Genomic DNA, 72,089 nt, shown 5'->3' on the forward strand with positions numbered 1-72,089 from the left:
AGGTACTAAGCTATCATTAGTTTCTACACTTGCGGTTAGCCGGCCGCGCTTGAGTGGTTTGGGATAAAATAACTTGCACGAAGCGACAATCATGACAGGAAAAGACATAAGGTGGTGGGCAGTCTGCATAACCCAACCCCGAGACCCACAGGTAATCCTACGAGTCAAACAATACCCGAATCACACAAGTAAAGGGAACACGCTAATAATCAAAACATACTAATTAGACGATGAGCCGGACGCCACGTCCGTCGTCGAGTCCGGTCCCCTTGTTTAGTATGAACGTGATGTTTCGTCCTCTCGGATTCAGCAGCTGTTGAAACAGTCGACCAAACAAAAGCACTACAAATATAGATGATTAAACACAAGCTTATTATGTTTTCAAAACTGGTACTAGACGGCGGGGGGTCCGACTCTCGGAGCTGCGAGAGGTGGAGCAGGTCGATCTCCACGTGTTATAGTGTGTGATTAAAGGGAGGTAATAACTACCTCCATCTCCATCTCTCACCAGCATCCCCCGGGGTGGTCTTGGTATTACGTAATTGAAATATTAATCAACACATGAAAATTCTCGTTTTGTTAACAGGGAGCATATTTTGAATTATTACTGAGCCGAATATCCAGCATAATTTGATAGTAAAATATCAGTTTAAATTGGAAATCTATGTAGCATGTATATGATTATATATATAATCTATCAAACGATCTGTGTAAAAGAATTGGCAGTTCGCCTTGTTGTGTTTAGTAGGCGTGAATTATCTCCTCGCTTGTAAATGAGCGTTATCGACAGAAATGTTTTATCTCATGCTGAATCATTCAGAATTCACCGTAGTAACCTGAAACAAAAACCACAGCACGTTAAGTTAATCAATTACAGTAAGGTAATGTTATCTGGAGCGGGTAGCTCTATAATCAAATAATACTAATGATACATAATGAAAACATTACTTAAACGTTATACAAATAAATAAGTATTCAACATACTTAGCCCACTTGATTAGCAATGAAATACCATTATGCCACAAAATCAAGTTCCTAGAGGTGTCAGATAGACCTATATGATATCTACATACAATAGTATATACATAGTACAATATGTACCTACAGACAAACGCGTACCGTTTAAGACAGATGCATTTTGCGAGTCGGTTACAAATTTATACTGATATACAAATGCAATATGATGTAGTTTATAAAGACCGAGGTGATCCGCATACTGTCCGTTTAAACCTGCTAAAGCATAACATCGTCTGGATCGGAGTATGTAAACAGTTTTACTCAGTCACTGAAGACTATAAGTAAGTCAAATGTGAACTAGTCAGTGGTCAGTGTGGACTAGTCAATGGTCAATGTGGACTAGTCAGTGGTCAGTGTGGACTAGTCAATGGTCAGTGTGGACTAGTCAGTGGTCAGTGTGGACTAGTCTGTGATCAGTGTGGACTAGTCAGTGGTCAGCTGGGACTAGTCAATGGTCAGCGTGGATTTATCAGAGGTCAGTGGACTTGTCAAAGGTCAGTTGAGACCAGTCAATGGTCAGCGTGGATTAGTCAGAGGTCAGTGGGCTAGTCAAAGGTCAGTTCGGACCAGTCAATGGTCAGTGTGGATTAGTCAGTGGCCAGAGAGGACTAGTCATGGTCAGTTGGGATAAGTTAATGGTCAATGTGGACTAGACAATAGTAAGTTGGACAAGTCAGTGTACGGTCAGTGTGGATTAGTCAATGGTCAATGTGGATTAGTCAATGGTCAGTGTGGATTAATCAATGGTCAGTGTGGATTAGTCAATGGTCAGTGTGGATTAGTCAAAGATCAGTGTGGATTAGTAAATGGTCAGTGTAGATTAGTCAATGGTCAGTGAGTATTAGAGTCAATGGTCAGTGTGGATTAGTCAATGTTCAGGATTAGTCAATGGTCAGTGAGTATTAGAGTCAATGATCAGTGTGGATAAGTCAATGATCAGTGTGGATTAGTCAATGGTCAGTATAGATTAGTCAACGGTCAGCGAGTATTAGAGTCAATGTTCATTGTGGATTAGTCAATGGTCAGTGTGGATTAGTCAATGATCAGTGTGGATTAGTCAATGGTCAGTGAGTATTAGAGTCAATGATAGTGTGGATTAGTCAATGGTCATTGTGGATTAGTCAATGGTCAGTGTGGATTAGTCAATGATCAGTGTGGATTAGTCAATGATAGTGTGGATTAGTTAATGGTCAGTGTGGATTATTCAATGATCAGTGTGGATTAGTCAATGATAGTGTGGATTAGTCAATAATCAATGTGGATAAGTCAATGGTCAGTGTGGATTAGTCAATAATCAGTGTAGATAAGTCAATGGTCAGTGTGGATTAGTCAATGATCAGTGTGGATAAGTCAATGATCAGTGTGGATTAGTCAATGGTCAGTGTTGATAAGTCATTAGTCAGCGAGTATTAGAGTCAATGATCAGTGTGGATTAGTCAATGGTCAGTATAGATTAGTCAACGGTCAGCGAGTATTAGAGTCAATGATCAGTGTGGATTAGTCAATGGTCAGTGTAGACTAGTCAATAGCCATTGTGGATTAGTCAGTGGCCAGTGTAGATTAGTCAAAGATCAGTGTGGGTAAATCAATGGCTAATGTGGATCAGTCAATAGCCAGTGTGGATAAGTCAATGGTCAGTGTGGATTAGTCAATGATCAGTGCTGATTAGTCAATAATCAGTGTGGATTAGTCAATGATAGTGTGGATTAGGCATTGGTCAGTGTGGATTAATCAGTGTGGATTAGTCAATGGTCAGTGTGGATTAGTCAATAATCAGTGTGGATTAGTCAATGATAGTGTGGATTAGGTATTGGTCAGTGTGGATTAATCAGTGTGGATTAGTCAATGGTCAGTGTGGACTAACCATTGGTTACTGAGAAGTAGTCAGTGCTCAGTTAAGACAAATTGATAGTCAGTGAGAATTATGCAATGGTCAGAAGGAAGTGTTACCAGTCAGTGATCAGTGGGGACTGGTTAATGGTCAATGAGGACAAATCCATGGTATCTAGGGATCGGTCAATAATCACCACGGAGTATTCCGTGGTAAGTTTGGACTAAACAGTGGTCATTAACAGGGACGAAGCAGTATTATTTGATGACGAAAAATTGATAACTTGGCGGGGACTATTCAATGGACCGTTAGATCTAATTCTACACAGGTTTGGATTTAGATTCACATTGATGAAATACATCCTTTAAGAAATAAATTGAGCGCACATTTTCTTTCCCCTGAATACTTTCATCCAAACCCGTCTGAATATTCTACAAATCTGTTGAGTCTATCCTTCTGTTTTTAGATAAATCACAAATATGATTTATCATTTGTGACACCATGTGCATGTCGCCAGTCTCGTCATCGCGATGCGACTGGTCTAACAGCTTGTGTGTCTCGGGGGTCTTCATCACTAACAGTTTCCGGTTTACTGGTTTCCTTTATAAACTCCTATATGGGGTCATTGCATCCGGGAGTTTTGTGGTGTCACGTGACATAATGATGACGATCAAATCTCATCCCGTCGTGTTCCATAACTGAGAAACCATCTGTTTTCGCTCGAGAAAAAAATCCGCCCATAGTCAAAAATTGTAAAATTATTCCAATCAGAACCTGCATCATCGTATTGGCCGCTATCATGCAACCTGTCGCCAAAATAATTTGATCATCACTTTTTAAAATTAATATCTGCCGGAAGCAATAGGGAAATCAGTATAGCAAATTAAGTCTCTCAGGTGGTCCTTTTGTAATATAAACTAGGTAGTACAGTTAAATACTATTAATCGATAAAATCCCCTTACTGATTCCATAACTAATCACAAATGTCGGGACTTTTTAAAGGGATATTTTTCAGAGAAAAAAAAGCTGCGTAACTAACTTATTATAAGTATGTAGATATAAACAGAGCTGATTATCTTTATCAATATTTAGCGATTGATCTTCGTGAACGAATTTTGAAAATATCATGAAATAATACGTAATCCGATGTTTACATTCTACTCACGAGAGTCACCAATATGACGTCATATAGCTATGTAGTCCGGATGCAATTTGTCATGTTTTAATCTAAAGATGGCGCAATGATGTGTGCAGCCATCTTACTCTCGACAAACAGATGTACATGGATGCTTATTTTGCTCTCTCCATATTATCCTGGCTGGTTACAAGTTTCCCGTAATTCCTCCTATCGCTAGGCGTTTTCTCACCGACAAAGGTCCGTGTCCTGGTGACCTTATCCTGGTGAATATACATCTGTTGCGGGAGGACCAAGGTCATGTATCACATGACGTCAAATTGCCATCTCATTAGATTGTTTAGCCATGCGTAACCAGAAGTTTTTTGTCGCTATCGGGATGTATTTGAATGTCCCTTGGCCACAGTATCGCTATTTTGTTGAACGAAGTATCTTTATCAGTAAAAAGCAAGAAATTGTGTGACAAGAATCACTTAAAAATAACTTTTTATTCGCCAGTATCTGTTCAAGTTAATACCTACTGAAACTAAACGTCACATGTTCAGTATTCGGCGGCACTCGCTCTTGGTCTAAGGTTCCAACGTACATACATGTTTTTCATCTTTTCAGCGCTTAGTCTCGGATGAAACATTAGTCCTTTCAGTTCCCTCGAAGTTAACATGTTTTTCGCCGTATTTGATTGTGGGATCTAATCACAAGTCCCGTGATTTCAAACATGAAGACATGCAAATCATTTTTCCCTGTATTAAAGTTCGTTCGCAATGATATAGTTTTATTGAATAAAATGCATATTCATAGAAATAGGTACATCATCACAGAATATACTATTTTATAATTTTCTGTTCCTGGAATAGCAGTCATCCTCTTTCTGAACTAAGTAAGCACAATGTAATAGCGAGCAAAATAACAAAGAAATACCTGCAGTATTTTAAGGCTATACGATGAGATATCGGATATTCTTGAAAATATCCTGCAAGGATTAAATAAGAGGAATATTTGGACACCTTACTTAATACCCATTAAATATCAATATCCTGTGCACCTAAATTACCAATATACTGTGATTGTACAAATGCGTTCTTTTCCATTCAAACCAGTGTCGATTTCTGCCTATCACCAAGACTCATGAACGCCAATACATTTGTAATCAAATGCAAACTTAATTGAGGGCGGGTCCATAGAAGGTAGCACTCACCAGCAGGTTGCTAGTTCCTTAGGAGTTCACAAATCGACTATAAGTCGGTTAGTTTTACGTCTTAACGCCGTGGGAAGAATTGATGACAGACCGAGATCCGGACGTCCACGTGTAACGTCGCGATGTCAAGGTCGGTTCGTTAGTCTTGGCTGCATGCGTGACAAGAGATCAGCGGAAGTCAAAACTGCACCAAATACAGTCGAATCCATCCAAAAACTGTGAGAAATAGACTGCGAGAGGAAAATTTCCGCCCACGTCGCCAGTGCGTTGGTTTGCCACAGACCCCTCAACGTCGACCACCTTGTATGTGATGGCTTACGGCACATGTGCATAGAAGTTTCCCTATGAGACGTTGGAGGTCCATGCTCTTCATGGATAAATCTCGATTCGACCAGACGACCGTCAACGTGTTGACTGGCGTTTTGCAGACGCGTGTGTTTTGGAACACGACATATTTTGGGCTATATTGATTACGGTTTAGGGAAGAAGTTCGAATGGTTTAAAGACTTCTTTAGAAATCAATGGCGGAAATTTAACGGTTGTTCCTATCGAGGTGAGATCTTGAGGTACCGTGTTGTGCCATTCATTATAAGACACCATTTACCCTTTCAGCATGATAACGCTAGACCAGACGTTGCAAGAGCTTGTAAGGACTTTCTTGCAATTTAGGACATCGTCCCTCTTGCTCTCTACTGATTAGCCTCCATATAGCCCTAATTTGTCCCCAATAGAACGTTTGTGGGATGAAACAGACAGAAGAGTTTGGAATCGAGTAAACATCCCAAAAAGCCTTCTCCAATTGGCCAACGCACTTACCGAGGACTGGAATAACATTCCCCCACGGACAGTCAATGTCCTTATGAACTACATATCACGCAGAATTAGAGACGCTAAAGCTGTTCGGGGAGGACACACACGATATTAGGGATCGGTCTGACAAGTACCGTTATTTCAACTTTGTGTACATTAGAGTACTCCAATTCATGTTTACAATCTCAGAAAATTTGAAGACGGATGGTCGAAGTTAACTATTGCATGTCACATTTAGGCTTAATGCTCGTAAATATTATTTCATGAAACCGTAAAATTTAAATTGCATTTCTTTTTTCCTCTTAGTATATATGGAAAAAAGACCAGGCGTTCCGGAACACAAAACTACAGGCATATACCTTCAGCTTTGTTTTGTATTGTCTGTGTGTTACGTCATCGCGACAATTGTGACCACACAGCCAAGCATAACAGTTCAGAATGAGACAGGGCAGGAAAAAATAGAGATCGCAATTGTCTAAATAGGAATAGTGGAGCAGTATATGTTTTTCCAATAGTTAGACTAGTACTCTCTTACCTTGAGACGTATAAACCAACATTTCAAAGTGAAATAGTCCTTGCTTTATGCTTTGTTATTGGAGTGCAATAAGCTAGAAATGTCTGAAACCCATTTTGCAATATTGAAAAGTCATAGCTCCATATATTCGAATATATTGTTTTCGAGATCTACTTTCGACGATCAATGTTGTTCCCAATACCGTGATTTTGTTATATAGGGAATGGTGAAGTCTGTGGGTAATGTTTCTGTTCATCCAGAAGATCTCATTGTCGATACAATCGCAGAAAGGACCATAGTGTTAGAGTAAAGCAGATATTCCATGAAACCATTAATATCTATTTGAATAAAGTTGAGCATTTCATAAGTTTATATACTTAATTGACTTCATTTCTTGTAAGTTCTGGGATTTATAACGGGTTATCTTGTAAGTTCTGGGATTTATAACGGGTTATCTTATAAGTTCTGGGATTTATAACGGGTTATCTTGTAAGTTCTGGAGATTTATAACGGGTTATCTTGTAAGTTCTGGAGATTTATAACGGGTTATCTTCTAAGTTCTGGGGATTTATAACGGGTTATCTTTTTAGTTCTTGAGATTTATAACGGGTTATCTTATAAGTTCTGGGGATTTATAACGGGTTATCTTATAAGTTCTGGGATTTATAACGGGTTATCTTTTAAGTTCTGGGGATTTATAACGGGTTATCTTGTAAGTTCTGGAGATTTATAACGGGTTATCTTGTAAGTTCTGGGATTTATAACTGGTTATCTTGTAAGTTCTGGAGATTTCTAACGGGTTATCTTGTAAGTTCTGTGGGTTTATAACGGGTTATCTTGTTGTAAGTTCTGTGGGTTTATAACGGGTTATCTTGTAAGTTCTGGGGATTTATAACGGGTTATCTTTTTAGTTCTGGGGATTTATAACGGGTTATCTTTTAAGTTCTGGGGATTTATAACGGGTTATCTTTTTAGTTCTGGGGATTTATAACGGGTTATCTTTTAAGTTCTGGGGATTTATAACGGGTTATCTTTTAAGTTCTGGGGATTTATAACGGGTTATCTTTTTAGTTCTGGGGATTTATAACGGGTTATCTTTTAAGTTCTGGGGATTTATAACGGGTTATCTTTTAAGTTCTGTGGGTTTATAACGGGTTATCTTGTAAGTTCTGAGGCATTATAACGGGTTATCTTGTAAGTTCTGGGGATATATAACGGGCGATTTGCTATGCTTTAACTTGACTCAATCTTGCTATGTATCGTACCATATATAAATATTCCTGAATAATTTTAACACAAAATGTCTACATAGCAATACTTCACTAGATGGTTTACTTAATTATATCGCAGTATAATTATATATATAATTGCAACCATACCAAAATTTCTTTAGGCCACATCGACCTGCATCTCTTGAAACCTTGTGGTATCTATCGCATAGATAACGGTTTTGGAACATGTACTTGAGTATGACATTATGGTCGAGTGGCACAGTTGTAATGCACTCTTCTTTCACCTTGGCGACCTGAGTTTGATTCGCCTATTAGACAAAAAAGTCACCTGTCCGACCACGTTGGTTTTCCCCGGGTACTTTCGTTTTCTCCCACAGTACCCTAGCGCGGTTTGCCGCGGCAGTAAGAATGATTGATATATATTTGCACAACTTGTTTCGTAATCGTTGAAAATGAATAAAATTTATAAGTTTGTTAACATAAACAATGTTGACATGAAAACATGACAACAAACTCCATCTTCTCTAAATTGTATACTAAATTTATCGCATGATAATTTTATCTCGATTACAATCATTTGCATGTATCAATAAAAGTTCATAACAGACAACATCATGCAAAAACAAAATAGACAACATCATGCAAAAACAAAATAGACAACATTATGCAAAAACAAAATAGACAACATTATGCAAAAACAAAATAAACAACATCATGCAAAAACAAAATAAACAACATCATGCAAAAACAAAATAGACAACATCATGCAAAAACAAAATAGACAACATTATGCAAAAACAAAATAGACAACATCATGCAAAAACAAAATAGACAACATCATGCAAAAGCAAAATAGACAACATTATGCAAAAGCAAAATAAACATCATGCAAAAACAAAATAAACAACATCATGCAAAAACAAAATAGACAACATTATGCAAAAACAAAATAGACAACGTCATGCAAAAACAAAATAGACAACATCATGCAAAAGCAAAATAGACAACATTATGCAAAAGCAAAATAAACAACATCATGCAAAAACAAAATAGACAACATCATGCAAAAACAAAATAGACAACATCATGCAAAAGCAAAATAGACAACATCATGCAAAAACAAAATAGACAACATTATGCAAAAGCAAAATAGACAACACTATGCAAAAGCAAAATAGACAACAGCATGCAAAAACAAAATAGATATCATGCAAAAACAAAATAAACAACATCATGCAAAAACAAAATAGACAACATCATGCAAAAGCAAAATAGACAACATCATGCAAAAACAAAATAGACAACATCATGCAAAAACAAAATAGACAACATTATGCAAAAGCAAAATAGACAACATTATGCAAAAGCAAAAAGACAACATCATGCAAAAACAAAATAGATATCATGCAAAAACAAAATAAATAACATCATGCAAAAACAAAATAGACAACATCATGCAAAAGCAAAATAAACAACATCATGCAAAAACAAAATAAACAACATCATGCAAAAACAAAATAGATATCATGCAAAAACAAAATAGACAACATCAGGCAAAAGCAAAATAGACAACATCATGCAAAAACAAAATAGACAACATCATGCAAAAGCAAAATAGACAACATTATGCAAAAGCAAAATAGACAACATCATGCAAAAACAAAATAGATATCATGCAAAAACAAAATAGACAACATCATGCAAAAGCAAAATAGACAACATCATGCAAAAACAAAATAGACAACATTATGCAAAAAACAAAATAAACTACATTATGCATAAACAAAATAGACAACATCATGCAAAAACAAAATAGACATCATGCAAAAACAAAATAGACAACATCATGCAAAAACAAAATAGACATCATGCAAAAACAAAATAGACATCATGCAAAAACAAAATAGACATCATGCAAAAACAAAATAGACATCATGCAAAAACATCAAACTTTATTACATATATAGATATTGAAACCGATATTCATTAGAAATATGATATGCGTAGTCTTTCAAACTGCCCTCTTTAAAAAGAAAAAAAAACCTATTGATATTGAAAACGATATTTTGCGAAGACTCAAAGCTATCTCTTTCCTAAGAAAGATTCTGTAAACACCGTGAACGATAATAATAAACTGACCGTATTATGCCATGTTATAAGACTGCATATCTCTGGAAACACTTTGTTGTAATTGAGACATAGAACTGCCCTCATCTTTCTGGCAGAGGAGTGCGCTGCACGCTGATACTACCTCTATTGTCAGAAAGGATTGGTATTGTAAACAAATGTGAACCTTGTGTTTACTGTGAACGGTAAATACTATTTCCTGTGTCTGAACAGCTAATTATCTGTATTGGTACCCGCATGGCCTGTTTGATATAACCCTGCTGGTGCTGAACGGGTCGACCATTGTTTAAAACCCCCGTCCAGAAGGATGGATATATCAGTTGCTACCTCATATTACCATTCCATCCAAAGAAAAATGATTGTGATAAAATTTCTCCTGTCCAAAGGAATAACACATTACGATGAAATTCTTTCCGAATGAAATGCTTTCTCCGGTTTTATGTTGCATTTATTATGATTCCCACGATCGCGACTAGTATGAGCAGACGACATAGTTAATGGCGGGAACAGATTTCTCTCTGTGACCTCTCACCTGGACGAGGCATCCCAGAGAACATCAAACAAGATGGCGTGAAGAAGCATGTGAACTGGACAATGATTAGAAAATTAATTTCCGCGTGTACCATTGCGATTGATATCTGTTTCCTAATGTCAATAAAGCCTTCACGTTTCACGGCATTTTGTCATTGGCGAATGAAACAAGTAATTAACAAATAAAGGAAACAGCGAAATTAAATGCGATTTGATTCAAATATTGTACAAATACTGAATATGAGAAATATTATTTGTTGTATCGAATTGTCACGTATTCTATCATGGAATCTCTGTGCGGATGACAGTGTGTAGAGATAGTAGATTGAAAAAGATGAGCCGGGGCGTTAAAAGATATGTCTGTCCACGATTTGTCAATAACCTCCAGTTTGTTTAGTCGCCAGAAGGTTCTGGTATAACGATAATTGAGACGTCAGATTCTATCTCTTAATTTCCTAATCAAGTTTCGTTTCTTACAAATTACAGCTTTTTTTTATTCCATACCAGTATTCTTCTTGTTGGTTCTATGGAGAAAACATCATATCAAATAACACCGTGATATATATATATATCATCTGACTAAACTAGTTGTTACATTAAAGTCGTAGTTAAATATAATAGCATGATATGGTGTTCTCGTTATTATGCATCTAAAATGGAAAACGAAAAACGCACAATCTTTTCCGTAATCAAAACTGTAGGTATACTGGTGTCTAACAGCTATGTGTGCATGCTTTGTTAAAAGTGCTCTTACTCTACACTGCAATGTTATTTAAATTTCATGAGAAAATATTGACCTGGTATGCATGTTGACAGTAAAACAGATATAAAGGGTTTAGCCTCAAATATTGGCGATGTAAGATTCAAGATGGGAAAAAATCATGGAAAAAAATATGAAAACTGGAAGAGATGATGTCTACTTCAACGACTTTCCACCTTACTAGTCAATATGAAACTGGATACTAACAGGTCTTGACATGTGCACATCCGGCGTGAGTTGTGCGCATGACTTCCCATGCCCATTCCTAGACCACCTTTCTAACGCACGCACTATCGAACCAAGTTACTTGAAATGTGATATATCTGTAATTTGTCATCGGGTGAATATTGTTTTACAGACTCCTGGCGCGGTGGGAGGGACGGTACCCCAATATGATTCATACACGCATCAATAAACTTCAGTTACTTCTCGCGGACCAGTTCCGGAACTTTGTTATAAACCGACTCCCTCATTATATTCACGAGTACGCCTTACAAGTCTCATTTCCAGACGTATCTTAAAACATCGCTATCTTAACATCAAAACAATACCGCTGTCGTAATTTTCCGTCGATTCGTTTTCAACTTCCGGAATACAACGTCGCATGCGCTCGTGACTGGCGCAGAGGTCACGCAAGTGATCCATTCGACCGATAAACCGGAAGTCGATGCCGTGTAGAAGGACGTAAGAAAATGTGTTGTCATCCCGCACATCCGACCATATCGATCGAAGATTGGCTGATTTTAAGATTATTCAGCGGCGATAAGAAAACATCAACAGATAAAACGATAAGAAGACGATGAAATCTTCCTATCAAACACATTTCCATGAAAACGTCTCATTAACTTTATGGTTATTTGAAATGTATGTGTTTGCTGAATTTACAAATTCCATTTCATTATTCTCCCTGATTCAAGAATCATATGAATCAGTATTATTTCATGGATACGACCTGAAAAACATAAACGTTTCTATATAACAAAATGTCCAAGAAAAGCAATGGTATAGGTATCAGGAAAATCTATCTACAGTCCTTCAAATTTCACAAAATGGTAAAGCTAATCGAAAATGCATGGTTATCTCCCTTGGTTGAAACTCTGTAGGTTTAAAAGTTCACATGCGAATGCTGATTGCTCGAGGGACGCTTGCAGAGGAATAAAACAAAACAATCAAAATTCTTGATTATCCGTCAAATAATTTCAGTGAGACAATGAAACAGTCAAATATACATACACTTTAGTAGAAACGACATGTAAGCGTAATTGTAACTATGGTTACCGAATTCGTCATATTGGTACCAAACTGCATTCTCTCCACCACGTACAGCCATGGTGGTAAATATAGCACTGAGGGGTAACATGAATGTCGTCATAGATATATGGAGCCCTAAACATTAGAAGACAATTCTCGGTAGATATTTGAACAGCCATTCCGAGTTGTTACCTTTCTTACTTACGTCACTTGCCTGCTTTATCATTTCTTTTTCTTTTCTTTTTCGAATGCAATTCTGTTTAATCAAAGCAGTTCAAATCATTTTCTTTGATGACAAGAAAACGTAACGTGGTGTGTCCTCTTTACATTTATGCTGATTTGAGGTTTCAAGTAATTGTTTTGTAGTTAAGTGGAAATGATATATATATCCGAGTGTCATTCATAATAACAAAGTCGCATCTTCTACTACAATACTACAAAGTATTAGGTGAATTTTTCTCGTTTTCCTATCAAACACTCAAGTAATCCCGGAAGGAAAAACGAAAAATCAGATGGATAGAATAAGCCCGGGTTTTTCCCTTCTCCTCACAGAAGCATATTAGATCACACTTTTATATATAAACTCTTATTTTGTCACAGATTTGGTCTTAAATTAAATTTCAGGTTTTTAGCAATGTGAAATAACAACGCGCTAATTGTTGGTATGCATTCTTAACAATGACAAACATTAACACTATCCAGTGTTAAGCCGTTCATTTTAATAATTCATAAAACATAGTGCCCTCATGATTTATCGGCATTTTAAACACAAAAGCCACTTCAAATTTAGAAACACGATCTTAGAGTCAAACCAATCATGTTGTTTATTTATTGATGAAACAAACCATTGTGATCGTTACAAGGTTCGCCTCTGGGAGTGTCAGAATGAAGATTATTACTTCTGAGACGAAGATATTTTCGATAATTACCCGCCAGATCTTTGGAAAAAAACGTGTATAAACACTTTCGGTACATACAACAACAGCACGTTGATGAAAAATAAATACCAAATGATCTCTGTAAGGAATACATATTAATGTTTCAGAAGTGTTCACGCTATCAGGGTTTGTCCGCCAGAGATAGGTGTTGGGTGTTCATTCAGAAAAAATTTAAAAAGTGCTATTCCTTTTTATGGAAATAATTTTTTTCGTAAAGGTAGCTATTTATGCCGATGTTCAACCGAAGAAAGAAACCTAATTCATATTTGATTATTATCACCACTCTTTAATAGAAGAATGACAGAAATGAATTTATTTTCAACGTACATGTAATCAACATTTGCTGTTACAAGTGTTATTTCATGCTGCTGATAAGAGAATACCTTTCGTCCAATTCATTTCATACGTAGTATATTTCGACTTGTATCTAATAAGTCTCGCCAGATAAAATTATATCATCATACATTTACAATACATGGTTAGTTATCTCATAATTTTATTTTTTATCTCGCAATTACGTTTCAGATTTATGCAAACTGCAAATTGGAAAATGCATTCGGTGAACCCCAAACCTTACATTGACCACGTCGTCATGTAAAAACCTTCCGGACAAATTGTATGACCAGAAATGATTATATTTGGGATATATTAGAACTACGGTATTCTCTCATTAATGACGTGTACACTTAAATGCCGCTAAGACGTCTTTTTGTGTATTCCATACACCAATAAGGGCACACTTCTTTGATTCGTAAATATCAAAATAACGTTCCACAATGACCTTGACAGCGATGATCGATTCCTCATTGGTATCTCTATAGGAATTTCACATCTCGTTACCAATGTTTACTAAACAATCACAACTTTCTCTAGAGGTTTAGTGCGAAACTGCATTTATCAAAGGTCGACCGCTAAGTTCAAGGTCAATATCTCCAGGCAGGAAAAAGCATTACGACTATCGAATGATTTTAATCCAATCAAACCTATCAAGGGTGTTTCGCCTCGAACGCGCCCGTCATCATTGCTTCGTATCGAACCCGACCCCCGCGGCGGCATCCGGTGCGTTCTATATGGGTTTAGGTTTATCTGCCGAACTCATCGCGCGATAAACATTGTTGTGTACCGTTATTTCTGATAGTTATCGGAAACGATCAAAGAAGTTCTGAAATTGTGAAGACTAGATCGTGTCGCTTTCTTTATATCTATATGTGCATTCCGTAGTTTTTACATGTTCTACTGCTCAACACTTATGACGTTTTAATTTGCCGACGTGTTCAAAGTTTGAACGTGTCATCAATTCCTAGAATAGGTGTCGGATCTATTCATACTATCATCAGAATACAGATTTTATAATGCAGTTGCTTTTGGGGGGAAAAAAAGAAGAAACAACTTTTTGTGTGTGTTATTTCAAAGCTTTCTTTTTTGAAAATGAGAGCTGTAAGCCTTTTGAATCGTAAAGTAATTTTTGTCTTATCAGAATCCATCAGAGAAATATAATTGTTGTTGGCTATTTTCTCTTAAATAATACCGGACATTGTCTTTTGTCTGAGCAAAATTAAATTTCTAAAATAGTACGGAATTTTATTGGTCCCTGATGAATCTAGGTTTCTGGCTACCTGGCTGATTGTTTCCTCATTAGGAACTAGCTACATCAAAAACATGCATTAGTAGTAAATATACATACTCCTTATGAAGTTGTCATTTTAAGTATAACAGGTATATATTTGAGACTTCTGCGGGGTTTTGACGCTCCTCTTGGGCGACTTTCTTCCCACAATCAACAGTACAGATAAATAAAATATGAATTAGAGCTAACTTGGTGCTCATAGATCTATATCGTCCATGTTCTTGATATTAATGACATCCGTGTTCTTGCAACTTGAAAGCCGTGGACGAGAGCTCTAAAGTACGGCGCTCTTCGATGTATACTCTGTGCACTATTCCCAACACTTGTATGTAATGAAATATATTCACTGGTAAGTTATTTTCCTGTTCTGTCCACATGGAAGATATATTCTCTATGCAACGTTTATAAAAAGAACTGCAGGTTGCATGTCTATTCAGGGAATAAGACCGTTTTACACTTATTATCATCATGATTATTTAGTTGTTAGAAAAGTGTCAACAAAAAAGGAAAATGAAAAATTAACAAGTAAAATGGAAAAAATGTCACACTTCTACGCTGAATAAGACGTCAGAACGCCCTACTTTATGTCAGCATGTTGAAATATTCACGAAGTGGTTTTTAAAAGTACGTTATATTCTCCAGGTAAAACCAGGTAATCTAATCACACAGAAATACATTTTAGTACAAAGTGTGCATACTGTTATAGCAGAATAAGTGTATGTATGTATGTTTGTTTGTTTTTTTTTTATTTTTTTATTTTTAGTATTGAATATAAAATCATTTCAATTATATCTTTACAAGTGACAAGAGAAAATATTTTGTATTTGACAAGTGACTTCCTTTATTTCAATGGTATCCTTTTCTTTCTATATCTCCGTAGTATTTCATCATTCATATTTCTGAAAAAAAATTATGTTCGTTATACATGTGTTCATATACAACTGATGGTATTTTGAGTCCCTCCGTTTGGGAGAAGATCTCAATACTTATTTCAATTTTATATATAAACTTTACACGATTACGAAGCAAGCCAACAGCTTACGTCTACCTAATATATCATACTAATCACTCTCATTACATTGGGAGGACAAGGGAGTACCCCGGGGAAGACCCACGTGGTGAACTTTACACACTGATAAATCTGAATATCTATTATACGTACTCCATGAATAATTGATATATCACTGTCTGTCTAGCTTTCATGAGTTATAGGTTCACGTCTTGTTTGCAAATTAGAAATAGTTTTCAAAAATTTGATTGTTTCCCTAGAACTTGAAAGATAAACATAGAAAATAAACCCTTGTTGAACCTCATCCTCACGAGCCTGCACACGAGATCTTTTCGAAAACGTTTAGAAAGTCATGCGTCCTTTTATGCTGAAACAATACGTATGTATATAAACATGAAATATTGCATTTTGAAAAAACAACATAAAACAGAGTTGAGTACATCGACCGGTCAAGGCCAACTGCCGAAAGTGAGCCCGAACCCGAAAGGTCACGTGTGCCATGCCCCCTGGTGGCGGTTATCGATGATCATCCCCTTTTATATCAATAAACCGGTTCGTGTCAGTCCCTTTAATACAAATAAGCAGCTTGTTACGGAATTCAGGTCCGAGACCGTGTCTAAATATACAATACCCCAGGGGTCCCAATGTACTGTACATTTTGTACGTGCTGGGGCTAGGCCGTTTTACTATACATAATAATGATTTTTTCACCGATCCGTGAATCTTTGTTTAAATACAAAGAATTTCTTTAAATTATATATTTCGGTGATTTAGGGTTATCCTAATTTTTAAAAAATGAAATAAATACTGAAACCGAATTTACATTGCATGCATACCGATATGCACATACATGAACCTATTGTGAACTACTTAGAGAAACAGTGATTTTTATCATTATTAATCTATTTGGGGAAATGTCGAGGTCATAAGGTCGTACGATAGTTTATATTAAGATGAAACATATGCAGTTTGTTAGAAAATTAATTTCTTTCACTGATTAAGTTTACATCGAATAATGAAAAAAATAAAATCGAGTCAGTAATGTTGATCTACCTGGTCTTGCTGCGTGAGGACACTAGTTTTATGTTGAATTTCTGTCTCATTTAGAGGTGTACGACTCATTCGTACCTGTAGGTAGCACCATGATTTTTTACGTTCCATCGATGTGTCGAACCCCGATTATCTTTTCTTAAAAGCGAGGATTTTATCCTCTATGCCACCTGAACGCTCTTTATGTGATATTTTCCCTTGTTTTGTCAGAATTTTACATATTCTCAAGTATTTTCAAGCGTTCCTCAAAACATATATGTTTTTAAAATATCGAAGATACGATACAGTTATTAACACAAGTGGTGTATCTACAACAAGTTATTAAAACCGTACCATCGGTCAGTTTATTACGAGTTAATTCATCTTTGTGCATATCTAATTCCAAGACGTCGAAAAGTCAAAATCCCGATTGGTCTGTCGTCTATCAAGTCGAAAAATTACTTACAAAATGAACGATAATTCTGTACAAACGAGGGAAATGTATGTTCACGAAGAAAAGTGTTAGGTAAGCTGTCAATCGAGCACCCTCTTGATCTCATCCAAGTACACCCAAACAGTATATACGTGTGGTGTGATAAAGCAGAGAAGGGGCTTTATCGTGGTGATATCTCGTAAATTCGTCATTTCAGATATCATAATTTGCTTTTAATAGGCAGGGCCCTGTTTAGGGGTTATAGTCAACATAGCACAGTCCATAGTGGTCGCGAGGAACACAGATATTCCCGGCTCTGAGCTCCCGAAGGTCGAGAGGACGGGGGAAAGTTTGCGCTGTGGACGGTCGCCCGACTGTCTCCTAACCTATGTTATCAGTCGTAAGTCCCTAGCACGAGACAATATCTCAACACTCGGAGACCTACTAGCCTCCTCGCCATCTCCCCGCTGGGAAGTTAAAACCTACCTTGGTGTCACGGCTCCGTCTTACTTTCATTTTTCATTTTTTAGTAGCTATGAGCGATAGTGTATGTTTTGTCAGTGTTAATCTACGAAATCATTTTTCTTAGTTTTTTTAATCATAATTCATTGTCTGACAACTTCTTCTTCAATTTTTTCTTCGACCCACAATCCGAACTTTTTTACAATGACTTCCGGTTTCAATATCTATCTCTTCGAGCTTTCGAAAAGAAATGGAATCACTACAAACGACACTAGTAAAATGTTTTTTAAAAAAATCTCTGATTTTCATGTTCATTTTTTCTCTGTTTGACAGTTTCTGTTAAGCGTCACTTGAGCATTTAATCGGAACAACCCATTTTTTTCCATAAAAGAAATTATTGTTCTAAGGAGCATACTTCCGCTGTAACGTTATACCAGAGGTTATATACAAAATTGTCTTCTTCCATCGTCTGTAGCCGATAGAGAAGTAAATAGAACATAACGTTTACTTCGGCAACAATCTATGACATGTAGTTCACAATTTGGTTGAAAGGATTCGCAGGTTAGACTAATGGTGATCGTCAATTCCTTAAGTTCCCGTCACTCTTTCATTGATTCTCTTCAAAACTCATTACACGTATCATTTCAAACAATACATGAAGGGATATTAAATGGACAAGTAATGTATATGTGAAAAGTACTTATATCTGCAGTATATGTTACCATTTTAAACAATATTAACAAAGAAACGGTTGGTATCTTCACAATTCTGCTTGTTAATTAAGCTGGTTTCTTTAAATGTGTTGCTTAAACGATGTCGGGATTTTTACATAAAAAGAAAGATACATATATTAATATTATTATTTTGTCAAATAGCATTTATTTTCAAACATAATTCTTAAAACGGTCACGTGAATTTGCAAATATATAAAATTAAATTTCTATATGTTCAAACGTATATTGCCGAAAAGAGACTTTTGAAAGTGGCTATATGACTTCAGCTAATGTGTGTATTCAAATTTTTGGTGAGCTGAATTTCGTCAAGAGACGGTCAGAGGAATTTCGACTATAGTTGCCTTGCGTGATGGTAAGACGAGATTCTATTCACAGAAGATTGGCATAAATTCTATACAATTACCTTCATGATAAAAAAAAACAAAAGATTTCGAAAATTTCACTTATAAACGAAAGATGAGAATAGACTTTCTCTAGAATCTGTTTTTTTTTATCTATGTTCTTTAGAAAACCATGTTAACAATTTCCCATAATTTCTGTATTTGATATGTTCAGGCTTATCGTGACCTTAATTTTGAATATTTAACCGATAAATAGATCCTCTAACTGCAAACTTATGTCTATACATGTAACAGATCTAAAATATCAATTGTTTTATCTGCCCAGGCTGGTTATAGCCTATCGTTGTCGTGTAAGCCACGTCGCTTATATCATCGCTTAATTGACACTTGCCAATTTGCCGTTGGTGCAAAAGGCCTCGTACATAGTTATCGACGAAATGTCAATTAACGTGGTCAATGCTATCTATGGTAAATTCAATTATTCAATTTTAAATTCATAAAACTTGCTGACTACATGTACCCGTTTGTAAAACTTGTGAGAATGTCCAGGGGGCTACATGTAGTCAGACTGGAGAGAGATATACCACACTTTAAACAGATCCGAATATATATAAATGTAGTCGAATTATTTATCTGATGGAAGGACGGGTTCCATTTAAAGGTCGTAGAAGCTTATCAAGTTTTAAAATCTAACTTCTCATTCTAAAACCGCCAGTTACATATTGTACCATCTTAAAGTCAATGTTCACATCGGCTCAGCTAAATCACACTGGATCTATCCGTACGCAGAGAGAAGGTCACAGAAAAGTTGTTCAAGCGGAAAACGGAAAATTTTTGTTATGGATGGTTTAGAGTCTGATACGGAAACACCTACATTTACCACGCTGGTGGACTGCCTTGCTGGTGAGGGAACAGTTTCTTTTCAAATTTTTCCTGTTATGATATTTCACATATCATTAAAAAGTATCACTATACTACTCATGAAATCGTGAGCTTTACCCTTCGTAAAGATTTAAAGATTTTATAGAAAACTCCAAACCGTATCACTGTTCGTGTACGAAATATAAAATTACTCACAAAATAAAAAAAAATTTATGTGGTTTTATTCGGTTAATATCCAGAGAAAATATCTTAATTAATGCTAAGTATACTCAAGGTCTGGCGGGTATCCTTATCCGTGTATTCTATGACACCATACTAATAATAATTTTGTATTGATATAGATACAATAAACGAACAGAGAAATTATGATTGCTGAAAATAACTGATCGCGTTTAGGTTGAATAAGGGTCTTACGCACCATACCTCTTTAACAGTAAATAAAAAGACGGATTAAAAAATATAATTTAACATAGAATATGATCACCCATTTACAGTTTACGAACTTGTTTTAAAAAAACACATTTGTAATTTATTTGTTCTGAAAATTAATAATATATTAAAGTTAACTTAAGGTATGAGTAGGCACTTCTTAAATTCAAAAATCAAAGCGTATTGCACATTGGACAGTATTGGACAGTGTTGCCATAGTATGACATAACAATGACGCGCATTTTTCATCATCATTAAGATTTATGGTAAAAATGTCTGAGAGGGATGATTTCCCTCGGGAAATCATAACATTTTTTAAAATAAAAATATAAGCAATACACGTACCTTAATATACGGTAAAATGCACTGAGGCTTGATTTGATTTGTGTTTTTCCCCTCCCATTTTGATATTTTTTTAACCATTCTGAAAACGTACAAAATTAGTACCTTCCGTTTCCGGTTTTCAGAAGTTTTGACGTTAAAAAAATCAACATATCTTCAAATACAAATTTTCCAGAATACCGCATTTCATGGAACTACTAGCAATCGAGGTTATTTAATTTCCCCCAACAAGGAAATGAACAAATTCAAATCATAGATAAGAATTTTAATCTACACAAATGGAGTGACAGTTGTCAATAATCTAACAATGATAAATTTCATTTGGTTGTCTTTTTTTTCTTTCTTTCAAAGTTATGACAGTGCTTCGGTTTTCGATTTCGACTTACCTGAGGTTTTTTCGAGTACTTTTTTCCGAATGGGTTATTTATTAAACTGAAAATGACATGGCTTTGAAGGGGCATTTGAAACCCATGGGATTCGCTCTATCACTGAGTACGTGTGACGGACAGATCACGTGACATAGATTGGTGCAGCAGAATCAGGCTGAGACTAAAAATCGATGCGGACACGGTAGCAGATAAAGCCGGAGATAATGTCAATGTTGAACCATCTGACACTGCGCGTTGACACCGCTCGGATCGAAGCTATCGGAGAAAGATCGTAAAATCGGCCGTAGTTATCGCGTAAATATTGTCATCCTGGGTACAAACAACCAGAATGGCAGTTAGGCCTCTACCCCGTCCTCTGACAATACCGTGTCAATGTTTACATTCTCGTGGTGATTTCGTTACATACAGGTACAATTGTGTCATTGGTAGACACCTTTGGTGTTATTTTAAGTGTTGCTTTTTAATTGATTGTCGTGATAACACTATGACAATATGATCTTGTCACCACATATGGTCCATGTTTCGATTACTGCGAGGTGAAGTGATGTGTATGCTTCAACATCTCCGTAAAACACCACGGGATGACGATGATATGTACATTTATATTTTAAAACTCAAAATTAAAATTAATAAAAAGGTGAAAATGTTGAGAAGCAAATGTACTTTCGTTTTACGGTAATGTTATATTATCTACCAAAAAGACAAAGACGTATGAAGGAATGGGGACTTCTGATAACAGGCGGTGGAGAGAAAGAATGAGGAAATACATGTGGAGAAGAGGGGCGAATGAATGAATGAATGAATTGTTGTTTAAAAAAGTAAACAGACACCAAGAAACGACCAGAGAGCGAGAGACGTGAGGTCGCAGGGAAAGAGAGGCGGAGACATGTTGAGACATAGAAAACTTTGGGAGACTGATGTTTGCTTGACGTCGCTACAAAAGATATAAATACACACTAATTAATTCCGCCTCTTTAAACACAGGTAAATGTCAACATACAAAATATAAATATGTATAACAATTCAGTAAACCTTGTTAAAATGAATAATTATTTAATCTATACGAACAGTTTGCTAATGAGGTCGAAAGATTTGACAGCGGGCTATAATCACTGTAACGACGAGACATGAGGGGAGGAGGTTGGAGGAGGGGTATTGTTTTCAACGGAAGTTTTATTTACCTGGTAAAGCTGCGATTTAACCGAAAAATAAACACGATTAATCTCCTTCGGCTAAACAAAAGTGTTTCTACAAAGGTAGAGTCTTAAGGTCCTGAGTTTATTTTGTTAAATAAACAATCGTTCTAGAACAGCCCGGCTTGTATACCGTTCGCCACACGATCGGTCTGAGCAGTTATCTCGTCCGGACACAATGAAATAAAAACCGCTCACCATATTTACGATTCTTTAAGGAGAAATAAAATCCCTCATCTTCAAGCTTTAGTTAACATTATGAATTGTTTGACTTATGGGATACAGAAAACATTTCTTTATAAACACAACAGAGGCCGACCATGGTAGTCTACCCGTATGAATAACTGTTCATTTCCTTATAAAATCGAGCAGGATTTTTCACATTATCAAATACTGTTTAAGTCCGTGTCTTACATATTAACAAGTGTCATTTCTGATCTGAATCTTATCTTTGATCGAATATTGATTTCTTGGGAACATAGAATCAGTGTCAGGATACTACGTTTGTACTAATACAGATGTTTCTGAACGACTTTTTTGATAAATTAATATTTCCACTTTTACTTTACACAAAGATAAGAACAGTATTCCGATATCAATTGTTATAGGTGTGATGCTAAGATTTAATTCTCCGTGTTAATCATAGTTATACGTCAGCAAATAACTGAGAAGAGAAATCAAATTTTTTGTCATTTATGTAAATGTACATCTCGAAGTATCATTATGCCGTAGAGAGCTTTATCATTTAATCACAATGTGTGATATAACTTTGTTTCATTTTGGTATTATGCCTTTCAGTTTTTTATCAAGAAATTGTTTTACGGATACTACTTATAGTTAATGTTTTTAAGATGCAAAGTTGCATATCTTCATTTATCGATGTATTTTGAAATATAAAATTATATTGTTATACTTGTATATAATGTATGTTTTCAGCATATTCTGCTGATCCTGATCTGGTTATGAATCGGATGATGGATATAAATTTATTAATTTTAGAAAAAATAAATAAATAACACAATGTTAACTGGTAATTCACTTGACATTAACTCATTAATCTATAATTCATCAAATTCGAAACTCAAGCCATTTTTTTTATATAATAATCGATGTTTATATTCCAAAAGTTGACAACTAGGACTACCTACGACAGGTATGAGGTACAGGTAAGATAATTAAGTCACCTTATACAGGTAGACGTTTGTAAAAACAACCAGCCCTTTGGCAATAAACGCTCAGGTAACACACAAACGACTAACGACGCTTAAAGTATCAGAGAGTTCATTCTGTCAAACCGTGACGGATATTTCTCTGTTTTAGGCCCATGCTTTCGTTATCCGTCCTTCCCTGTGCTATACAACACACTCTTTCTTCACAGATTCATTGAAATATCAATATTTTAGACTCCCGGCTTCACCAGATGGTGTACGCCCATTCGAGGATGCAAACAGCCGAATCACGTGTGGCCCGTCTAATTGAACGGCTTAGCCAATCAGAGCACGGCTTACTGCAGTAGGAATGTATAGAGGAGTACGTGAAGTCGAGTGTACACACACATGACCGTGTTCAGAGCATACTAGCACGGAGCACAAGCTATATTAGCATAGGGTTTAAATAATATCTCGTGTTTTGTGTGTTTAATAACATTTTGTCAAAATTCCACCTTCAAAAGCCGACGATATGACGGCTGACACGCAGCCACCTCCACAACCAAAAAGTAAGTAATAATTATTTCTACAGATACCATTATCACGCTGTCATCCCTAACACCAGGATTAGGAAAAAGTTACAGACGGATTTGTTATTGTTTTTTACAACAGTGATATAATTAGTAATTAGATATTGACATGCTTTCATGTATATATCTATGTATTTATTCACAGCTTATTCATTCAAAAATATACAAATTATTGAAAATCTATAATTCATTTTTCAGAGAAACGGCGGGTTTCAGTTTGTGTTGGATGCGGATCTCAAATTCACGATCAATTTATATTAAAAGTGGCTCCGGACTTAGAGTGGCATGCTTCGTGTTTGAAATGTGCCGAATGTAACCAGTATCTGGATGAAAGTCACACCTGTTTCGTTCGGGATGGAAAAACATACTGCAGACGGGATTACGTGAGGTAAGACCATATTATGACGAAGGTCGACCCTACATGCCGACAACTCTCATCAAGTTATTTATCCACGGACGTTTACTTCGTATTAACAACGGAGTGATTAATTCCTGGCGTATCTTAGATTTTTTTTTTATGAGATTCGGTTGACAATTTTTGTTGGCAAAATTAAATGTATAAGTTTCTCATTACGATGTATATGACATTTTACAACATAAATGCTGAGCTGATAGGAGTTGATGGATTGATCAAACCATGGCATTGTATTTACGGAGTCCTTACTCTAGATTGTAAAATATATACAGTCATCGAAATTACTGGGAAAATCTATTATTTACCTGTTGATCAATTTTCTCGTCTGTTTATCACCTGAATCGGTATCATAGGTATAGATGTTGAATATTCATATATCAATTATTCATAACACGAAATTAAACCCTTGTGTTGTCTGTAATTTTCATAAATGAGTACGTATGAAAAATGTATATTCCTACATATAGTGAACGATGTGGCGGTGTTGGGAGGGGGAGTAGTATGGAAGGGGGACTTTATCTTAGTCTCCCGCTGGTTATAATTTAGAATTACGCTAGGAGACCAACAGTACTGGGGAATACAATCTTTATATGCCGTCTGTTTAGTTTTCAAAAGAGGTCACGGGCAAAATAAATGTTAAAACGTGGAATTATCATCAAATAATAGATTCAACATACCAAACACATGTTGTTAAAGCGTTGGAGAGTTGTTTAAAACCACGGTTGGAAACGTATATCTAGTTTTTAATAATAGTCAAGGCATTTATAGTATCGTATCTGTACTGTTGTATCCCACTCATAATGTCCTGCTACCTCAAATTCTGCGATTACCTAAAACATTACAATTTTATAAATATTCATTTATCAGTTTTATTTATATATGTAATTCACATTGTAAAATTTTGCCAGATCTCGGAACAGTAGGTTAGAGACATCCCAATAAATACTTAACAAACAAAGAGAAATTAATGAAGGAGACAACTTCATAAGTTTGAAATTTTCTGGTTCTATTGGACAGGTAATGTGAATACAAGTCTTTACTTACTGATTTCTGGCATTCTGATTATTCAGAGATATTTCATATCTTTTATTTGTTTTGCACTGTAATTCATACTTCCTTTCGATTCACCTAGTGTTTCTATAGCATTGAATTGGGACAAACACTTATTACACAACTACAGTACAATGCTTAATTATGAAAGCACACAAATAGAGGTTCCCCCTAATATTATTGAAAATAATTTACACATACATTTGTATATGATTTTACCTTCTTTAAAAGAATCTTGATATATAATATCATTAATAAATGAAAATCAATTAATAACATCATTATTATTAATAGAAAAATATGAATTTGAACAGATATCACAATGAAAAGTTAATAGAAATGAAACACCATTCTATACAATATCAGTTAGCCAATCTCAAACCGAAATCTTTATTTCTCATAGGAAAATCTACATGCCGGTATACAGATGTCAGTTACAAAACACAAACAATAATATTTTCATATTGATTTTACATATCTGATGCAATCTAACGTTCCGGATGAGTGATTCCGTAATGAAATGCCCGTAAAACATGTGGAGAATTATTGTTGATCTCTATAAAATGATCCGGGCGTCAGATCAAGATGTCATACACACCTTTTGGTGACAAAATATTATATATTTATTTACATATTTATGTTTCAGAATATTTGGAGCGAAGTGTAATAAATGCAATCAAACGTTTGGAAAGAGTGACTTTGTTATGAGGGCTAAGAACAACGTCTACCATATAGATTGTTTCCGTTGTGTTGCCTGCAGTAGACAACTAATCCCGGGGGATGAGTTCGCCTTACGGGACGACGGACTCTTTTGTAAGGCAGATCACGAAGTTGTAGAGAGAGCGTCTTCGAAGGAAAATGGAAGTGAAGACGGAAGTCCAAGGATTAACAACAATAATAATATTGTGACGAAACGTGCAAATAAAAATAACGATGACAATAACAACAATGAGAAAGGACTCTCTCTCGTCGGTAGGTATTCTTTACATTTTTTGTACCCCCTTTTAGTATTATGCAAGTTCCTGTGTTTACTATGACCCCTTTAAATATGTATTTCATTCCTAGGATCCTGTTTTTAGCACTGACCCTTCTACCAAAGTTCTTCAAAATATAACACTTCAGCTACTTACAATGAATTCAGACGAACAACAATATTTTAATCTAAAGATAATTACAGTGAACAATGTTGAATTTGTTTCTGAACAATGAAGATATGTGTTCATAGTACGACATTGTAAAATAAGCACACAGGCAATGAATATTTCCATATTTAGCACAAACTTATTAAATCATAAATTGTGTTTTCTGTCCACTTTTTCACCTCGCCGTATAAACCTCAAGAAACACGATGCATGTCTATAATAGTTGTACACAGATGACTTTATAAGATTTCAGACCACCTACAATTACGCTTAAATCTGTTCTTGGTCGCTGAAATGACAGTTCCATTATGAATCAGCCTTATGACAAAGTTTATTACACCTGCTACCAATCACGCACGACAAATCTCTGTCTGTGGCCCATTCAGGTCTTATGTATGTTAAGATATCACTCTGTCCGCTAAAATACCCCTCGTACGTGCGTACGAGCGTGCTTTTGGTGTAACTGAAAACCGTGCCGGGACGAGAGATTTAGTTTACACGGTCGGGAGGGGCCTGTCGTGCCTCGCGGTAGGAGGGACCATTAGGTACGTGTCAGGGTCAACTCCTAGATCTTATGCCACTGTGATATAGCCGCTATCACACGTGTTAATTTTGATTATAATTCACTTATCAGCAGATATCCTTGTTTGTACGTGGTGGGCCGGAGTATTTACGATACGAGATTAGGGAATTACACTCTCACCTATGTCCCGACCGTGTCACTTGTTGGACCAGAGATTTAGGTAAATTTTCCCAGACAACCTGACCCCTTAAATCACTCCCACGAACCTCCAAATCTTCTCGAGTTTTCCCTTCTTCACACGTATGTCAACAAACCACTGTCGTGAAATTAACATCATGAATATGCATTTTTTCTATGTTGACATTTATTGACAACCTTGTATATAGATATACACAACGATCATCATGTGAAATGTGCTACGAAATCTTTTGAGTATGAAAAAAAGAAACACACACAGAAAACACAAACGTAAATATCCGATTCATAAATCATCACATATCATAACTTGTGTCATATTTACACTCCCAGCTACTGCATTTATGCTAAGCGATGTCAGTCCTTTTTTTCATGTAGAGATTTCAAGATAACTTCTATTTGATGAAGTTTTTGACAATCTCATTTTCGTCAACTTTAAATTTAGCAGATAAGTCCGTTTAATATGGTTTATTTTTCTATGACACATTCCATTACTAAATTAATTTATCTGAAACTAATCGAGATATTCGCCATTCCTTTATAGAAGTTTAGATTTATCAATAACATTTTATTTGATATTATTAAAGTTTGGATGTGTTTAAAATAAACACACATGGCTTGACAATACCATGATCTAAATAAGGGTACTAAAATCAAAAGTCCTGTCGTTAAAAATATGACAAAGGTAAACAAACGCAGTGTGTCAACTCTCCCTAGAAGCGAAACACATATATGTTTATAACAGGTGAAAAGATGAAAGAAAATTGATCATAATTTAAAGAAACTGACAATATAAAAATGCAATATACCCAGCACCTTTGCTCGAGAAAATCGCAGTAAACGTTGCTGAACAACAGGAATAATCTTCATACCCCTGTACGCTTCAGGAATTGTTCAATTTACCGAAAAGAACGGTTGTTTTGTTACGAGAAGTAAATAAAGGATGGCTTTCTATATGAAATACACTTCAAACAGCAATAACAGTACACAAATAGTCGACACCTCTACCTGCCGATGTCGGAATTGATAGGCCGATATAAATAAATGTTTATTTTATTACCTTGTGGATGAAACCTCAGTACATGGGAAGTTAAAGAAACATTATATTCAAGTTTGTCACTCCTGTAAATGTTGACGAGTATTCGGCGGTGGCCTTTGACCCCGAGATGAACACGGAAGAAACTGACAACTGCATGGGAAATGACAACAATTATGATCTTGATCTCCCAAGTCTCGTCTGGAACGGGATGTAATCTGTGTCTCGCGCATAGACGACAGTTTATTTATTGGTCAATCTATGGAAGACGGCCTCATTATGAGCTTTATTATCAAGCGTGTCGTCGCAATGATCGTTTATCGGTGTAAATATGAAATATGAACCAGAGCAAATGTCAACGTAACCTTTCCTTGCCTCGGAATCTGCCCGGTAGCGTTTCACTGAAAGGAGACAGCCAGCTAAGATTTGTGGCTTTAATAAAAACTTGCTAGATTATCACAAAATTGTAGATATATTTACAAAATAATTAATTATCGTGTAAAAAATAGAAAAAGTTTATACGTCTAGTGAAGTACATGGTGTATATTTCTGTTGACGGTAGAAATAATTAATATCACACATAACATACGGAAATATTATATTGAATATTATAATAAACAAAACCATAACGAAGGATAGGTATATAATAGTTGATATGTCTTTTGAAATCTTCTAAATTAAATCTACACCTTGAGAATGGTTTATTCATTGTCAGTCTTTGCTAACTGTAAACGCAAACCATACCGTAGGGTAATGACATTTTTACTTTGTCCTTTAGAAATGAACATGTTAGTTTTCTCACAATCGGAACAAGTGCTCTGCCCTTTACAAGGTTAGAAGCAGACCCTTACTGCCTGTAGGGTGCTTGGGTAACATTTAAACAGAGCCTTAGGGTCGCACAAATCACCTGTTGTTGAACGCCCCCTAATATTAACGATGGACGGAATTGATTTATTTAACAATTTACCGAATGAAGTCCTAAATATGTACGTTAGACTAAACAGTGACAGATTTTACCGCCCCTATAGCGGTATAATTGATACCAGTTGTCAGCATAAACGTTTTTGTCAAAGACTTGCTCACACAATGTTCTCCATGGAAGCTATATTATTGTAAGGAGACTTAAATTCTCCTTATAATGATCGAGATTTAAGACTGATCGAGTCACAATCAAAGCGAAAGCACCTCGCATATTGTGTCACCTATTTAGGGTTTTTATTTAAAATTGTGCATGAATTAGATGTAAAAATACAAATTGTCTTGGAGAGAGTACTTGTACAAAACGGTTATCAATAAGACCTCACAAGACGTTAATACCAACTCGACTGTGAATATTGTATCATTTTTTATGAATATTGATTTCCCATAGGTATACACTTTCCACCACTGTTTAACATCTAATACAGGTAAAATCGGTTTTGAGCCTTGAACGGGGCACATGTACTTTGTTTAAGATATACATCGAATGTATAATTATCTTAACTTAATTGACGTGCAAATGACGCTTGTTGAATCAGGATATTAATTACAGAATTTGGTAATGTTATTCAAAATAATAACTTTGTAATAATTTTAATATCAAACTATATGATAATTTCGGAGTAAACAGTTGGAATAATCAGTATCACATGATGTGTTTCTTATCCTATAACATTGCTAGGGATACTCACATTTCTAATTTCTTTATTCTTTAAATGGCGAAACCCAACATCATGACAACGGGTTTGTCGGTTCTTCACGACGCGTGACAACTTCGATACTAATTACTTGATAATTTCATTCAGTTTGCTACCTGACTTTGTACCTCGTCTGATAAGCCTCGTCAAAAGCAGGAAAATAATAGCTAATAATTCTCCGTAATCAGGACATTCAAACACCAAATTTCTCCGTTCATTACAGCAAGATTAGATACAAAAGCATGTTATCAGTCAAACGAGGTAAATATTGTATAAAGATCTCATTGCTAAATAATTCATTCTAAATATGGCTGAATCAATTATCAATTATTTATTCATAACGTTCAAACTGGCGATAGATCGGCATGGCAAATTATCCTAACAATATGCACAATATATAGCCGTAGGAAGAAACGTAAAATTCCACACCGATAAGGCACTTGTTCCGTTATTGCTAGCGGTCCTCTGTACGATAAAGACGTCTTTGCGCCTGACAAACGCTACGTATTACCATTGTTTTGCAGCTTAGAGGTAAATTGTTCACTTTCAAACGTCTCCCTTGCGGTTCTTTTCCAAATATATGTTATCACTGAAATCGACATATGTAAACAAATCACAAAGATATCATACACACCGCATCACTTTGAGCAATAATCTGTTTATCATATACATTATTATTATTGTAGAACAAACACTTTTCTGTGAAATTTCTTCTTATTAGTTAAATCTTTGTTATTCATTCTGATATAACGTTTTTGTAATTTGTAATGTTACATCATTATTTTGTTATATTGGATACAATTCAGTAATAAAGTTGGAAGTCTGGACTAAGATCACTGGTGTACTCTTACACTGTTGAATTATTGTTTGTGCTATTAAATATAATATATATATATATACAATCGCATGAAATTCTTATTTAATGCCCTAGTTACAAATTGAAATAAGTAAATGAATAAAGTCACGCGAGTCTGTTTTTTTTTAAATATTGACATTTGCTAGGATGTAATGTGTTTGATGAAACAACGGTAAAAAGTATATGCACACTCATTTACAATTCTTCACAAGCTATAAAAATGTCTTAAAATAGAATGAAAACAGTCAATTGTTATTGGTAACAGCTGTAATTGAAAATACTTGCACCAGGTATTGTGAGATAGTGCTTCCACAAACGGAGGTAATTATGGGTGACTTAAAACTACCAATAATTCCAGCATACCTGTCGAGCGTCAAACACGTATCGTAAATTGTTTACCTGTGTTGACGAGACAACTCTTTACGTCGTCAGTAGCTCCAATGCGGGTCCATCGAGGACATTTGTTTTCTTCCTTGCTCTTAATAAATAATAAAATAGTTTATTTGTCTTAATGGTGTACAAATATATACCTTTGTAATAAAACGGTGATGTACTATATGTATATATAAATTGTATATATCTTCACCTGCACTGATTCATTGATGATAAATTCCTATTTCAATGGAATACTATTCAAGTAGTTCTACATTGCAATTTCAATATTTGAATTAGCTTGCATTGTTAATCACAGTAAACTTAGGATTTTTTATATGCTTTGATATCACCTCGCTAAGGTAAAGTCAGTTGTAGAAATGAAATATAATTCCATCGCTTTTATGAATTAATTCATATCTATTTTTTAATCCGATTTTTATCACGAATGTTTAATTAATGATTTACAATGGACACAGTTTATTTGAACTTTGTAACATATCATTGAGTAATTCTTAAACTGATACATGATACGCTCCATATTATCAAATAAAAATAATGTGATATTGATTACCAGTGTTATCGTTTTTATTTGTTTACAGAAATTATGATAAATCAATTACAAAAGGCAGAGACGTTACTCATGAAACGAAATCAAAACTTGTAAAATTTTTGTTTTAATTTGATTTCAGCTGGTCGGGCGGAACAAGTGTCAAATACGAAGACAAACGGAACAAGATCGCATGTTCATAAATCAGAACAGAAGCCAACTAGAGTTAGAACAGTGCTCAACGAAAAACAATTACATACTCTGAGGACGTGTTATAATGCAAATCCGAGGCCGGATGCTTTAATGAAAGAACAACTTACTGAAATGACAAACCTGAGTCCTCGTGTAATCCGGGTGTGGTTTCAAAACAAACGCTGTAAAGACAAGAAACGGAGTATACTGATGAAACAATTACAACACCAGCAGCAGGAAAAAGTGAGTAAATTCATAGTAAGTGAAACTTTTTCTTACATCTCTGAGATAGCAAAATTCTGAAATTTTCTCTATATCCACATTAAGAAATGAAATCAAAAATATCTTTCTCTGGTCTTTCGAACACGGTCTTATTTTGTCTTCTTCGTTTTTCATCTTTACTACATCCCTTAATTGTGAGTAATTGATATTGGTTTAGGGTATGTAAAATGTTACTTTCGAACATTTTGTCATACGAGTTCATGTGTTTACAAATATGAAACACAGAGCAAATCCACCACAAAAACATGTTTTCCAGGTGTATTGTTGGCTACGTTATGTGTTACTGTTTGAAATGTGTTACTGACGATTGTTGTAAGGTATACTTGTTATATTGTATGTTTAGGTAATTGCCAGCTTTGTGTACCATATTTTTTGTAGTCTGCATATAAATATCGGAGTGTAATAACAGATATACGTATCCATTGTAAATAGACATTATTTGGTATCTGTCATCAAGAAAGCATTAATGTTTACAAATAATTTGTTGTATCATCAGTTTATTAAAAAAAATCGAAAACACTATGAAAATATTTTTAAAACGGCCGGTATGCATAGAAATGAAATATTTCATATTATCGTATAAGTCTCTGGCGGAAAAAATTATCTTTTACAAAAAAAAAAAGAAAACAAAACAAAACAAAGCAAAGCACAGCCAAACGAAAACGTTAGAAGTAAATCTGTAGTATATGAACACTTTATTGCGTAAAATTTTAATTTACGTGTACAAAATTTACTAAGCAGCAATTTTTCAGTTTGAACTAAAAGATTAAATTTCATTCATAAAAATTGGACTCTTTTACCTCTAGTTGACGTTTAGTAGAAAATAGAATGACTTGAACTTGACAAACATAGGCATGTTCCAAGGATCGACCCAACCCACCGAGTTCACATGTGTGTTTATCCAAGGGATTCTAATATTTGCAGTTCTCTTTACAACGTGGACAGAAAGGCTTAGCTACCACTGCCAAGACATACAAAAATTGTCTAGCCGAATCTCGCTGTTTAGGAATACACGGAGGTTGATAAATTTATTGAGATTTATAAAAATTTGCAGAGAAATTAGAGTAATTTAACCGCTTGTTAAAGTATAACGTTTACATGGAGACTGTTAACGATGCATATCAGTGTTTATTTCATGATCTTTGTAAGAATTGTGGGAGTGAAAATTATTTTCATTGATAGAGACAGCTTTTTGTTGTTGAATACTATGACAGACAGTTTATGTGGTGTTAATTTATATGACGACAGCAATTTGGCCGTCGAAATGAAGGTTGGTATTTCTAAAATGTTGATAATATCTTCCACCCCAACCCCCACATAAAAAAAAGATAAAAATAATTTTTAAAAAAATAAACAATAGCAAAAAACAAAACAAAAACAAAAAATAATAATAATTGAAATGTATCCCGTTATAACAGATTGTAATTTTAAGGTAATAAATATAGTAAAATTTGATAAAAAAATTATTTAAATAAAAATATCATTGTAATCATGAGTTGTATCAATAGCGCACAAATATTGACATTTTATCCGAAAATAAAGAAAGTATATAATATTACATTATTAAGTGCATGAATACACATGTGTCCTTGTTCGGTCCACATATGTTGCTTTCATAAATGTATAACCAGCATTTCAGCGACAGCCTGGTATACTAAACCTGCTGGTAGTCAGCCGGTACACTAAGCATTTCAGTTTATCTAAATCTAAAACAAAGGGGTCCTTTACTAAGAAACGTGTTTGATGTCGTTCATGGTATCACAACAGGAATAACTAAAAAAATATTGGCAAGATATTATTGGATCAATATAATTCAAAATTTTTTTTTTCTAATTATTACAATTTTATTATCATACCTTCAATGTGAATTGAAAAGTCTGATATCCTGATTCGATTCGTGAGACCTGCGTTTTCTCGATACTCGAGAGAAACCAAATTATTTGCAGGTTCAGTTTCCTGAACTAGAGTCGGTATTGATGTCTTCTAAACCGTGACAGTAAATTAAACATCCACACTTGACGCGGAAACGACTGCATTGTCTCCTGGTGTCTAGTCTTGTTGTATTGTATAACTAGAAATTATCTGAATTTGCTCTAATTACCAACAATTATATGATTCTAATGTCTCGGCATTAGTAACAGTCCTGGAAATATTTCTCTAAAACGCTCCATATATAATACAAAATATCACTCCAAGGCGAACTGCATTCCATTTAACTATATTTGATAATAAAAAAGGCACCATTTTTCTGAAAAAAATCCTATATTCTAAAAATAAAAGAAACCGTTACTGTTTAACACATTTCATTGGTACCATTTCTTCAGTGACGTGTATTAGAGAGAACCAAGGAGTCTGTCGCGTGCAGAAACAAATTCCACGGTGCCTAATTGGAAATACATTGAATTAAGTCTCTTATTGAATCCTTGGGGGTATTTACACTTGAATGTGGCCGCTGATAACCATAAACAACACCTTTTCTCGTGGATAATTCAACAACATTATTTGTAAACCAAAGAAAATTTACTTTGCTGTGGTTGTAATTCCCCCGTGACAATGTTACAGTCTTTCTCACGAAAGGCAAGCAATAATTGAGAGAACCGGAGGCGGTGCGGACACCCCCTACCACTTTCCTGTTATTTTCACTATTATTTTCCCTTAAAGCATGATGTTAACTTAATTTGAAAAATCATAGGACAATGGGAGCAAAAATCTGGGGACATTTGTTTGGCAGTGATTATGCGGACAAGGTTCCTGAGGCATGGAAAAGCCGAACTGAATTACCTGCATCCAAGCTCAATATGACTTAGACTTAACGACACGTTCTTCACAGACCCGGACAATGACCCATTGGTCGAATAGTCACTAATTTTTTTTATTTTCTCCTTTTTGTTTTATACCTATCCGTTGCCATGTCCTTTTAAAAGACTTCATAATTTAGCACAATACCTGTTCGATTGCAGTATGCTTCACTGTGACGATTGTATTTAGAGATAAGAAAACTAGTATTTGGATCACAATTCCTTTCATTATTATTAATTTTTGTGTGATTAATTTTGACTTCATGACTTCATTTTGAACTCATTGATTTCTAATTCTTAAAAAATTATAAAATCATACAAAAACTCAATTACTGTCAAAACCTTAATCATGACAATATAACGAAAACCGACTTAACAGTGAAATTCGGCTAATGAAAATATCTTGCCATATCTGACGGATTCAACATATTTGCCTTTAACATTGCTTTAATCTATGTCGTGCCACATCCGGCAAATACAGGGTTCTTGTCAATGTCAGTTAATACAGTCTCACTTAAAATATCCATACGTTTCTCATAGATGTTGAAACCGGTTTTGTTGTTTCATTGATATTCACATAGCTCTATCGTATTTGCTGTTATCTTCCGAATCTGTTGTCTGTTTTTACACCCGTTTGGTTAACTGTTATCTAAATGATTGTCGTTTACATATCTAGGTTAAAATCCATCATTGATTGCGGTTTCCACAAACGGTACAAACAATGCCACTACAATTACAGAGACAAGTCATCGATAAACAAACAACAACGCTATCGTTATGATGAGACGCGGTGATATTGCCACTATTAATACTACAAAAGTCATGAATATGTTAATAACCTCCAAAGGACAAATATCAACGATTTGGCATAAGTTGGTATACTGATTCATCGATTTATGTTTACCACTATATATCTCTTTTGTTAAATGGAGACTTAAAACCTCAGCGTGGCGAGGCTGCGACAGTCGGCTTCTCTTCAATACCTTGTGAAGTATACGGTTTCGACATTACGAGAGCCAGCGACGATGAACTGGAGATAACAATTGATGATATTTTCTCAAGGTCTTTCAGTGCAAGTTTAGTTAGGCAGATAAGTTGTAGTAAAATGCATCATTGTTGTTACTTTTCTAGCTGGTAAATCTGAATATTGTCTCCCACAATAACTAACGGATACTATCATAGGGAAAAGAGACTTCTCCATTTCCTTTTGTAAAAGAAAATTGTATACAGGACATCTACATTAACATATTAATTGGTAAGGTATTGTTATATGATGACGCTAATCCTCTGATCAGTAATACATCAGATATAATTATGTTTTTCGTTGCTGTAACATTTGGGATGCTGGTTTTAACTTGTGTGTTTGGTATCATCGTTATGATAAGAACACTGTCAAAACTTATATTTATGCTATATGCTTTAGTTGACCGTCAAAATGCACGGCATCAGATAGGTTACAAGGTTCCTCTTTACGTCCGATCATAGAATCGAACCCGGACGCCTAGACATGTTCGTTTTACTGTACCAACTGACCACTCAATCTACAGTCAACGGCACACACTTAAATAACATATCAACATGCTATATGAAGCAATTTGTCGTCACCGAGTTAAGGTTTATACATGATAAAAATCCCAAATATAAAGACAATCTTTTGAGTGAATATTATCCTCACTTTATAGCGAAGCAGTTGCTATCATAAGCAATACAATAATGTTTACAAGTAAGATATCTTTAGTGAGTAGATAACTTTCGTTCTGATGTTTTTTAAAACATGTATCTTAAGTTAAGAAAAATAGGTTATTTCAAAGAGAAGAATGCTTCAAACTTTAGAGATCTGAAAATCCATAACTCCTTGGAAAATGCAATGATATTTTGCGTTAACATATCAACAGAATGACGACTAGGAGTTCCAGAAAATAGAGAAAAAACAAAAAGAAAAAAAACGAAAAGAAAAAAATTAAATGAAATTGAATAATTCTATTAAATAGATAATGAAAGAAATTTTCAAATATTTATTTCGTTTGATAATGAAGAGTAATACTCCGGAAATTTACTGAATCTTCACTTCAATGGGAGATGTTCTATGCAGAAAATCAGTTGTATGAATATTGTCAAGATTGTCTGTCCCTGGTTTTGGATAATTCGTTGCCTTCAGAACCTGCACATATCGGGAATGTCAGGACCAATGTCAGCCTGGCAGGGAAAGTGATTTAGCAATGATTATACAACGATGAAGGAGCGAGGCAATTTTGACTGTAATCATTGTCTATTTATTTGTAACCCCTAGTCGGTCATCATTTGGTTATTGGGAATTCTGTATAAGCCGTATGCACTGGCATACACGAGTGATATTAGAATTTAATAATAGCCTCTCAGCCTTTCTCCGAGAGGTCGCGCTTTCACACAGAGCTAATTTCGTGTAAATTTCTCTGATGATTAGCGCATGCAGTCATTTAATTTCCTCCAATTCAAACAGCTTTTTATATTATAAATTTCTACTTATTCCGGTCCCTCCGGAAATTAAGAAATTCCGCAATTAGATTACACCTCTTCCACGCGATTATTATTATCAAATCGTATTGTTTGTACCCCCTAGTTAGGAGGAATCAGCCGCCGAGATAGAGTGCAAGAATATACTTCCCTACGTTGCTTTGTGTTCTATACCGGTATACATCGTATTTTCATTTTTTTCATATCCAAATTCCTTATAAACAAACATAGATACATTAAGTTTTATACAACAAATCAAATTTACATAGTTAACACGAAATTGATATTTAACATTCGTTTGTAAACATATTTCTTCAACAAACCAAATCATTTATTGAGAAGGGAAAAATTGTCATTTTTAATCTTTTTAGGGAACCGTTCGATTGACGAATACCGTTTCAATAAACACCTTCCCTCTAGGAATAGTCCGATCTTAAGGTGTATGAACACGAACACATAAAAATGAAATATTTTATATATATTTGATGCAATAAATCGTGTGCTTTACACACTAACCGTGTTGGTCGTCAATTCAGAATTGAACCCTGAAACTGTGAGGGTGAGAAAAGTGTCTCACCATGATCTATCTCCTTTCCCTCCAGTCAACACCACATCTCGTGATGTAGTAGGCTTTACAGGAGTAAACTATGAGAGAAAAAGCTCCGAACAGAACCATGACTTCGGGGTTCGCGTGATATAGGATTACATTATATTGTGCAAACATAGCGCTTAACAGAAGGCCTGTTGATTGTTAAGCTAATTAAAAGCATGCTCGTGTTGATAATCAGTGGGCATCTGTTCCGCCTGTGTACAACATCTCCGTAAAACTCCACACAACGTTCACCGGGCTGAACATAAACAGAATTTACATCTCTGAAAAATGAATATTTAATAGCCTCTTAATACTTCCGTTGGTTGTAAAGCTATAAACAATGATTCGTACGATTTATATTATTCTATAAAATATGATTTGTTGATTAATTGGGAAGTTTTCCAGCCCACAATAATGATCAAATGCCCTTGACATATGATATCTAGTCTCAGTAGAAATGATTTTTATTCGATTGATTTAATCTATTGTAATGAGCGTGCTACAAATAACGAGCGTTTGAATATTGTCGTGTAGTGTTACCGGTTCTATCGACTCCCAGTAGTGTAATAATAATAATTTCATTATCCATTTTACCGAAACAAACAATTCATCCGACCAAAAGAAAAATAATATGGACATTTCAAAAGGTGTCATATTTAATGCTAATTAAAACATTCTGACTAATGATGTGTGAGTATGTAGTTACAAAAAAATACATAAATATTGTACAAATGACCCGTTGAAACACTTACATTATTTTGATCTAAAACAAACACTTTCAACTCATAAATAATTACAACAAAATTGAAGTCACGCTCTCAATTCAGTGCTTATTAATTTATTATTATCTTCACGAGATCTTTACTTTTTTTTTTTTTTACTAATTTCCATTCCGGGTGAATGCTCTCATAAATCGACAGTTTGATATCTATACATATGTATATAAATCATAAGATATACAGAGGTGTTATATAATAACAATGCCTTATTTGGTTACAGGTCAATAAAAGCCGATAAAACCAGAACGTATTTTTTCAGAATAGAATGAGTCGAAATTTGATCCCTGTAAACAAATGCAAAACCAGCAATCGTGTAAAGATGGATTTATTCAACATGATAATCAAAATTTGAAATTTGTCTGTCGATTCCAATTAAAACTTTGTGTAATTCTAACTTTGAATGGTGTGAATGACGTTGTATCATTCCTATTAAAGGTGTATGTGAAGACTCGGCCTATATCTAACGATTTATTCTAAACGTTACGTTTCAAATAGGCTGTTATAGAATAAACGAGAAAGGTTTTTTTTCTCTCTTTTTTATATTGATTCCGGGTAGACCACTGTCATCTTTCTGTCGATAACATGCTAGACAGCAAACATGCAAGTCAACTGAACGTAATTTGTATACGCTTCAATGTATCTGAATGAACAACTACGAACGTCATTATCAACAAATCGAAGGCCTCCAACACTTCTATCATATATAACGGAGCCTGGGCACTTTCCCTCATTATGTAATCTTTCTTTCTCAAATAAAGCGAAAGTAAATTCCGATAATGACGTAGATGCGCATTTGAAAAATATCTTCTCATGAAAATGAAGTTAATTATTGAAATGCACTGAATATCCCCAAGGGATGTAGATATGCACATGGGATAATTAACAACTGAAATTGTATATATCTTTTGATCAGGAGACAAAAGCGCATACGAATTACTATTTGATACGTTGCGGCATGAATATCTACAGCAAGAATAGACCGTTAAAGAATAAACCCGTTCTGAATTTGGTGAATTATTGTTTTTATTACACTTGACTATCGCTGTTTATTTTCTTTTTACATTTTCCCGATAAACATCAGGCGAAATATCTAAAACCTATTTTTGCACTCTTGCAGAATGGCGGACGGTTGCATGGTCCACTTCAAGGAGTTCCAATGGTCGCTTCAAGTCCCGTTAGACACGAAAGTCCCATGCAAGCTAATGCGGTAGAAGTGCAAAGCTACCAGCCACCGTGGAAGGCTCTCAGTGATTTTGCCATGCAAAGTGAACTTGAACACCCGCCATTCCAACAACTGGTGAGCACGTTTGTTTGTGACGTCACACACGATGACGATGACGATGATCATGTCGTGTGCTATGATCAGTGCTGACCGGAAATTACGTCACTCTCGGCAGAGTACTTACGGTAAACGCTATTTAATTTTACTCCTGCCCTCATGCTATGCAGTTTCTGTTATCATTAGACCCATGGACACTACGCATGTTTAGGTACTCAAATAATAACTGATTAAGTGATATATAAACATTATATTTAGTTAAAATATTTAAATGCCTGCCGTTATTGATGTATGAGTTACAAAATCATATTTGAGAAAGAAAACATAAATAACGAGATTCAAAAGATATCTTTAATAGATTTTATGATGTTGATTATAAGAGTAACGTTAATGAAACTTTTTGGGTTCAAAATATATTTACCATTTTGTAAGCTTTGGCATTGAAATTTCCCCTCACACATGCGTGAATCCTCACTCTGCTTCTGTAGCTATAGTTTGTTGTTATCGCCTCTGTTATCATTTTAAATTTCTTTGTGTATAGCCGTTTTTGTTGCATTTTGATCAAAACGGTGCAGTATACATGCACTATAATATCCATAGATGTTTTGGAATAATATTTTGAATATCCAAGAAAAAATTACGAGAAATTATTAGAAAAAGTAAGTGAAGAAATGGTGATTCATAATGGAACTGCATAGCAAGTCTGTGAGAGTTAAAATTAAAAAGCTTTGCATGGTTGTTTTATTTCTGCCTAGTAGAGAGAGAGTAATTCGTTCAGTATTAGATCATATGGATGTTGATTTTTAGTTTCAGCATGACACTTCTTTTTGATTTCCTTGATATTGTTGTTATATATTGTGAATCATTTAACTTTCGCAAAATGAATTTCTGTAATTAAGTTCTTGACACAAACAATAATATCCATTGGGTGTCAATATGTGTTTTTCAATGATAATGCAATTCACTTATTCTTTTTGCAGATAATTAGATTAAATGAATTAAAACTAGTTTATGTAATTTCAAATTTAACCATCGATACGTACGCGCCACAAAAAATAAACCGTCGCTGTGATATGTTAAATAGCGACAACAATTGTTTTCATAGTGATTTGGGAAATATATTCCAAAGACAACATCGTTTCGAAACACCAAGGTTTCCATCTATTGTTGCCTATGTGTGTTATATTTATATCTAGTACTTGATCATGCATTTAGTACCGCGGACAAACCTAAATATCCTTATTGACACAAATTCGCTTCCATATACTCACATCCTACACACAAGTATGTTTGAAAATACGCTTATAAAATGAATACATTATCGCAATGTTCACAAGCATGCATCTTAAAGAAACGGAACACCACACGCTGTATTTTGTCCTGTGAGAGAGATTGGCTCACAGTTTATCATAGTAGCCAGTGTGTTTGACGAATAATAAGCATTCTCTTTGATCATTATTATGGGTGATCGATTTATTTGATGAATCAGCTAAAGCTGTTTATATAGGTCTTGACACACTTTTCTACGTCATCCGCACGAGGTTATCTTCTCTACATTTAATTGGTACTCTTCATCGTACTCCATAACAAATATAAAAAAAAGATATACAGTATATTTGAGTCTTTTTTCCTTTATTCGAAATTATATATTTCATAATTTTTATCTGATTTGCATCAGTGATAAAAATAAACTAAAGATAATAATACCAGGTTCAGAAACAATGCGTTTTAACACAGGGTCTTCAGATATTTATACCAGTTCTACAACCAAGGTTGGCTTTTTATTAACGTTTTATTTTTACATTTTTTGTGTGACTAACAAGTCGCAAAATAGGGTAATGCTAAATGGTAATTTATTATTAAAATAACCTTAATCTGTGGTGGAAACATGTTGATATATGTTTCTATGTATTGGTGGATTAAGTTATACCCGAATTTATCTTATTCGTCCTACCTATCTCGTTATAACACACCGATACATATATATAACCTATACTCAGTAAATAATCAGTGAGCAAATACAATATTTATACCGCTGTGTAAATAAAGCTTCTTGACCAATGTACATGTTGACAAATACTACCTAGGGTTACGAAATCTGAAACATAACGATCACAGAGACTTGTTGATTCAACCCGTCAATATTGTCATACTTTCGATATGACACTTTTATATTGATTGTGATCATAATATTCAATAGGGTCGCATTCTACATTTTGAGCCAACCACATACAAATATCAGATTTACGAGAAAATGTAGGAAAATTGTAGTAATGCAAAAGTACAAACTAGATGCAACAAATCAATTACCATAAATAGTTACACAGAAATATTCATCACTTATTTCACGAGAAATTTATATTTTTGTTCTATATTGAAAACATTTGAAAGAAAACATTTGTCTTTTTTCGATTCTATTGTAGCACATTCTATCGGTCAATGCAGAACACAGTGTTAACCAACTACGAGAATCCAAAATTTTTATATATAAATTTATATTAGTGATTTATTTCACTTAATCTTCACTTCAACACATTTACCCAAAGCCAGTAATTCTATCACAATATACACACAAGGACAATATACTTACGATATAAAACATAAATGAACATTTTTCAGTTTTTGTTAGAAATTGAATTTTCTGTGTTATCACTGTCTCAAACGATAAAAATTCTTAGTCAATATTGGACCTGACTTTGTTTACTATGACTTTCGGCATTTACATTGTGTTTATTTACGCGGAGTTTGCGGTTAAAAGCCAGAAAATGAAATCAGAAGATCGATCATTATTAAGTACATTTTGGTCTTGGAATGGTAATTTTCAAGATAGTTTGTTCCATGCGCTATATATTTATGGAAAGTATCAACATAGGATGCATTATCTCATTCGGTGTATGATAAACTCGCCGTCAAAACTATGTTCTCATATACATGTATATATTTTGCAGATTATTATATTATAAAAAAGCACTAACAAATTTATTTCATCTGCTGTTGATTTCTGTTATGGACTCGGTGATAAAGACATATTGTTACATTTATTTTCTTTAATTTCAGATGAATTCCTTTGACATGGAGGATAACCATACGTATCATGAAGGCTATGGTAACGAGTGGATTCACCATGACCAGCTGCCAGATCATATGGATCATATGGACCAGTACTCAGACTCTGAGTTCCCTGAGACACCATCAGAAATGTCAAGCCCACTAAGCCAATAACACAGGATGTGTACCTTTTTTCGCGGGAAACATTTTGGAACTTTAATTCAAACATGGGAGGTTTGATTCTCAAATCAGGGACTAATGTTTCAAATGGTGGTTTATTTGGACCAAATTGTATGTGAATGGTATGTTATGAACTTTGATAGCGAGAGAGAAAAAGACACTCATTTAAATGCTTGATCTCTCGTAATTATAATTTGTGTTTTACAAACGCAGATCTGATCCTGGTTTATATGTAAATGTTGTGGTTGTCACGTGATTGTGAAATTTACTGTCGTTTTGTGTATAGCTGAATTTCACATGAAGTAACGCTGTACATAGACTATGATATGTGTGGAAGATTCGGAGACATTCTACAAATTTCATTCTCTTTACTGGAATAAAATCCCACTGATATGGAAAAGACACAAACACCTGGATAATGCTACTTCCAGGAAAGCCGACAATTCACAGGACGTGTATAAGACACAAGGATAAATTACAAAGTAGCCATTTAAACTCGCACATTCATGGAATATTTGCGAGAACTGTGGACAAAATGTATATAATATGCTAATTGTATACAATTGAAATGTTATTGCATAGAATAGGTTACATAAAGAACGGACATTGTAGACTTAATACAGAATTATTTGAATCAAATTCATTTTATCTACTTCCGATTCAACGTTTTATAGTCTTGGAATGTTTAGTTGACTTTTCAATATAGGATAATTTATTTTTCTTTGTGCACAAAGCACCTTGCATTTTAGAAGTTATTTGTTTAACAGGGCATGACCGATACATCTGAAACGAATGAAATATACAAACGCTGTTATTAATAATTTACTCCTCGTCATGTTAATGGAAATGTTAAAAAAAACTAAAATATCAAAAAACACTACAATTAGACAATGGTTTCTTTTACGTATGGTATTTTTGAAAGTATCACATTGGTATGGTATCATTGTGATAGGGGTGTCGGGATGCATCAGTGTTACCCAGTATATATAACGAATGTACTATATTGGTATACGTTTAATAATGTATTTCATGGATACAAGTTTGGGAATGAATCATAGTGATATATTTTTCCGGAAATATCAAAGCAACATTTTTTTTTCATTATGTATTACATAGATTTTTTCGCATGAACCAGAGCGGTATGGTTTTCCGCGCGTATTACAGTGATAAGGGTCTCTGAATGTAGAATGTATCGGTTAAAGCCAAGTAGAAAAGTTAACAAATTTTGTGTTATGATTTTATCACAATGGCTTGTGTAATGTTTCCAACACAGGTATAAGATGTGGTATATTGTCACACAGACACATACATAAACTACAGCGATGAAGGCATTTTGTGTAGTATCATTTCATACATAAGGTTTCTGTGTGGTGAAATATGGCATACAAAATTTGCTTTCCTCTATTGTTTGAAAATTTATATATTATACATCACGGAGTTTTTTCGTGGATCGCAAATTTACTATATATTAAAAGGATTTAAATCTATTTATTATTATTTATTAATAAAACGTAAATGTGAAACAAATGCAAGTGTTTTCGTTTTATTTTTAAACGAAGAAATCACTACAAAACAATGCAAGTTGCTGTGGAATATACAGAGGCAGCATATAAATTTGCAAAATATGTCTTTCATTTGAATAACTTATTTGTTGAAGAAGTTATGTCCGGAAATACCTTACAAAATCTATTCAGCTTACTGGTATTTTGATTCATGAACTCAAAAAGTATGCAGCCATGACCTTAATCGTTGATTAACATCACGTGCATTATTGGTTCGTTTGACACCTTTGCCAATTAATTTTCTATGTCTAAAATACTACGTATATTTGTACCTACATATATTAATGTAATATGTTAATAATAGTCAACAATTTGATGAAGTTTATATCGAAGTTGGGGTTCTTATCCTTTCGGAATTTCTCATGATACCAACGACTATCTGTGCAATGTCTGACAGCGTATGTGAATATATATATATATATCAACGCATATGTACATCATTACCCGATGATTCTTCAAAACGTCTCCGACAAGCAATATCTGTCTCGATCAGCTCATCAGTGATATCCATAACCTTACCGAGTCAGTCTTAAAAGAGGGCTGAACTCCTAGGAATCAATACACTGAAGTACCTTCCAATGTAGCATAGGGAGATAACATGTACTTTTGTGTCTACCACATGTGCAGGTATAACATGTACTTTGTGTCTACCAAATGTGTAGGTATAACATGTACTTTGTGTCTACCACATGTGTAGGTATAACATGTACTTTGTGTCTACCACATGTGTAGGTATAACATGTACTTTGTGTCTACCACATGTGTATGTATAACATGTACCCTTGTGTTCACACATGTGCAGGTATAACATGTAGCCTTGTGTCTATCACATGTGCAGGTATAACATGTACCCATGTGTCTACAACATGTGCAGGTATAACATGTACCCTTGTGTCCACACATGTAGGTATAACATGTACCCTTGTGTCTACCACATGTGCAGGTATAACATGTACCCTTGTGTCCACACAAGCAGGTATAACATGTACTTTTTTGTCTACCACACCTACAGGTATAACAGGTACATTTGCGTCAACCACACATGCAGGTATAACAGGTTCTATTTTGTCTACCACATTACAAGTATAATAGGTACTTTTGTATCTACCAAACATGCAGGTATAACATACTTTTATATTTACCACAAACGCAGCTATAACATGTACTTTTGTGCCTACCACAAACTCAGGTATAACAGGTACTTTTGTATCTACTAAACATGCAGGTATAACATGTACTTTTGTGTCTACCACACACTCAGGTATAACGTGTACTTTTGTGTCTACCACACGTGCAAGTATAACATGTACTTCTGTATCTACCAAACATGCAGGTATAACATGTACTTTTGTGTCTACCACACATTCAGGTATAACGTGTACTTTTGTGTCTACCACACGTGCAAGTATAACATGTACTTCTGTATCTACCAAACATGCAGGTATAACATGTACTTTTGTGTCTACCACACACTCAGGTATAACAGGTACTTTTGTGTCTACCACACACTCAGGTATAACAGGTACTTTTGTGTCTATCACACGTCCAATATAAGATGTACTTTTGTATCTACCAAACATGCAGGTATAACAGGTACGTTTGTATTTATCATACACGCAGGTATAAGCTGTACTTTTGTATCTACTTAACATGCAGGTATAAGATGTACTTTTGTGTCTACCACACCTACAGATATAACATGCACTTTTGTGTCTACCACACATGCTGGTATTACATGTACTTTTTTTGTCCACCACACATGCAGGTATAACATGTAACACACACTTTTGTATTTACCAAACACGCAGGTGTAACATGTACTTTTATGTCTACCACACACGCAGGTATAACATTTACTTTTGTGCCTACCACACATGTAAAAATGCCATTATATATGAATATTTTATGAATAATTTTAGTACCGCATGATGCCTTGAAAACATCTAAAATGTTTTAACTTTTTGTTATATCTCGCTTCAGCTCAGGTTTCAGCTGTGTGGAAAATCTTCATTGCTGAAGCGTTGAATATGTTAATGGTAAACAAATATACTTAGTACACTTACTGCCTCAATTTCCCCAAGATAATAGATAATGATATATTAATATTCTATTGAATTCCATTTTTTACTAAATGTTTGACTTCACATTTTGAAAGAACTTAATACCTGTTTTCCTGAGCGTATCAGTACACCATATCCATGCATTATACATTCACACGTTCAATGGAAATTCTTTTCTTGGCATTGTTCAAGATTGCATTAAAAAGATAAGTTCAATTATAACCATACTTTCAACACTGTACCACAGGGACCATTCCCGTATGGTGATAGTTTATTGATGTTTGTTTGTATTTCATCAATATTCCTAAAATTAATTTATCAAAGTTCAAGAGAACGATAATTAAATGGATGTTTTATAATTAAACGTAATCTAAAAAAAGACGTATCAAGCCATATTCTTATTTCATGGTATTTATAGAATATTTCATAACATTTGAAGCTGAATGCATTCAACTGCTCAAAGCTGTTGACACAATGTATTAACATCGTTAATTAGAATCGATTTTCTATGAGCATGTAACCGTGTGTGCACCTAGAATTATGTACCTAGAAATTCTAACATATAAAATATTTTATCAAATAAAACTTGAAATAAGCTTGAAACATTTGTTTTCATCAATAGTTAAACTGACCCTATTATAGATGATTAATGATTAGTGTCTGATTTAAACGTCAGAATAAAAGCGACTGAGTTTTCAGTTTTGATTATCAATTTTTAACAACTAGGTTTGTGTTGTCCTTTTTAAAGTAAAACAGGACTATAATGGTATTTTCAGATGACTTAGAAGCGGAAGTAGAAACCTTGACCTACGAGGGTTTCCGAGATAATTTCAAGAAAACAAGACATGTTGACAAGAAGTTCTATATAAAGTTTTAGATGATACTGTTACAATTACATACAAAACATAAGTTGTTATTCAATTACATGATGTTCATAAACGTGTCCTACTTACATATGTTCCTTGTCTAAAATGGTACCATGTTCACATCAATTAAAAAGGAAGAAAAGTCGTTATAATTTTCTAGGGCAATAGGACTAACTAAATATGTAGGTTTTTTTTTTAGAGAAATACTTTTTATGAAACAGGAATTTGTTTTACTTACTTACCACTTATAAATGTTGCTTAAGAAGGTACAAAATGAAAAAAAACTCTAAAATTATCTAATATACATGCAGAATGTAAAATAACATCAGGTGTTAAATTAGGCATGGTGATTATTTCGGTTTTTACGCCTATTTCATAATTTTATAAGCAAAATATTATCTTAGCATTGGTCACATGCTTTTCGTCTTAACTGTAACAACTGTAAGGGATGCGATATTCTATGGACAGGAAGGTATATTCTTAGATTGATTTTCATGAATTAAGTGAAATAAGATATTAAGCTATTGAATATTTCTCAAAAGTAGGCAATACAATTCCAATGAATTCTTGCTACAGCAAAACGATTTAGGCGACATGCATTCCAGCAGGTATAAATATATTTGGTGCAATAATGATTTTTTTTAAGAATCACTTTTCCATTTGTCAGCAGATTAGCTTTACAGCAAAAAGTGATAAACCGTGCACCGCATGATGGGTTTTGTACTCAAGAATGAAACTGCAACATAAAAAAATAAACAAACATCATATTTATGTCATTAACATGCGTCATATCGAACGAATATCATACAAAAAACGACTGTAAGCTTTGTAGTAAACATGATGAACTGATATAACAAAAATTATTTTGAATATATATATCCCGGGTGTTTGCTTAAATATCGTTTCAAATTTCTATCCTTTTCATCAACATTTTCTGGTAAATATTATAACATTATTTGGTCCTATGACGGAATAGATAATAATTCGATGTTTATGTCTTCTGTTTGTAACACCTAAGTAACGAACATGAGTAATTTGTGACGCGGACTTGTGCTACTAAAGTTCATTGGTAAATATGCACCATATTTCAATATAGCGTGTAGTAAATTGGTGGAATGCTGTCAGCTATTGAGCTATTGATGAATTTGCTGTGGAAATTCAGAAAACGCAGCTGAATCACAGACGTTTCATCTGGATATCATAGGATGAGGTACAAAATTAACATTTCCATGCATTTATACGAACTTATTTTTGGAAAAGATCAAACATACAAAATTTAAAAATTGAACGGATGAGTTGTTAATTTAACCTTTGAATAACAATCATTGCATTTATTCGAATATTCTAATGAAGTATGAAATCGAGGCAGCTAAATGGTAACGATACTCTCTGATTAAAGATAATCGATTTACAGAAAATACGTAAGATAGCGCATGACCCAAAATAATATTTAAAATATTGCTGGAGTGTATTTGTCATCTGCCAGACGTCCACTGAATCTCTTCTTCCATTGGCCTAACGTAAGGTGCATAAATATACACAGCGCTTCCCTTGAATCGATAATAGCAGCCCAATAGCTGCGCTGGTTTCCGGTGCTAGGTCGTCGCGTTAACCTGAAAACATTAAATGCATACTATATCATATAAATGATAGACTTCCATAGATAAAGATTCAGTCGCGACGTTTTAGATTTGTAATATCCTTTACATAAAAATAATGTAATATTTACAAATATCAGCTATGGATTCTTGCAAGTGCAATACAAGGCATGACGCTTCCAGGTCAAAGTGTATCGTAATTAGTCGCAGGTTTCATTTTGATGAGGAAGTTGTGTAACAACAATATATATACAAGACAATTAGAGTAATCATTGTATTTTAGCGCATTATTTTTACGGTGCAAAGAGCTGTAAAAAAAAATTATGGCTAAGCTTTACATGTTTATAGTATTGTAGTCAAAGTTATTTTTACATCATAAAAATATGCATACCTGTTTGTATGTAATGTATATAAAAGAATATACTTGTGCCGAACATTATAATTGCGCGATTGAATTATAAGGTATCAGTATTAAGGTACAAAGCATATCTTACCATTTTTTATCTTAAAAGTGTAGATTGTTTAAACGAGATTCATAAGAATTGATTTGATGGACGAATACAAAGTCAGCAACACTGCTGTTCACATTCCAGAAAAAAGAATTATTCGATTCGGAGTGGAGATTTTGACTGTATAGGAGTCAATAGAATGCTTTGTGGTTCTCTATAGTTTTCACTAGACAAAGAGATACAACAATGATTGAAGTTAAATCACTATGTGTTTAATACCAGAACTGTGACGTGTTACTGACAGGTCCGTTTGTATGGAATCGTCTGTCAAAGGGAAAAAAATCAATCACTCAATAACTTAATAATTGACTGTTTGTACAAATGAGATTTCATCATTGTTATGGTATTGAATTTTATTCCTAACATAGAAGGCATCTCAGATACAGCAATCTCTGCTCTCCTACGTCCATCGATTGCTCCTTAGAGACAAAAGAGGCTTGAAAAGGGAGAGAATCATTTCAACTCGTTAACCTCTAACTTGAGCATACTCTAGTGTCAACAACCGGAAATGCTTTGAAAATGGGTGTGTGGTTCCGGAAGTGTAAGGAAACGACTCAATTCTATAGGTGCCAAAACGAAGTAAATATTTTATACACAATGCAGGTAGTACCAGAACAATGTGATCCTTTTAACAACGGTCTGACAGTCGAAGGTGTCAATAAAGGAAGCTTAATCGATAAGTTGGTGTTTCATTCTTAAGTAAACAGTAAAATTGTCTTATATCATCATCAAAAACATCAGAGATGGCGAAAGACATACCGTATAAAATTATATCTGAATAAAATTGTATACTTTAATAGTGCATGTGGATTAAATTTATTGGGTTTACAATTATTTATAAATAATAAACTTAGTGGCAGATTTGATCAATATCAACGTTAAGTGATAGAAACCGTCAAAAAAATCAATAAAAAGATAGAAGCATGCTTATTTGTAACACTTATTCGCAGGAATTGGGATAGTCGTGCTAATCTGTAGCAATGTCTTATTTTTTATTTATAATAAATTATATTAAAAACTATAATTAGATCTGCTCTCAAAACAATTTATCGAGCTATGTTAGTTCAAACCTAACAAAGTCTATCATCCATTACATTCACAAAGAGGCAATTTATAAGCCTTTCTGAATTCGAAATGCTGTGATGCCTAAATGTCTCGACGTCAAGGTGGCAATCTCAAACGTGGCAATGTCAAGGTGACAAGGTCAAAGACTTATAGATGGTTACATTGACACATTTTGACTGTTTTTACTTTCATAATGTGTCATCTAAGTGTTTTGTTAAAATGATACACATATACCTTCATGGTTCTGATATTTCAGATTTAAGTAACCATGGTTTTTCCCTAATTTTATTGGTTTTTGATTTACATCACTAAACAAACCATGCATTTCTCTATCTTATCTCCAATATATCTGTTTTCAGTGATATTATTCCTACCTCGAATATACCTAAACATAAACCCCTTTATGATATAAATCGTTATTTATGTAAAAATGATATTTAACCGTAACTTATTTTTGATGGCAGAATTGGAATTATTTCATTCCTTTATTTTTATTTTTTCTAAGAATGGTCGAATGCCTCATTTCAATATTACATCTTACAAGAACATCCAATATTCACAAGTACGGCTCAATTGAGTAGCCACTCCTTGTCTTTAACATCCAGGAAATAGCATGTATTTTTGTGTCGGCATATTACCCTTATTAGAGAAACTCAAGGTTTCAGCTTTATCTTCAGGTTCCATTTCTTAATATTTTCTAATAAACATTATGCCTGTGAAAAGTATAAGAGTTAAATGTGATAGAAATAAATGTACAGTGTGTTGTTGCAATTATATTGCGTAAAAAAATATTAGTTAATATCCTATTTCAGGCACTAACATGTTTTGTGCAAATTTATGTTTGACGCTTTTGAATGTTTTGTAAAGAGCAGAAATTTCCTTAAGAGTTGTACAAAAGACACGCGTATATAAGCAACTTTGGTTACAAATTATGAATTAGATACATTATAACCAAAAATGAATTACGCTGCATTATATAGCTGCTTCAACATTCTAGGACTCGTCAGTGATTGTAAGGCCTAATATTCGATGTCTAGTGGTCGACTGAAAACAGGCATGTATCTTTGTACTTACTGACTTTCTTTATGTGAGGAATTCTATCTAAATTTATAAATTAAAACATGAAATTTGTAGGGATTATAATTTCGACGATTCTGCAGCGCCTTAATGGCGAGAAGAATGTTTTTGGAAAATAATAAAATAAGCTGTGTATAGCATATTTTTAATGGAAGCATCAAATATGGTGTGAACTTGTCGTAAATTCTGAAGTTTGAATGTAGGAAAAACACTCAGTCACATACACACCGAACCAGTAGAAATAATTCAAAATTATTGACAGATAGACACATGGGTAAATATTCGACTCCTGCTGGCCAATGTTGACATGGATATTCATACACGTATTTCAATTCGGTGGAATCCTGTTTACATTATCTTATACAACAAATGCGATAAAGCCAATATTGATTAAAATGTGTCAGTGATAGACACACGTGAAAGATTTTCACGGAACAAATTCTGACATTTCAAACATTGACATACCTCTAGTATACACCAGGTAAGACGCACGGGCCGGCTCCATAAACAAGTACCAAGGGAATTTTGTTTAAACATTTGCACTCTACACCCGTTAGAATATCTATAAAATATTCCATTGATATAAATAATTTCAATGTTTGCTTTTCCTCTTCATAATTCCAGAAGTTTGAATTCGATTTGCTAGATTTGAGTGTTTACTTTAGATAAAAATTATGTAATTCCGTTTTAATCCTTTTGGTTGAGTAATGAGTATTAAAATTATTAATCAATATGAAAAAATGGCCTTTTCGATTTTTAACTATTGAAATATTTCAATCGGCGGTGAAAATTATTGCTATCAGTCGAGGAGTGAGTGGGTTCTTGGTGGAAGGGGAGTTAAAGAAAAGAACGTTTTTGTACACATGCTACGTTATTGATCTTCCTCATCTATTGCAACTACTGGAACTTTTTTGGACTAAAATCACAGGACTTGTTCTGCTATCCACTCTTGTTTTTTTCTTTTTATTCGGCGTCATTGTTTTTTTTTATTCTATTGCGAGATGACCAAATAAGGCTCCTATCATATTTCCATTGGCTGGTCTGTTCGTTAGATACATAGGTGACTTCCAAAAAGCGTATATCTTAAAACAAATATACCCTGCAATAAAGATATTTCTGAATATATCATTGTATGAATACCACTTCAGTAAATCTTTGTTCATCGAAATTACGACGGAGTAGGCGAGGGAAGAAATGGTCAGCAGTGTTCAGACAACACAGGCTAGTTACCACTTTGTTTCATCAGGACAAGTGTTCACGAATTAAACAACATTCAAAATTTGCTCATAATATTCGTTAGATCTCGGTGTAGGGTCTTTATTTCCTTCTGCGATATGAGTTACGACGTGTTTCGTGCTATGTTTGGTGGTTTGATTTTTGTAAACTTCATTCTAATTTGGAAAAGGATGCCTGTCTCGTAATTGTAATGTGCTTTTCCACTGTTCTCTATAATTAGTTTTTTCATAATTTTGCCACCCTTTCATCATATTCAGTTTGAATTAAGATTCTGTTAATATGGCAGTATGTTTTGTTATGTTGTCATTAAATTGTTATTAGATTTTCAAAGTTTTGATAAGAATAACACTTTTACATAGGAGTACTTTGTTTCGATGAAGTATTGAATACAAGATTAATATCATATTTGCAGCTAATGTAGGTTTGCTGCAAATTTATCGATCTTGTTGAATTTCCCTGAATGCATCATTCTTATTCGAGCTGCTGTTGTCGATTTTTTAAACTCAAACTATTTTTTAAAAAAGAAAGAAAAGCAAGCCACCTTCTTTATTTACCGGATATCCTAGAGGCCAGCCTATACAAAGACTAAAAGTTCTTGCATCACAACCAGTAAGATATTTTCAACCGTTTCTTACAGTGCATCAACCAACATAAAAAAATCATACTTTTCACTTTTCACACGCACAGGCACACACAAACAGCATAACATAAACAAAAAAACCTTATAATACAATATTACTTTTTTCATTTTCTTAAGATTACATTAAATCTTATTTGTTTATTCTCGCTAAAAACGGCTTTTAAAAACAATCAAGGGAATTGAAGTAACCAATTCTGAAATGAAATCGTATCCCTTACGAGTCGTGACTCGTAATAGTTTTAAACAAATCATTGTTCAATACAGTGTTTGAGTACATTTGATAGAGATGATGACAGGTGTATGGAGTAAACAGAGATAGACCCCCTACATAGATGTGTGTTACTACTGAGTCATTGACACAACATCTAGATATAGATATTGTAGATTTGGGCTGTAATAGTGTGCTTTTCAGTGCTGATGACAGATGTAGATATACAGTGAAAATCATTTTTGTCTGTTTGGTTCATAACTTGTGCAGTCACCTAAAGATCACCGAAGGGAGAGTATTTTAGAAACTTTTATCGGCAAGTGTTTTATTGTTCGTTTACATATCAACGTACTTTTCTTTATTTAATCTTGTTATTCATTGTTTCTCTACCGTGTTAGCTCGTCGATAAGACACTAAGAATGTCGGTGGATCGGTTAGACACTTTGTTGGTTGCTCGGCTGGTCGGTCAGTTAGTTGGTCAGTAAGGTAGACATACGCTTAGTTTGTTGGGTCGTCGGTCAGTCAATTAATATATTAGTCTGACAGAGTTTGTCGTTCGGTCGGTCTGTCAGACACTCAGATTGTCGACTGGTCGGTTAGTTAGCATGTCAGTTAGTCTGACCGTTTGTCGGTCGGTCAGACACTCAGATTGTCGGCCGGTCGGCTGGTCGGTCAGTTAGTCAGTTAATTGAGTAAATTATTATTGCTGTATGTTTGTAAGGAACTGCAAAACAGACACTGCAAAAACACTTAGTAAGATTATATGATTATGTGTTAGGTTGTCCTAAGCTAGCAGATGATGGCTGAAAGGACCAAGAGTTCGTCCTTTAACTGATTTAAGGGAGACCATGATGTAAGGAAACCTTGTTGTAAAATAAGTTTCAACTTAAACGTGGCGTGTGACATGTAGTGAACACATCTTTGTAACAACTTTCATTGAAACATTTTCATGTCTGCAATATTTTAAACAAGCCAATTGTGTGATTGGTTGATTGCATCAAATTTGAGAACGATGATTTCATTAGAAACAAATCAGCTGGAAATATATTCACACGAAAACGATACATTTTAAATAGTTTTCAATATCTATGACAATTTCCGCATATTATTGTTACGACTATCACACGAATACTTTCTGTTTTGTCATTTTTACCATACAAATGATATCAATGATTCAAGATGTTTTTCATTGAGTTGAAAGCAGAACGAATACTAAATTGCCATTTTGTTCCATTTCATCTTCAGGTGACAAAAAGTACTGAAGCTTATTACATCTACCTGCATTTTGAACTTATTCCCCTCATTACATTGACCTGACGCTATGGTGGTGTGTGATGATATCGTCCATCTTTGTTTGGGCGACGAACCTATTTTGACGTTATTATTCAATATCAGTACTGTTACGCTTTGTCTAACATCTCAAACACCTATTCATAAACAAGTCATTAATATTGCGAACATTTCATCCCCCAAAAATGTAACTGCTCCCTTTATCACCATCTTGTTCTTTTATGTGAAAAACCTATAAGGGAAGTTTATTGCAAGCATTTATTACAATAATTTTGCCTTCGGGGTAAAATAGAGGTGACAAATAGAAATATTTTAGTCTGATTCGGACAAATTCTTAGGGAAGATGTTGTTGTTCCTTGCAATGACCTTATCAATTTCAAGCATCTTAACGACCTGGAGCAAGATTCATCATAAAGATACAATCTGTATCTTTTTGACGCTCTATCTACATATCTTTTTCTATTCTTCACTTGTCGTTCCATTACGAGAAGGCGGTTTTACTAGATTTTTGGATGTGATATGTAAATACAGTAGTCGTAAAACAGTTGCAAATAGCACAAGTCTAGGTGTTTTACGAAGCCGGCATTAACAGATGCTAATGACACATGTCAATCATTCGTTTTATTGTTCATAACTTTCTTCAATTTGATTGCTATCAGTGCATTGCTTTAGATTTCGATAACGAAAGTAGTCGCTAACGTGACACCAAACAATACATATACAAATATTTTATGTGAGAATCAAGGGAAAATAAAGATGTTCATTTTGTGCAATAAAAAGAATATCAATTACATGGTAATATCGTCTGTCCTGTTTGACACAGTGTCTCAGAGTGTAGTTATTCAGCGTCCTGTAGAATGTCATGCAGATGTTGTTCTATTTTGTGAAAGATTCTAGATATTTTTTTTCGTGATATGTAGATAGTGTAATTTCCTCCTTGTTATTCCAATATCTCACCAGTAAATGATAAATACCATATAAAGTTAGCACATACATTTTCAAAATCTCACCATCATGTGTTAATCCATGTACAGCTGTATCCGATTTAGGTCGTTTCTCTTATTGTGACTTCTTTGGAAACGTGCACAGGTGAAAATAAACTACAATTATTTGTGAGGATCGCATGAATGTTTAGTCCATTGTGAATAAGTGATGATAAAAACGAAGTATAAACCAACAACAGAATTCGATAGAACTTTACACGGTTGAATTTTTTTAATCGAAATAATATTTCATACTATGGTTCCCAAAATCAGAGGCAATAGAAGAGAATGCACCTTGTAAATGATGCAGTGACGCCATCCTCCTACAAAAACCTGCAGAGGTATAACGACAATGAACACAAAGTAGATTGTAAGGCCTGATGATAATGTTACTTATTGTTGTGATTTATCTGGACTTATTTATGTTGTCCATTCCTTTGGTTTGTTTGTTTTTAAGTAGAATATTGTAACATGATAGAGGATGGATATCTCTAATGCATTTTATAGACTTTTCATCACGACAGATATTTAAACAGTTTAGATAGGTCCAAATGCAGTGCTTTATTTTGTTCTACTGAAATGAATTTGCATGTTTTCATATTCATCAGAGAGTATGCCACATGTAAGACACTACCAAAAGTACTGAGTCAGAACTTCACGCCTGGTGATGGCTTCTAGCCAAATTCCAACCGTAGTAGTTGCCGTTTCTGAGTGAAGTATTCTTTATGTTGTCTTAAAATATAGCAAGTAACGCGGAGAAGATTTGTCTCAAGTTTGTTTTATTTTCTGTTTGATTTAAAATAGAACAAGTGTCAGTACAAGTCTTCTCTCAATGCAAAGCCTTGTAAGACCTTACTACCAAAGGAATTTGGGCAAATTTTGGATTAAGCCTTCTTGAGCCTTTTTGTCCGCTAGAAGAGATACTTGACAATAGTGTCTGACCGACAGATTTACTGAAACTGATTCCTTAAAGAAACACAGGTGTTTAGACCAAGCGGTCAGCTATTGTAGACTATAACATACAGAACCAACAGGACATTTTCCGCCTTAAGCGTTTGGCATGTGAAGAGTGGAATAACATAGAAAGATTTACTATTATATTTCGCGATAATCTCTAGTTATCAAACCTCTGGAGAAAACGGTCTAGCAGCTACACACACTCTATGAGAAATCAAAGTAAATGAAAGTCTCAAGTGTCAAAGACAGAAATCTTGAAGACATGGTTTATGAATTATGTACATAAATTATTCACACAAAAATAATCTCAACATATTTTAATGTCTATTTCACCCCGAGCCTAAGAAGTTAAACACACGATTTGGATATTCTATTCTACAGCTTTGATAAATTATAAAACATAATTCAAATAGCTCATATCATTCAGATATAATATGCAGTGAAAATGACTGCAAGATATGTATATTCTCAACAGTTATAAAAACTTCAGATTAGCTTAATATATACAGACGTGGGGGAGAAAATAGAGCTGATATGATTAACTATGTCACGTTCAATCCTTACTTGTGTGTACAGCAAAAGCTGAACTTATTTCATTCTATTTTTTACTTCAGTTTTACATTGGAACCTTTCTAATATGGGTAAAATCATCATTTGTTGAAATAAACCTATCACAAATTAATTCTAGTTTACGATTCAACAAAACCTTATATATTCTATACATAGATTAATCGAATCAGTTAAAACACTTTGCTTCCTGGAGACACCAGAGGTTCGTTAGTCCGAAAATCGTTTTATGAAGTGAAAATACGTTGCACCGGAATCTCAGGAAACGAAATGTCGAGTGTTATTATTATCGTCTAAAATCAATGAGTTAGTAGGAAAGAAAAAAATCGATAACATCTTCATTTACAAAACAAAACTATACTAACCGTACATCATGTATCTTAATTAGTCAGTGTTTAGGGATTTTCGTACTCAAATTCTTGTGCTAAAATATGGTTGTGTTGTTTAAATTTCTTTTAAAATCACTTATTCTGCAATTAGTATGGATACGCATATCTGCCATCTGCTAAGTACTACACAGAACTAAGCAAGAAGAAGGTGGCGTGAAATTGTAATACTCACTATCAAGAAGCCCTTTTCATCACATGTCTCAATTTCCCAGGATCAACTCGCTAAAAAACAATTCTTAAAACACAAAGATGTGTAAGGAGCTATCACAAGACATGTTTTTTAAATGTTGACGTGCATGGTTTATTTCATATATGCTCAAATTTTATTGTAAGGTCATTATTCTCATGAAGCCACAAATATTTTACATTGGATTGACGTATTCCGTCTGTGTAAAAGACAACATCTTAATGCTAAAGTGGTCAACAGCACAGAAGGAAAACAACACCTTAGATTGTCGTCCGCTCCTTCGCCACGGCGAGACACAAATGACAAAATTACATTTAAAAAGAGATTTGTTCTCGAATGGAGCCAACACATTTGATATAAAGTATATTCCATACGTTATAGACAAAGAGTCGCTAATAAAAATTCGGAAACGAAAACACAAACAAATAATAAATTCAATTTGGTCAAGAAACAACACGAAAACGGACAAAACAGTAAAATCCTTTTAGCTACAAAGAGAAATAGAACTCCCAGAAGCGTAGCGAATTTAGATTTATCAAAGATTAGAGCGATATGGACGGCAGATGAAAGGCCAGGCAAAGATGGCCGCTGTTTTAAGTATGTAGTGTTTTAAAAACATGTACTGTTGTTTTGCGCATGGCAAATTGATTCCAGTTCCGGATATCAGGTATGTTTGTCTTTGAGTTTTGAAGAAACCAGTTTCTTCCATTATTTTGCTATTTTATGAGTTTCTATTTAGGTTTCTGTACGAGGTAGAAGACACAACAATGCCAATGATGTACATGTACTATCGTTGCAAATTGCTTTCGCTCCATTTCACCGTCGGGACGATTAAAGACAAGAACATTTATACGTTTTCAAACATGAAAAGCAATCTTCACAAACACTTCAAAGTTTCCAAGCACGCTAAAACACTGTACAGAGGCTTTATGGTGCGGATGAAGAATGCTTTTTTATCATCACGATCAGAGATTTCCATCTAGTTTCAAAACAATGGGAGGTATATTACAGAGAATAATTGCCATGTCAATGAAATAAACCTCTAATGATTATAGTGAGGAGAAGGTAGGTAACATTACAGTTTAAATATCCTTTTCCAGTCCTACTGTGTATAGGTTCAAACATTTAACACTTCTTTTAGTATGACGTATCGACAAGGTGTTGTATACTTTACTTATTTTACAACAATTCCGGAACATGCTTATGGCTTACTAGTATACAAATCCCTCTTGAAAGCCCGGGTGGAAGTGCGCAAGAGATCTCACTTTGAAAGGAAACCAGAGTGCCCGGAGAAAATCATTTCTTTGTCGGGCAGGTAACCTCATATCATTTCGTGTTCGACTGTGGAATCGAACCCCGCTTTTCTAGGTGAAAGGGGTGTTAGTTATCATTGTGCTACTTGTCCACCTACAAGGTGTTAAGCGTAAATATGATTAGAACTAAAAATATACTGATAGATGTATAAAGAGCACGCGTCAATTTGAAATTGCTCGGTTTTGGCTAACAGATATGTCCTGTAAAAGGCAACAACAGAACCACGTGGGTTTGGCGTCGTTCTGTATCGACATTGGCCATACAGATAAAACTGTCAATATATCCATTTATTGTAACACGAATACGATTTTCTAACGATTTGGTGGTGTTGAGCATTAAGGATAAGTTCAATAGTAATTCCCGCTATTTTGCTTCTCGTAACGGGATATCGCTTGAATATTGTACCACACCTCTTAAGTGACCATGTTGACATCATTCGGCGTTGTCAGAATAGTGTGACCATCGATTCCGATGTTAGAATGTCACATGCCCGGGTTACTTTGACATTTCTACATCAATCGGGAATTTTCGCCACTTTCGACTCGTATCATAGAGCACATAAGGCAAGCGTACTGGTGTTAATTTAAAATCGCGATTTTTTTTCATCGGGCTCAGTATCAAGGAGTAGAGATGTACAATAAATCTGGCGTTTGCATATTGCAAACTCGATTAAGCACAACAAAAAACGGATCCCAATTTGAACCAATATTAATGTATATAATGTGCTTCCTGTTTTGTCATTGACGTATATTTGGCGAGCGCTTCCGTCAGTAATTAACTTTTTTGCAAAAGTGAAGATGACATAAATACGCATTATCTATGACAGTCAGTATGGGTTCCAATATCTACGTGATTAGTGACAATAACTTCTAACAAAATGCTCTTTCCAATTATATATCACTCTATTCTGCTCTGACTACGAAGTATATGAAATATGTCATTTATTTAATTCGTGATTTGTGTTATTACATTAATCCTCCCTGTTCATCTGTAATTGTCTCAATTAAATAAACCGATGATAATTAATAATTATCTAAACCTAGGCAATGACGTGGGTTCGCTTCGACACAAAACAGCGCCCTCAACAGCAGAATTCCAAATTGCTTCCAGCGTCATCGATGTCATATCTAATTAATGGGGTAATCAAGATTTCTAAAATGAACGATGTAATTCTTCTTTAATTTAGCCAATTATGATAAACTACAAATAAACTCTAATTCTTCTTTAATTTAGCCAATTATGATAAAACTACAAATAAACTCACTACAGATTTAATTGTACTGACATTAGCTGTTTGTTATATGACTTCTTAAACTTAATGTTTCTATTGTTTATAAGCACATATCAAAACAATTATGAAATGTCGAAAATTAGAATGAGTATATTTCTTTATAAACTTTTTATACACATTTCGAAGGAGATTTTGACGAAATTTCTCTTGTTATTTTCGTCTAAAATCTGCGAAAATTTCTTTAAATTAACCATTCAGATATAAGCCATCAGTAGATCTGATTCGATATATCGCCAATATGACTTTTACCGATTATTTGTTTCAGTAAGATTCAATCACATTTATTGAAGTATAGTTCACGTGACTCCAAACCATTTCTGATGTCATAAACCTACAACCATGCATTGCAATTAAATTTACTTGATAAAGAATTGTATTTGTTAGTGTGTGCAGATCAGAGGAGGCCTATCTGAACGGTTTGATTAGGTAATATCCTTTATATCTCTATATAATACTATTTATATATCTTTCTTCGTGCTCATTTTCATCCTCTATCTGTTTGTTGTATTTTTCTCGTGTGGGATGTGGAGGCCTATTTGGTATAGAACAGGATGTTTAGATGATTTACGTTACGAGATCAAAACTTTGAGAACGATCTGACTGATGGTTCAAAGGAGTTCTTAGCCTTTTTTCGTTTCTATGCTGCTGTCTGTTTGAAATCGTTTACCTCCGAAATGTCGCGCTGAGCATTTTCACTAATTGTTCATGCATTTTTCTGTCTTAGAACCTGTCATTTCGGGTAGGTGGGAGTGAGAAGAAAGCAGAACGTTTGAAATCAAGGTTAGTTATTATCATAACTCAGAGCTCACGCTGTGCGCACGTGCTTTCCGTCATGCCATCACCATGGTGATAAGATTGACAATGAGGCGTTCCAGAGCGCGAGCTGCGAGACTTGACGAGAACTCTCTTTGGGCAGCTTCCGGATTGACGCCGTTACCGAAACACAAAACATGGTGGCTTATTTGATAACCTTTATCTCGAGAATTAACGGTGCGAACGCGTAAATTTGAAAGTGAACTAATTCGACATGGCCCGCACGTGCGCTTGACGATGACAGATCCCAGCTCTGCACGTTCGTTGCCGATACGATTCCGAATGTTTCCACTACATTGTTGTACAGCATTTATAAGAAGCGGATTTGATTAAAATTTGATTCTGTAAGTGAGATTTGCTTTTCCTGGAGCAAATTATACGTAACTTTTGCTTTAAAAAATGAATAGCTTGTTTGCCCTATTCGGTACAAATATCTTCGAAGGGGATGCATTGGTTGAGACTATTTACATTTAATTTCGTAGAATATTGTCTAGATGATTTCACGTTCCTCAACGGTGTGTGAGACTGAAAAACACCATAATTAAACACCTGTCAACAGACCCCGGTTATCAGAGCATTATCTTAATTCAGTTTCACATTCCGGGGTAGTTAATAACCCTAGCTATGATTATCCGTTGGTTTCTAGAGAATTAAGATTTAAAACTAAAGTGCAAGGTAGTTAAACATAAAAAAATCTTATTTACATTATAATCTCATGTTTTACTACTCAGGATATAAAGTCTAATATTATCATTTCATTTACTCTCATTATATCTGTTTTATCTTTAAATGTTTCATCAATATCAATTCCAGTACGACAGACTTGTATTCAAATCGCTCACGAACCTATGTATTATTGCTCGTCAGACAGAAAAAAACATACGATCAATTCAAATATTAACTTTGAAATTATGTTTACTATTAATTATTTTCTCTACAGTGATTGATTAATCAATATACAGGATCAATCAATCGATACATTGATTTTTTGTAGGTCGACGGGACATTTAGATAAAGCAACAGTGGAAAGCTAGCCAATATAAATACGAAGCTATATGACCGAGAACTGTCATATTGGCTCAAATTTTCGGAGCTTTCCGTTTCTGACGATTTGAAACGTATGTAACATATATATTAATGAAATAGAGGTAAAATGAATAAAAACAAAAAAGGCCACAGTGTATATTATTATTATTATTATTATTATTATTATTATTATTATTATTATTAATCTGATTTCCATTTTGCTATTATCCCACAACATCTTAAGTGTGGCTTTAAAGGACATTTTGATTTACTAAAAACTTGGCGTGTTAGATGGTTCTAATACCCAAGATGGAGCATTATATCCCACGAAGAATTAACTTTCTTTTATATTTTTTATTCTGGTAATGTAAGCTGGTTTCTAAAGTTTATCTGTTTCAATACAGAAAATAAAATGTTTAAATCAATATGTTGAAATGTATTACATAATCCTTAGAAATAAACTCTAACTTATGTTTATCAGGAGGCTGCCAGAATAATATGTGGGGCTACTAAATTAACTAATATAGATAAACTGTATATATATACCGGGTGGGAAACACTAAGCGAAAGAAGGAGAAAACACAAATTAATCCAATTTTTTAAAATGTTTCATGGTAGAACGCCTGAATATCTGTCCCGTCTGGTACCTCCTAACATATCTGACACATAATTATGGCACAAGACATGGTAACAATTTAATCGGTATTAGATGTATGTCCGAATTCTATCACCATTCCTTTTTACCCTCAGTGATTACACTTTGGAACAATATTCCTGAGGAAATTCGTAATAATCCCTCACTATTTTCATTCAAAAAGTATCTTAATATCAATTCCAGGGGACGTCCGCCTGAATATTATTATGTAGGGTTGAGACTAGACCAAATATACCATACTAGATTACGGCTTGGATGTAGTTCCTTAAAAGGTCACCTCTTTCGGAGAAACCTAGTTGATAGTCCCATGTGTGCATGTGGACACCAATTTGAAGATAGTTTCCATTTCCTGTTGCAGTGTGCCAATCACTCTGCCCCAAGACGAAGGTATTTAACCTCGTTGACTTACCATCTTAGTGTTGATTTACTTTTGTTTGGCGATCCTCTTTTATCTTATCACCAAAATGTAGAAATATTCATAGCTACTCAAAAATTTATAAAATCGAGTGAAAGATTTAGAAATAGTACCTAGCACCCTATTAATCCAACCGGGGAAATTCATCAATTCATGTATTCATGTTTACAATATTTATACTTATAAATTATGCACTCTTGCCTAATTTTATATACCCGCTTTTCTTTTCTCTTCTTCCATTTTCTCTCCCTTTAGTTGTAAACTTGTTCGTTTCATATTATAAACATTACTTAAGTTACATTATAATCAATTCACTATATGCTGTCAGTGTAAGGGTTAACATGTAAAATTTAAATTGCTGTATTGATGAGACGGACTTAGAATAAGTACATTTGTACTTGTTTCCAAATCATCTTTATGTTTTGTATGTCACCAGTATGTACATGTTTCACTCGCCAATACAAATAAAGTTTAAACTAACTTATGTTTCCATCTAAAATGAATTCTCGTTGTTCCTTCATATGCTTTCTTTCTGAACACGATAAGTAATACGATTTCTCCTCTTAATTAAACGGTTGGAATTTAAAACTTACTTTTCTGATACCAATAGAGCATAAAACGCGCTGTATATTAGTAGGGACAGAATTAATTGAGGCTAGCAAAACCAAACCTAGTTGGAGACTAGGACCTACCGGCTCGGCCTCGTCGTGGAAGGCGAGCCATGATGTATAATGTTGGCTTCCAGTTCCAATCGGGTCTGTCTGAAACGTCACTCAAAGCAGTCCTGTTAATACAACGTTCACACGAAATGGCAGCCAGGGGAACACGGAGCTCTAAAACCCTAACCTAGGGAAATGTCTGCAAACTTCTCCGCTGTAAAGACATTTTCTTGGTGCAGCATTTATCTTGATATAAAAACAATATAGTTCCTACCAGAGGCGACACAATGGGCGCTTCGATTCTTTTTGTAGAAAGAACGATCTTCTCAGCGTAACCTCGTATTGCATTATTCCAGGAGATTTTATTTAGTCACGAAGGTCATTTTGATTCTTTTTCGGGGACGAAACGTTTTGGGAAAAGAAAACAAAACAAAAAAATAAAAGATAAAAAAAAAATAAGAGAGAGAGAAAAAATAAATTGTTCAATTTTTCACGAAAAAATATGGAATAGCACAAAATCCTTTACTTTCTACAAGTTTTATTTATGTTTAAGGGTTAACAATTTGAAATATTCTCTGCCTTGTACATTGTTACTTTGTTGTACATTAATCATATCAGCAGTTTCACTATTGTCCAGGTCGTCAAGAGGGTTTATATTTTGCGCATGCGCACACATTGTATATAGATTATCTTCGTTATACCGGAAAGTAATTATTCAGACTGGATTCGATTTGGAACACTTCACTACGGAGATGTGTATTCTGTCACTCTCTTGATATTACCTTGACTCTACCTTCTTTTTGGTCGTAGCGTTCCGGACACTGTTGGCTCAGTGTACAGATGAACTGTATTATTTCGTAACGTTTGATTCTGTGTACACGTGAACCCTAAAATCCAAATATGTTTGTCTCGTGTACATGTGAAACCTAAGTCTGATAGTTTAATAACAGGCTGTTCAATCAGACAGAAAATCTCGGCAGATGGATCCCGTTAAGAACCAAATTTCTACAACAACCTTAGATATATTACCAAACTGATACAGACAACATAGACATTACTTCAATTTTCCTGAAAAGGAACTGGCCGACATATAAAAACCATTCAGCCGTCCTGTCGTTAAATTGATTTAGGTATTGTCGGGCTTCATTTCTCCCTTTCAACACCGGATAAACTTGTCTTTACGCTGTAAACTTTCACGACACATTCTATTAAAAATTTCGATTACTATCGCTTTTTTTCATTTCTAATGTCTCCATACCGCAGCTGCCGTTATCGCGACCAAACAAATCTCTTAAATCCGGAACACCAACAAACTAATGAATATTTCATCTTAAAGTATTCTCAAGTTTGATTAAGCATTTTGATATCTTTCTTTGAGTTTGAGTCCAAGATTAAAAAACAAACATAAAATTGAATATTGATTATCGTGGAACTCGTTTTCCTTGGAAAAAACCAAAACTGTTTATCTGCATCCAATGACAATTTTGTGGGGAAGCAGTGGAGCACAGGATGGTTATACCTATAAAATATGGATAAAGTAGTGATGGAAAAACCGAAAAACCGTGCAATACGATTTTAAAAATATGTGTTCTTTATCTTTAGGACTGAAACTATTTTTTGGTTTCTATAGATTTTTTTACTTCGGTGTATAGCTACACGTATTATCATCGCTAACAAACTGATATTTGATATGTGACTGTTTTTTCTTTTAAGGGTCAATGTAAATTAATCAGATTGTTTGAATTAAATGCACTAGCATTTTTTCTTTGTAATTTCCAATTGGTTGGAAAGGTTTAAATTTGGATTGTAAAGATTGATATCTTTCGACTTGACCAGTCACGATAATGTTTGTGGTCGTTTTCTTTCTATTGTCTAGATAAACCCTGTAGACACTCCGATTCCTGACGCGATTTCTCTGCTGTGGGAAAAAAGGACAAAACCAGACGGGGTTATTTTACAATGTGTTAGAACTCTTTTATCGTGGAGGTATAATTTTCCTAACCGGACAGGTACGACAGTCCCCGGTCATGTGAGAATGAGGTAATGTCCAGTAAATGTCCAGAATAACACATGAGTTATGTCACGAGGGTGTTGATGGAGATATAACATGTCTGTTTGACCAGTCGTGATCGCAATAATTCAATGACGCATGCGCGATGACAAGTGATTACGGTAATTATGAGGTACATGGTTTATGACCTACCAGCGGGCGTGTTCTGTCTTTGAATAAGACGCTCGGCTCGGAATATTTAGTCGAAGTAGATATGTTTAATGTTTATCGATATGATGTTGATAACAGTTATACATATTCATACTACAAACATTTATTCTCCTTCTATTTTGTCATTCTACTTGTATATGTGTCTGCTTGTCGTGATAATGTGTTATATTACAGAGCTATATGTATGTACTGGCATCATGTTGGGTATAATAATCTCAATTGCTGTACATCTGTCAAAATAGGACACCAAACAACGACATCGAGAATTTACCCCGGGCGGTACGGCCATACTTCTGTTGTTGTCTTTTGTCGCTAAAACAATTAACATTGAAGATGTTTTTATAGATAAGAGTACTGGTAAGCAGCTAGTGTAACTTCGATCTATACATTGTGACTGTCCTATTGCCGGGAGTCAACCTCTTGGATACTACCACTGCACGACCCGTGGACTGACAGATCGTTTAAGGAGTTTCTCTATACTATGAAGAGCTGTGGCTGAAATGAAGTGATCACAGCATGATTTAGTATGATGGTTCCACCAAAAACAAATTCGCAGGCGAAAAATGTCATTTTTACTCTTTCAGACCAGAGTTCTTCCACATGATAATGCAATATTAAGATAAAGTATTCAAGTGATATTTTGCTATACCAGAACAGATACTGGCAATAACGATACTAATTATCATTTTTTTAATTTATTTTTATAAACACAACTTATATATGATTACAAACATGACATTTCGATGACCTATTTTAAGTTTTGTTGTTGATCATGTTAAATTACATGCATCAGTAAATCTGATAGACATTGATATGGTGACAGGTCGATTTACAGGTTTATATTATAATAGACAGTGGTACGGTACCATGAAAGGTTTACAAGTTTGTATTGTAAGAGACAGTGGAACGGCTTACACAGGTCGGTGTACAAGTTTGTATCATAATAGAAAGTGGTACGGCTAACACAGGTCGGTATACAAATTTGTATTATATTAGAAAGTGGTACGGTAAACACAGGTCGGTACAAGCTTGTATTATATTAGAAAGTGGTGCGGTTAACACAGGTTGGTATACAAAGTATTATATTAGAAAGTGGTACGGTTAACACAGGTTGGTATAAAAGTTTGTATTATATTAGAAAGTGGTAGGGTTAACACAGGTCGGTATACAAATTTGTATTATATTAGACAGTGGTACGGTTAACACAGATCTGTATACAAATTTGTATTATATTAAAAAGTGGTACGCTTAACACAGGTCGGTATAAAAGTTTGTATTATAATAGACAGTGGTAGGGTTAACACAGGTCGGTATACAAGTTTGTATTATATTAGAAAGTGGTGCGGTTAACACAGGTCGGTATACAAGTTTTTATTATATAAGAGAGTGGTACGGTTAACACAGGTCGGTATACAAGTTTGTATTATATTAGACAGTGGTACGGTTTAAACATTTGTGATTTTAATTTATTAATCGTGGTTATATTTAAACGTAAAGCTACGTCAAACACGAAGATTTGTTTAATAGAGGCCAGTGTCGAGGCGAAAGCAGAGCGATTGTGGATATAAAATATTGAAATAATCCAAATATTGAGACCAATTCAGAAATGGGAAACTGGACTCTCGCCATCAATACCACTGGTACTCTCGTAATTAAATCCATCTAGAAGCCTCATACCGCTTTGTCAGCTCCGAACCTGACAGAACCCGCGAGTTATACTAATCACCTTCTGATAACCGGACCGTTTTTTCCGGATCTGTGACCGGTCCATTGACATGCCGATATCTTGTTCGACTGTCTCGGAGCTTGGCTGTCAGGAGAGGCGTTATCGACCCTAAATTACCGTGTGTCTTGGCAGTGTCAAAGTTACGATAGGGTCATGATAAGTATTGGACCAACATGCGGATTTAGATTTGTAGCATTACTGCAATTGGATGATATACGATACATTGACGCGACTGATCGCCATGTCCGTGCACGTGCCGGCCTAATTGGTCAGTCTGCTTGATCCCCTCGAAGACAAGACTTCAGATTAACGGTTGACTGGAACGTTTCTTTTCCATTTAGATGGCCCCATTTTGTTGTCAATGACCTCGTCGTGAAACACGCGCATGAGATCATCTATCCATAACGTACACATACTGGGTTTTTCTTTGGATCATTTTTTTTTGCGGTTTTGCGGATGGTTTAGATTTAAAAGAAGAATTTAAAATCATTGAAATGGACTAGGATTTTTTCTTTAAAATATGCTGTTGAAATGATATTATTTCCAAAGGGTCTATATTTGTTTATTTTATTCCGTCCTCGAAAAAGGGGAACATTAAATTATCTCGGAAAAAACAACTTTTACAGTATGTAATTAAACCCTATTAAATACCAATTTTCTATTCACTATAGTAATAATTGGGAACTTTATGCTAAAGGAAATGTAGTATTAACCAGAACTATCAAGAAAACCATTAGACTTCGCTCTTCGATGGAAATTCAACATGTGAAATCCTAAAAACGAGATAAAATCGGAGAGTCAACAGCGTATTTGATTACTAAGGTTTGTGTAAAGGATTTTCAACGATTGTGGTTGTTAATATTCATTTATAATATTTGGACCAACGATGTTAATAAGTGAATGAATAAATATTGTGTCTCGCTTTGCGGTAGATCCAGGTATTGCCTAGGATCAATGTTTATGGACAATGTTTCGAATATTCACGGCAAGGTTGTTAACGTCCACGTGTTCCGCTACACCGGTAAGTACATGTAATCCACGGCAAGGTTGTAAACGTCCATGTGTTCCGCTACACCGGTAGGTACTTGTTATTCACGGCAAGGTTGTTAACGTTTACGTGTTCCGCTACACCGGTAGGTACATGTAATTCACGGCAAGGTTGTTAACGTCCACGTGTTCCGCTACACTGGTAGGTACTTGTTATTCACGGCAAGGTTGTAAACGTCCACGTGTTCCACTACACCGGTAGGTACTTGTTATTCACGGCAAGGTTGTAAACGTCCATGTGTTCCGCTACACCGGTAGGTACTTGTTATTCACGGCCAGGTTGTAAACGTCCATGTGTTCCGCTACACCGGTAGGTACTTGTTATTCACGGCAAGGTTGTAAACGTCCATGTGTTCCGCTACACCGGTAGGTACTTGTTATTCACGGCAAGGTTGTAAACGTCCATGTGTTCCGCTACACCGGTAGGTACTTGTTATTCACGGCAAGGTTGTAAACGTCCACGTGTTCCACTACACCGGTAGGTACTTGTTATTCACGGCAAGGTTGTAAACGTCCATGTGTTCCGCTACACCGGTAGGTACTTGTTATTCACGGCCAGGTTGTAAACGTCCATGTGTTCCGCTACACCGGTAGGTACTTGTTATTCACGGCAAGGTTGTAAACGTCCACGTGTTCCACTACACCGGTAGGTACATGTTATTCACGGTAATGCTTCGCCTGCTCTGCCACAACGATTTCCATTATTCATTACAATATTTTGATATCTATCTACACGATTCACATTTAATTGTGCTGTGTCGTCCTTATTTGAATATTTTATAACATCTTCGCGCCTGAACCTCATGGCAGAACATTTATCCTCAGAAGCTTGAAATACATTTTAATTATGTATAGCACCAAGCGTTTGTTCTGCCCTTGAAGTTTAATTGCCATTTTCTAATGCCATACATGGATATGACCGTTAGAGAATTCCCAGAGGAATGGAACAACTAAAACGGAACTGTTATTCAAATCAAACACCATTTAATATAACTTGTTATGTGAGAGGTAACTTCTGGTACGTTTAAAACAACCTTTCATAGTCTTCATCAATTATAGGAATTAATTATATTCGGACTTAATGAATCGAAAGATACCAATTTCAAACTTTATTGTCCCTAAATAATTTATTATTGCATTGTAGCACAATGATACTCTTCATTTATATTGTTTCAGTTAGAATAATTTAGCAATTTTGAAAAGAATACCCTTAATTTCCATTTGAATCAGAACGGAAATGAGCACTCTATCGAACTATGGACTTCATAAAACTGTATATAGAAATACTGGTTACTGAGCTGTAGAATTCTTGTTTATTTTGAAGTAAAAGCGATTTCAATAAGAATTAATTAATTTTCTTTTGGTAAACATACATCAGATGTCTTTGATACTTGTTTCTAAATAATTTGCGAACTTAAGTAATACATATTCTTTTTGATCCATGATGTGCAGAGCATAGGTAATAATCTATAACGTATTGTCATTTATTTACATCGTTTCCAAGTTTCCGTTTTTCCGAAACTCTCGCCTTCCGAATCTATTCTCAGCAACTGCAATATATTTCATTGAATTTGTATCGGTTATTCAAGAAGCAGTTGTGATAGCGAAATTGTCCAGACTGGGAGTAACGATTTGATATACTCTGTTTATTTGAAATTGGAATTAAGTCTCTTATTATTATCATTATTATTTGAATACTGATAATTTTGATTCACGCGCTTAAATTATAAAATATCGAGAAAATTGGTCTTGTTCGATGTAAGTCATATACGATCAAATTGTGCAAGAATGCCTCTTTCCGTTGAACCAATTTATTGCTTCGAACAGTGGTGTTTCGCTTTCTTGTTCAGAAGAATGTCACTTTTACCAACAATGGCCTTTCTAGACGAGCTATAACGTCAACACACGTCGAATATTGGGCTCAAAACCTTTGACATTTTGATTTGTAATAATGGGGCGAATTATTGTCGGGGTTGAGGCGGTACGGACCCAACTAATTAACTGTGGAAGTCTCGGGAGGGAGACAAGTTCTGCCCTTGTCATCGGTTGTTTGGAGAAAACACGTGACCAACACAACGTCCAATACCGTGAAATTGATGATAAGAACACAGCATTGTGACAACCTGCATGTTGTTTAGATAGCACGAGCAGTTTGGAATTGATGACGCGACAGATATACGTAATAATTTGTGATAAAGATAATTAATTAATAACGTGTACACTGACTTGATTAACTTTAAATTACTCCTCTACAGTTAAACTGTACAGACAAATGCATGCGTAGGTTAAACAATACCATGCTCATTCATTTGAAATAGTCA

The 72,089-nt window shown here is 34.7% G+C and overlaps 1 protein-coding gene across 1 annotated transcript; it reads left to right on the forward strand.

The window, feature by feature from the left end:
• Positions 1-23,891: 23,891 nt before the first annotated feature.
• Positions 23,892-43,401, forward strand: LOC132544210 (insulin gene enhancer protein isl-1-like). The gene is made up of 6 exons (XM_060207779.1): positions 23,892-23,928; positions 24,148-24,337; positions 26,061-26,386; positions 31,907-32,199; positions 40,018-40,197; positions 43,237-43,401. The coding sequence occupies exons 1-6, from the start codon at positions 23,892-23,894 to the stop codon at positions 43,399-43,401; spliced, it is 1,191 nt and encodes a 396-aa protein (XP_060063762.1).
• Positions 43,402-72,089: the final 28,688 nt, after the last annotated feature.

The sequence above is a fragment of the Ylistrum balloti genome, unplaced genomic scaffold, assembly GCF_031769215.1.
Source record: "Ylistrum balloti isolate Yb309-2 unplaced genomic scaffold, AGI_CSIRO_Ybal_v1 Utg369782, whole genome shotgun sequence".
Lineage (NCBI taxonomy): Eukaryota > Metazoa > Mollusca > Bivalvia > Pectinida > Pectinidae > Ylistrum > Ylistrum balloti.

What these genes read in the sequence shown, in the direction of transcription:
- LOC132544210 (XM_060207779.1), top strand. Translation starts at nt 23,892, where the DNA reads ATGACGGCTGACACGCAGCCACCTCCACAACCAAAAA. An exon ending in GCCACCTCCACAACCAAAAA is followed by an intron (nt 23,929 to 24,147) that starts GTAAGTAATAAT and finishes TTCATTTTTCAG; the next exon opens with AGAAACGGCGGGTTTCAGTT. An exon ending in AACACCAGCAGCAGGAAAAA is followed by an intron (nt 32,200 to 40,017) that starts GTGAGTAAATTC and finishes GCACTCTTGCAG; the next exon opens with AATGGCGGACGGTTGCATGG.